The sequence below is a fragment of the Penicillium odoratum genome, assembly GCF_028828045.1.
Source record: "Penicillium odoratum strain IBT 22623 chromosome Unknown utg000002l_segment0_segment0, whole genome shotgun sequence".
Lineage (NCBI taxonomy): Eukaryota > Fungi > Ascomycota > Eurotiomycetes > Eurotiales > Aspergillaceae > Penicillium > Penicillium odoratum.
Window position 1 is genome coordinate 1 of NW_026643144.1, and position 61282 is coordinate 61282.

Sequence of the window (61282 nt, forward strand, 5' to 3'; positions counted from 1 at the left end):
CCTAACCACCCTAACCACCCTAACCACCCTAACCGGGTGCCTTAAATCCACCCTGACCCGGGTCCTTAATCCGCGATAACCGTTCATCAAATACGCTACTCGCTTCGCTCGCGCGTATATCCATATCTCTGCTCCTTCTCCCTTACCACCTACGCTAATTCTTACCTTATCCACCCTATCACCCGTACCATATACACTATGATCCCCCTATCTACGTCTACTATCCTCACCCTCACTACACACCCTATTTTCCCCCTCACCACGTCCGCTATTCTTACCCTATCCACGTACGCCATTATCACCCTCACCACATACACTATCACCACCCTCTATTCTCACCCTCACCACCTACCCTATTCTCACCCTCACCACCTACGCTACTCTCACCCTATCCACTTTTACTAACCACCCTTACCACATACACAATTCTCACCCTATCAACTTTTACTAACCACCCTTACCACATACACAATTATCACCCTCACTATATACCCCGTTCTTACCCTTACTATACTTTCCTTCCTTCTCCCTTATATCCCCATCCTTCCCACTATGTCTATCTTCTACCACCTTATATTATTCTTAATCAATACCCTCCTCTTTTCTATCTTCATCCTCTCTTAACCTATCTATTATACCATCTATCGAAATATTTATTATATCGCCCCTTCCTCAATCCTATTCGATCCCGATATCTTCCTATATAACCTCAACCTTCCTATATCGTATCTCTATAACCCTGGAAACCCCGTCCGAACTCCCCCTCTACTATCATCCAACCCCATACGCCGCTACTTCTATACTTCACATTACTTATATCTGCCAAACTAACCAATAACCCTCAATCTATACCGATTTATATCCTAACTATCTATCTTTCTACCAAAATCGCGACTTCTATCAAATCCCTTTTGATTCATATCTATATTGTCTATATTTTCTAATTTCCTATTTAATTTTTTTTCTCTCTCTTCTCCTCTCTCTCTTCTCCTCTCTCTCTTCTCCTCTCTCTCTTCTCCTCTCTCTCTTCTCCTCTCTCTCTTCTCCTCTCTCTCTTCTCCTCTCTCTCTTCCCTCTCTCTCTCTCTCCTATCTTACCCTATACGCCATTACCCTATCTATACCGGTACTTACCTTGATATCTACGTCTATATCTATATCCTATACCCTGATACGGACGCCTCTCCCTACCCCTACGCCGATACTCTCCATGTTACTCTATACCCTAATATATACTTACCCTTACTCCTTCCATATCGTTTGGGACTCATATATCTATGCCTCTACCCGATTGATATATATCTTCTGTATACTAACCCGATTCCGACTAATCTCTTCCTCTTACTACCGTATACGCTCTTACCCTGACTACTATATACCCTGTGACCCTGACTATACTGATATGATTGATATCCATATACTCGATGCCCCTTCGCTTTTATTATCGGTATACCTATACTCCCTCGACCCGAATATTGCATTCTCCCTACTCTATATATTCCGACGAAAATCTTGATGTCTATTCTCGCTCTTCAATATAAATCGATATATTACCGATCTTCCTTATATTTCTGTAAAATCATTCTCTCTCTACTAATGATATCTCTTTCTACCGAAACCCTGACCTCTCTTCTACTCTGACGATATATATTACCCGGGTCCCGGATATACTCGCTACCCTACGCTGGTATCCACCGGACCTGTATGTCTATTTTCTCTATACCTACGCCTATACCCATCCCTATGCCCTCCGCACCTATATACCTATACTCTCTGCACCTACGCCCTCTGTCCCTACGCCTACGCTCTCTATACCTACCATCTCTGCACCTACGCCCTCTGTCCCTACGCCTATCCTCTCTATACCGATATGCCTGGTATACTACTACCCCTACTACCCATATACTATTACCCGGACCGTACTATTACCCCTACCGCTATTACCCTTACCACGATTACCCTTACCACGATTACCCTTACTACCCCTACTGTATCACCCTTACCACGATCACCCTTACCACGATCACCCTTACCACGATCACCCTTACCACGACCACCCTTACCACGACCACCCTTACCACGATCATCCTTACCCCGACCACCCTACCCACTTACGCTATTATCCCCCCAACCATACTATCACCCTTACCACGATCACCCTTACTACCCCTACGCTCTATCCTACCCCTACCCTCCATCTCCCTACACTCGGAATCTCGATCCCTTCGCCCTATGAATACCTATGCGCCTATGCTCTCTCCGTCTTGATGCTTGATACCCGAATATATGACCCTACCTCGGATAATATATTTTGGGTCCTATATCGCCATCCTCTACCCGATTGATCTATATATTCGCAATCCTAACTGGATGCCGGCCGAATGCATCCTCTCTCTCTCTTCCCCTGACCACCCGATACGCTATCACCCGGACCACACTTATACTCGGAATATCGATATACTCTATACCCCTACGCTGTCGATTTCTATCTACCTGTACTCCCTCGATTGGGATATCGGATTCTCCCGACTATATTTATTTCTACTGAAATCTCCATTTCCACCATCTCTCTGGTTTATGAATATATATATTATCAATATCACTGATGTATGGGCGAACATCATTCTCTCGATCAATGATATATCTTTCTTTCGAAATCCGGATCGTTCGTGATGCACCCTTCTATCCTCGCTACCCTGGGCTCTACGCTCTCTACCTCGATATATAATTATCCTCACGATATTCCTTCGACCGATATCTCTATCCTCTACCCGATTGATCTATATATTGTATTGATACTTTAATTATTCCGGCCGAAATCACGCTTTCTCTACTTGAATCATATCTCTTACTACCAAAACCCTGACCTCTCTCCATTACCCTGACCATACTGATAACGATGATCCCCTATATACTCGCCACCCCGGGCTCTGCGCTCTGCGCCTCTATGCCCTTTACCCTGTACGCCTACGCCCGGTGCACCTACGCCTACACTCACCCCTGCGTCCACGCCTACACATATGCCTATGCCCCGTACGCCTACGCTCACGCCTATACCTTCGCCCTCTGCTCCTACGCCTACGCCTGCTCTTTATACTCTCTATACCACGGGCCTCTACCTATACGCATACGCTCTCTATATCTATATATATACGATCTCCGTACCTATACGCCTATGCCTACGCCTGTGCCCTCGCCACCCTCACTACTATTACCCTCACCACCCGTACGCTATCACCCTGACCACGCTATCACCCTGACCACGCTTGGGCTCTCTATACTACCGGGCTCTATACTCCGTACGCCTACGCTCTCTGTACCTACGCCCTCTGCACCCACGCCTACATCCACGCCTACATCCACGCCTACATCCACGCCTACATCCACGCCTATCTATATACCTATGCCCCGTACGCCTACGCCTACGCTATCTACACTCACGCCTGTGCTAACGCCTGTACCTACGCCGGTGCTCTCGCCATATGTACGCCTATACTCTCTAACCCGATATGCCTGGTACGCTACCACCCTTACCACTCCCTATACTATTACCCTTACTACGCTACACACTATCACCCTAACCACGCTTGGGCCCTCTATACTACTGGGCCCTATACCCCTAAACACCCTACACTCTCGATACCTATATGGGATGATCTTGATATTCTGTTACGTCTTTGTGCACAAAAACCTATCTTTCTAATATCTGATATTCTGTTGCGTTTTTATGCATAAAAACCTATCTCTCGAATGCCTATCTTCTGTTGCGTTTTTGTGCACAAAAACCTGTCTCTCATATCTGATCTTCTATTGCGTCTTTGTGCACAAAAACCTGTCTCTCATATCTGATATTCTGTTGCGTTTTTATGCATAAAAACCTATCTCTCGAATGCCTATCTTCTGTTGCGTTTTTGTGCACAAAAACCTGTCTCTCATATCTGATCTTCTATTGCGTCTTTGTGCACAAAAACCTGTCTCTCTCATATCTGATATTCTGTTGCGTTTTTGCGCACAAAAATCTATCTCTCGTACGTCTTTACATTCTGTTGGCTTTTTGTGCACGAAACCCTATCTCTCCAATGCCTATCTTCTGTTGCGTTTTTGTGCACAAAACCCTATCTCTTGAATGCCCACCTTGATTATATATATCTACTGAACGACCCTACGGGAAATCCGCCGATCCCGTGAATGATAATATATTCCGATTCCGCCATCTACTCGACTTCATGCCCCTGATAAATCCTTCGACACCAAATGAACTCCTGTACTAACCGGGACTGCTGGCATGCAATCTCTTCTGCCATACCCCCAAAATACCGCTTTAACTGCTCCTCATCCGTACTATCCACCCCGACATACTGTAACCGTCGATCCCACGCCGTACGGATCTCCGCATGCGTTTTCTGGCTGAACAACATCATCGCCACCATCGGTAACAATGTGTGCCGGTATTGCTCACATCTCTGCTGCGCCTCCGTCGTACGGGATATCGCTTTGCTGGGATCCCCCTGCGGGCATATCGACTGCGGCATCCCACACCGGAAATGCGCGCTGTAATCCTGGTAACGGATCCCATCAAACGCACGCATCCGCTTCCACCACGCCTTGGCCTCGATATTATACCCCCACGGACACCGAAACAACTCATGTCCGTCATCCCTCCCCTCCTGCGCACACGACCAACACCGCATCAACCACCGTCCGATCTCACTCTGGAAATACATATCTCTCTGGATCTGGTCCTGCCTGGCCTCGGGTCGTTGGCTGGACAACTGGGCCCGCTGGATGTCCTGCCGCCGGAACTCATGTCGGACGGCCATGGGGATGGACGGGCCCTCTCCCCGGGACCCCTGCCCTGCGTTCTCTCCTGTGGACCCTGGGCTGGGGCTCTCTCCCCGGACCTCTCGCTGGACCTCTCGCTGGACCTCTCGCGGGACCTCTCGCGGGACCTCTCGCGGGACCTCTCGCGGGACCTCTCGCTGGGGCTCTCTTCCCCGGACGTCTGCACTCTGGGTACCCTGGTATGCCCGTCCGGCGTGCTGCTCTCCATCTCGTCACCGATATCCGTCTCACGTGGATACCACCCCCGATCACACCCATCACATGCCGATTCGTCGTCCGTACACCCCGGCCGGACATGCCCATCTAAATATTCATCTAATATCACCCGCCGGCATCCACCCCCCGCGTCCAACGGCAACATATACTGCTGTACCCGCTGCTGCTCCTCCGCGGACTCGGGCATCCATGCCGGACGCTGCTGATATCCCACCCGCTGCCCCTCCGGCTGAATGATGATCGCCTCACTCGGCAACCCGTCACGCCCCGCACGCCCGCTCTCCTGCGCGTAATCCAATATCGTACGGGGCTGCCCCAAATGGATCACGCTGCGGATGTCCGGAATGTCGATCCCCATGCCTAACGCGTTGGTGGCCACGATCACCGCCCCCGCCGTCGTACGGAACCGGGCTAACACCCCATCTTGATCGTGCTGCTGGCTGAAATATGCGTCACACCCTAACTGGTCCGCCATCATCCGGACGTGCGCCACGATACTCCCATATACGATCACCCGTCCGGGGTGGGCCCGCTGGACCCGCTCCTGGATAAACTGGATCACCCCGTCCATCTGGATCCACTGGGATGGGTGGTCGTACCCCGCCTCCATCTCCGGGCACCATACCCGGTATGCCACGTTGGGCCGGTGCGTGCGGGCCCGGTATATGGCCACCTGCTCCCGGGGCCACCCCATCCGGTATAATAACGTGGGCTCGGCCGCCGGGGGTAACGTGGCCGTCAACATGACCATCTGCGTCTTGGCGGCCCGCAACTCCCCCATCATCTGCAACTGGGGCCGGAAATCATCTTGATTGTTCAACACGACGTGGCACTCATCGATCACGATCCGCTCCAACCGCTGCAACATCCGCTGCCGGTTCAAAAACGTCCGGAACCCCTGGCTGCGGGTGCTCTCGGGGGTGACCAACACGATCGACGCTTCGTCCGGGGGCCGCTGGCGGTCGTACGGCACGCATGATATCCCCAACTGCTCGCACCGCTGGACCATATCCTGGCGTAACGCGATCAACGGGACGACCACCACCGTCAATCCACCCCCGACCCACGCGGGTAACATGAATAATATGCTCTTGCCCCCCCGGTGGGCATCACCGCCACGACCGGGCTGACCCCCTGCTGGATCGCCCGCAACGCGGGCTCCTGCACCCCACGGAATACCATCTCGGGCCGTCCGACCATCTGCTGGAACGACTGCAACATATGGGCCTGCTGTAACTGATACCGCCGCTGCGTCCGGCTCTCCTCGGCATCATCCTCCCACGGATTCGGACGCTTACCGCATACCCCGGCGCGGACGGCGGATGCAAACCCTAAATTAGACTTCTGCATGGGCTGGGCCTTGGACATAATTTTCTGGCCCATGGGCCGGTAAAATTAAATCTCTATGTAATTACAATGTAATCTATCAAAAACATTAGTATTAACTAGGTAATATATGTAATATATGTATATATTACTTAGGCTTTAGCATGGGTTGGGCCTTGGACATAATTTTCCGGCCCATGCAGAAGTCTACCCTAAATATTGATGCCAATCCTGGCTGGACTGCCGGAACCGCTGCCGCCGGTGCGTGGTGCTGTTGGTGGGCTCCATGATCGTACGACCGTACATCATCCCGGCCACGTGGGACGAATGGGTGGCTTGCAAATCCGCAATATGCCCCATAAACTCCTCCTCGTCCATCCCACCCTCATCGTCGGGGTCGTACGGGGGGGCCGCCTCGCCCGTGCCCTCCTGCACGTTACTCTCAAACTGGCTCTTGCCCCGTAAATACCGCCGGCTGATCGCGATGGCGATGTCGCGGTATGCCGACACGTGGACCGCCTGCCCGTGCAACCCCGCGGCCGTGGCCGATTCCAACGCCTTCCGGAATCGTACGCCCGTCCACGCCTGCTCGCTGCCGGCGTCGGGGCCCCATAAATACTCTTGTCGGCGGGGGGTGGGGGTGCCTCGCTGCTGCCACTGATATGCTTGCAATATCTCCACAAACGGCAACACCAACCATATATATCGGACGACCAACTCCCCAACCTCCTGCGGCAAATACCGCTGAATCACCTTGGTATCGTTGGTGATATGGAACCCTTTGTGATATCGGCTGACAAATACCACCATCCCATCTTCGATAAACACGTTGCGGATCTCTCGCTCGCTGTTCCGGTACCGGATACTCAACAACTCGGGCGTACGGCTGGGCTGGCCGGCCGTGATATGGATCGCCACGCTTAACCGCTCGCGGAACCGGGCCACCTCGGCAAAATACCGGTCAATTGCACGCATCCGGAACCCCTGGCCGTCCGGCTCGCTGAATCGCCGCCGTAACGTGGGCTCCTGGGCCACCCGCTGGATCAACCACTCGGCCCCGTGGACGGGCCACTGCGTACGGGAATCCTTGATAAAACTCCAATCCGCCGTCCGCTGCGTGGGATCGTCGTATATATCCTGTAAATCAATACTGGGGATCTGTGCACCCTCGGCGAATATCAACTGCTGGTGAAACTGGTTCCGCATGCTCTCGACCAACCCGTGGACCATCCCACGGAAATCACCCATGGTAAAATGCAACTGCTTATACAACAACTCATCCTCGCCTTTCCATCCGATATGCCCCTCGGACGGGGTGTTGAAAAACACCTTCTTTCCGTACGTGCGTAAATCCAATAACCACTGGACCGGCCCGTGGGTCCCACGCACCATAAACGCATCCACCATCAATCGTAACCACTCGGGAAACGTACGAATCACCCGACGACCCTGGATCTGGGTGGGGGGTCCCAAAATGGACGTGGTGGGGGATCCGGGCATGGGACGGGGGGTGGGCGTCTCTCGTACGGGGCTGCTGGCATAACCCTCGTCCCCGTCAAATATATATCCGTCCGCGACGGGGATATCGTCACCACGGAAATGGGGCTCCTGGCTGCCCTGCGCGAACCCACGCCGGATGGCCAACGAATCGGGGTCTAACCGCAACGCCTTATGCAATACCAAAAAACGGGCGATCTTGATCAAACTGGATATCTTGGGGGGGTAATCCTCCACCCCATCCCATCCGGACAACTTCCGGCCCAACACGGCCGATGCGCATATAAACGCACACCCATACTCGTGGTGCCGGATCCGCTGGCGTAACAAATTGATGCAAAAATCCATAATCGCGCACTCCAACGGCGATAACTCGTACGGCTCGGGGTCCATGGGGTCCGGGCTGGACCGGCCCGCGGCCTGCGCACGCCGCCATACGATCTCCCACGACCGCTGCTGTGCGGGGGTGAACTCGTACGGGGGACTCTCCCAATCGTGCGGCTGCTGGGTGCGGGTGAAAAACATCAATATCCGCTGCCACGGCTCAATATGGTCCTTGATCTCCGCTTCTTTCATATACGCCAACAACGGCTCGTACGGGGAATCGGCCTTCTGCGTGCGGGCGGCCTCAATCCGCACCAAAAACCCACTCGCCCGGGTGATCTGCTGGCTGACCATGGCCAATCGCTCCATGGCCTGCCAAATGGCCCATGCCGCACCCTCGGGGCCCTCGGCATCCTCGTCCGGCCGCTCCATGGACTGCACTAACGGGGCGGACGAAATGCCCTGTAAATACCGGACCCACCCCGTACGGTTTAACCACGGCGTGGCTTCGTCGATCTCCCCGGCCTGGATCACGGTCTGCTGGCTGCGGGCCTGCTGGGCCTGGAATGCTCGGACGCGCTGGACCAACTGGTGGATGGCATCCACGGGTGGCACCGGTTCGGCCCGCTGTGGAACGGGCTGGCGGATCTGGATAAAATGCGACCCTAATTGCCGCTTGAAAATCCGCTGGCATCTCACGGCCTGGCTATTGGCGTGGATCTCGGCCTGGATCTGCGCGATCTCGGACGGTTTCGGTCGACCACGGTGGCTACTGGGGGACCACTGGTGCTGTTCGGACCAATGGTTTTTCATGGACTTTAAATCGCGGCAAATATATACTGTACAACGTGAACATAATAAACCATCTTCAAATATGGTTAATCCGGGAATCGGGCTATCAACCTGGGTGGGCCAATGGCTGATATCGGGCTGGTCCTCAATATGGTCCCACTGCTGGACACATTGCTCGATATACCGTGCGGTTGTACGGGGTACCCGATGATTGGTGCCGGTTAAATGGGTGGTAATATTATCCCGTCGTACGGCATGCTCACACTGGTGGCAAATCACCACGTTGAACTCAGAATTGGTGAAAAAAAACTCGCTGGCCTGGGGACTGTGGGGGGTGGTTTCGGACATACTGGAAATGGAAATATCACACTTGGGGCGATGATGCAAATCCGTATGCGCAACTTCAACACCGTACGGGCAAAATTCGTTAATTGGCCTTGAAGAACGAACTGAATATAAAGCTGAATCAAATCAATCGACCCCCTGAATTTTCAGCTTTCTAACCCATGTGATCCCCTATACCCTATTGGGTATCTAGTGGCGGTGGTCGTACGGTGATGTATCACCCTAGCCCGCGGTCGGCACCTCTATTGGGTTTTTGTGCACAAAACCCTAACTCTCTTATATCTTATATTCTGTTGGGTTTTTGTGCACAAAAACCAATCTCTTTCGCATCTTAATATTCTAATGGGTTTTTGTGCACAAAACCCCATCTCTCAAAATCCATATCCCTGAATTTTCAGCTTTCTAACCCATATAATCCTTGTACGGTGATGTATCGCCCTAACCCGCGGTCGGCACCCCATCAAAAAAACTCCCTGATTTCCAACCCCTGTTTTAACCATTTCCACTGCTTCGAATGATCTGAATTTCGGTTTGACCATGAAATAGAGGCTGGCGAAAAACATATCAAAATCTGAGCCCCGTCCGAGTCCAGAATGTAAATCCATCCTTATCTTGAAATAATATTCCATCGTACCCCGACCCACTTTTTTTCCCCCATACTAAAGAAGTCCACCCTAATTCCATCGTAGTAGAATGGAATTACCCCCATGGGTTAGTAGAATGGAATTACCCCCATGGGTTAGAGGCTGGCGAAAAACATATCAAAATCTGAGCCCCGTCCGAGTCCAGAATGTAAATCCATCCTTATCTTGAAATAATATTCCATCGTACCCCGACCCACTTTTTTCCCCCATACTAAAGAAGTCCACCCTAATTCCATCGTAGTAGAATGGAATTACCCCCATGGGTTAGGTTCTTACTCCAACTTTCGATTTTCGTTTCCAGAATTGTGGCGCTGACAAGTCAAAGCAACGATTATCTGAGCGTAGATGAGCTATCATCTCTCTGTCTAGACGAGTGCAAAAAATCACTGCAAGCTGTACGGGACACCATCCAGGAGGCCTGCACCGCCGATGGTGACGTGATTGTCGATGGTGGAATCGCCTATCCGGCGACTTGGGTGATTGACCATTTTATCTACACTTATAACATCTCCTGTCAAACAGATCCGTACGTGAATCACTTTCGGAGATATTGGTTCTCGCTCGACAGGCATGGCATACGCTGACAGTTCTTAATACCAGTTCGACGGGGGAATTCTGTGATACCCTTATCCAGTCATGTGTTAGGGTTTATGGATAAGATAGAGGGAGAATAGATGGGTTGTAAAAAAGCAGTAATCAGATTTGTATCAAAACTGATTCTTGAAGGAATCGTAGGTACTAAGAGAGAGATGGGCTTTATACCCCGCACTCTCTCGGCAAGGTCAGCTGAGGTCACATGAGAGAACTTCCAGATACTCCTTGTCAGTTTCGTGACAATTATCCCCCCTCTAAGGGGCAACTGCCCCAGTTGACCAGACCCTTCAAGTAATTGCTAAATACAGAACCAAAGACAGAACCGAGAGTTGACAGGAAAGTGTTTGTAGAAAAGAACACGCATCAGTTTTCACAAAGAAAGCAGGGCGATACGACCATCTGTCGCCTGCAAAACAAAGGGGTTTCGATCACGCAATCTGCGTAAAATTCTCAAATGAGAGATTCTTTGATATTGAGGTTTCAGCCTCAGTTTAACCTTTGTTGACAGTAGGAGCGGTTTGTCTTTGTTCTACTGGGAATATCCGACAGGGCAGAGATAGAAAAGGTAAGGAATTACCCTCGCTCCTCTCCTATTATCCACCATTGTTCCCAGCAGAATCGTCATCTTCTTCATCTTCAGGACTAATGCCCTTGCCAAGTGACAGGACACCTCGGGCATCACCTACCCGGGCGTCGTATACTGCTTGTATCGGCTGCTTTGGCCGGGCTGGTACAGCCTTTGTCGCAGGTGACGGATCCCGGGTGGATATAGAGTGTACTTGGGGTACGGTTGCTTCACAGAATTGCGATGGTTGTAATGGTAAGAACGCGGTTTGCCATGTGGTGAGTATCCTCAATTCAGTACTGATTCGGAGCTAATTCGGGGTTGCTTCACTTCTAGGTCCCAATCGGCATGTTGTACGAATCATGGGTTCTCTTTGAGATCCTCGAGTGGGTCGATAATTCTGTCCCTGGCAGCGCAGCACCGAGTACAGGTCTTACTGCTCCAGTTGGTGTAGTTGGCTCTGGTCCCGCGGCGATCACATGGGGACCCGAATCTTCTGATGAAGCCCACGAAGCGTCGGTGAATCTCCTCGCTGCCCTTCGGAAAACGATTACTGCCCATTGTGTGGAAAATGGCCTTGATTCCGCGAAGAAGTGGGAAGGCGAACCCTGGTGGGAATATCAGCGGATCAGTCGTGATAAAGCTCGGGTTCAGCAGGATCGTATTGCTCGTCCTGTGACCTTTCCGAACACCCTTTGTCGTCTTGAACCTGACGAGGATGGGTATATGGTTTGGAATACTGCTATATGGAGTTACTTCCAGGATGTTGCAAATGCGGGTCTCGCAACTGGCGAGATGACCGCTGCAGTCGCTGATACTATCCGTAATAAGGCTTCCGAGTATTATTGTGAGTATTGATTCGGAAGGGATTCGGCTAGGTTTCGAGGTGATGTAGCAGAAACGGATTCTGTACCTCGCTTTCCTCGAAGAAGATCACAAAATCTTCTTCGTCTTGGTTATTTCTTCGAAGCCCAGGGCCTAGGCACTTTTGGATTTGTGCTAAGGCCCTAGGATTCGGCCTGAATGTCCTTTGTGTTTCGAATCCAGTTTTTTTTTTTTTTTTAAATTTTTGTTGATTTTCTTTGTTGTCCAACGCATCCCCCCTCGATTGGCGGTCGCCCCGACCGGTATATATAGTCGAGGTTGGATAGTGAAGGATAAGTGGAGAAGTAAGTAAAGGGATAGGTGAAGAAGTGAGTGAAGAAAGAAGTGAAGTTTTACTTCTTCTTCTTAGATGACTTTCTGAATTTGGTGATAAGCTGTTTTGCGTTCATATCGTCTTCGGCGACCCATTGGTTGTATTCCGAGGGCCAGCCTTTCCACTTCACTAGGAAGTGTATATCGTTATCAATGATCTTTTCATCTCGAAGCTCCTCGATTTCCCATTCGTCATCATCGTGTAGATCAGGTAACGAAGGTGATTCGGTGCCGTCTCGGGCATACCAAGGTTCGAGTAGTGTGACCGGGAAGACGTTATGTAAACGTTCGTATTTGACGGGTAATCCAAGGCGGTATGCCTGTTTGCCAACCTTGGCGAGGACCTTAAAGGGCCCGACGAATTTCGGGCTGAGCTTCTTGGAGAGAAGGTTCAATTTGAGGTTTTTGGCGGCCAATTTGACCATATCGCCGACCTTAAACTCCATAGGTTTGTGCTTCTGGTTATAGTGTTTCGTCATTGATTCGTTCGCCTTTCGCCAGCTTTCCTCTGTCGATTTACGGAGGTCTGCGAGCTTTTGGATTCGGTCTCGAGCTGAGGGTGCGTCTTTGTCTTCGACGTCAAGATCAGGGTGAAGACGCATTTCAGGGCTATACCCCATAAGCGCCATGAACGGTGATACTCCGGTAGTCGCGTTAACGGCATTATTACACGCAAACTGGGCGGTTCGAAGTAGATTTGGCCACGTAAGCTGCGAGTGGTCCACAAAACAGCGGAGATAGTATTCGAGCGTTTGATTCATACGCTCGGTTTGACCATCAGTTTGAGGGTGATAAGCGGTTGATAACCGAAGCTTAACGAGGGAATGATAGCACAATCTCGACCAAAATTTGCTGGTAAAGAGGCTTCCTCGATCGGAGACAATACCCTCTGGGGATCCGTACTTCAAATCGACATGTTCGTAGACGAGTTCGGCAAGTTCTCCGGCGGTAATCGTAGTCGTGACGGGTAAGAAAATGCAGTATTTCGTAAACCTATCGACAATGACTAAAATAGCATCAACACGCTCGTTTTTGTAAAGGACAGGGGGAAAACCTGTGATGAAATCCATGGAGATCTCAGCCCATGGCCTTTTTGGCTGTGGTAAGGGTTGAAGTGCTCCATAAGGCTTATGCCTTAGGGCCTTTACACCTTGACACACGGGGCATGACGAGACATAATCGATAACATCTCGATTCATCTTTGACCAATGGAATTTCCGCTTTAAAAGCTCTTCAGTACGATTTCGACCGAAGTGTCCGGAGTGGGGGTCGTCATGATAGAGTTCAAGAACCTTCTGACGAACAACCCCATCAGGGATAAAGAGCCGCTTACGATACCTTAAAAGGCCTTCAGCATCAATCTCCCACCCGATCCGGTTAGGAATCTCTCCTAAAACGGCATCCTTTCGCATCTTGGTCTCAGGATCGTCACCCTGGGCCTTCGCAATAAGGGCCTTCAAATCCGAATTTGGACTTGATGATAGAACATTTTCGTTCTGAGCAGCATAAACACATGCGCTTTGGGAAATAGAATAAGCAGAACTTAACGATTCCCAAACAGACCAATCCACTGTTTCAGCAGCATCTCGCCTGCTAAGCGGGCCCTCTACGTCCACGCTTGATTGGGTTTCGGGAGCGACCCGTTGAAGAAACTGAACCTTAGCGAATTTGCTTCGGATCATAGAAAGAAGGCTAACTGAATCAGGCTTTTCTGAATTCGGCTGCCGAGATAGACCATCTGCCGGGTTGGATTTGCCCGAGCGATGTCGAATCTCAATATCAAAGGGGGTAAGCACCATACACCATCGCGCCTGTCTACCGTTCAACCTGGGTTGCTTCATAAAAGTTTGCAGGTTGTAGTGATCTGTAAGCACCTCGATGGTATACTGGCTACCCTCTAGATAATGTCGCCAGCTTTTAAAAGACTGAACGATGGCGAAAAGCTCCTGATCCGGAGTCGAATAATTCAACTCCGCTCCGGTAAACTTCCGCGACCAAAAGGCCACTGGGTGCCAGACGTCATGATCGTCTGGCTGGGAAAGAATTCCGGACATGCCGAGATTCGAGGCATCCGTCTCCAATCGAATCCTCCTTGAAGGATCAAAATATCGAAGGAGAGGTGCTTCCCTAAAAGATCCGATTAGTGTACGAAACGCACGTAATTCGGGCTCGCTTAGCTGCACGGATCCAGGTTTTTTCCCATTTTTACTCCCCTTGAGGAGATCAGTAAGTGGCAGCGCTATCAAAGAGTAGTTCTTGATAAAGCGTCGGTAAAAGTTGCAAAATCCAAGGAACACTTGGATATCATGGTAGGTCTTAGGGACCTCCCACGATTCGATAGCGGAAATCCGCTGAGGATCCATAGATATACCCCCTTGTCCAATAATGAACCCGAGGAAATCCAGACACACAATCTTTTGTGCGAAACGCGCCCCACAGCTACAGCAGCCTGGACGCCCATTGGTGGACAGCAAATTAAGCGTCTCATTTCCACGGTTCGATTGAACCTAATTTCTACTTACGTACATCGTCGGTTACCCGCTGCGCGCTGAAAAAGCGTGGTTTTGCGGCCCGCGATGGCGAAAAAGTCAAAAAAGGGGCCGACCGCCCGGCCGACACCTCAAAACGTGGCAGACTGGCCCGATCCGCCAGCGATCGACAGCAGCCACGATCTACGCGCCACAGCAGCAAAAATACAGAAAACAGCCGTGCTATGGAAGTCTGCAACAGACGAGAACCGTGACCCCCCACCGCCAGCCAAGCTGCACGGCTTCTTTGACGCCGTGATCTCCCTGGCGAAGAGGATGACGGACAGCGAGCTGCTGGCGGAGCTGCAGCGCCTGCGCGCGATATTCGACGAGCATGCCAGCAAGCAGGCCGACCTGTATCACAAATTGCAGGCGTCTATCGACACCCAGGCCGTCGCAGCTGCCGCCGCTGCTACTGCGAACCCTGCTGGCTCCCGCCGGCCAATGGATTACCGAGCTGCACTTCGCAGCAATACCGAATCCTCTCTTGTCTCCGGCTGGCTGAACAGAGCCCACACCAACGGCACACTCTCCACCAATGGCCTCAGCACCGGTAGCGCCCCTGCACCGCAGCGGGTGCTACGAGAGGACCTGCAGCTGATCATCCGTGGCACAGAACGCTCTCTGGTCGATCCGCTACGTCGACATGCGGAAGAAGTGGTCCACCGGGCCAATCGGACGATCAAAGACGTCTGTGACGAAGCCAAGATCGCTCCGGTTGAGGTGTCTACCGGCTTTGTGCTGCCCAGCGGCGACGTGCTTCTCCGTTGCGACAGCGTACGCGACGTCCGCCAGTTGACTGACCTCTGTAGCCCGCAAGATAACAGCTGGTGTGCCGTCTTTGGACCGAAAGCGCACCTTAAGCGAGAAACCTTCTCCGTTGTCATGCACGGCGTGCCGATCAGCTTCGACCCCTCCGCCCCAGATGCTGCGAAACGCCTGCGTTCACAGAACGTACGCCGCATCCCTTCGACCGCTAATATCATGCACATCGGCTGGCTCATGCCGGCACGTAAGATGGCCGACCTCCGGAAACAGGCCACAACCTCCGATACCACCACCGCTAAGCTCGTGATCGAATTCGACGACCCAGACGCAGCAAATCAAGCAATTCTTCTCGGCCTGGCGCTGCAGGGGCGGGATCACGACTGCCAATTCTTCGACGGCAGCCACCGGCTGCAGCAGTGCTTCCAGTGCCAATCGTACGGTCATATCGCCCGTAATTGCAGAAGGGAGATCCGCTGCGCGTACTGTGCTGGATCTCACGACTCCAAGGAATGTGCACATGCCCGTAACCGCGCGTCTGCCAAGTGTGCTGTGTGTATCAGGCACAACGAAACCGCAGTTGAAGAAGCTAAGGTCAAAATTAACCACTTTGCCTTCGAACGAGAGTGCCCTCGGCGTGCCGAGCAGCTCGACATGATCCGTATCAACCGTCTCCGGGGCCCTCAGCTCCACCGGACGGCCACAGCCCCTACCCCATCAACGTCAACATCCCCAGCTGCCCCTACCCCCGCAGAAGCATACTCCGGCTCACAAATCGGCAAAGCGGCCCGTGAGCTAGTCAATAGCGCACAACAGGTGCTAGAGCCCGTACTACAGCCCGCAAGAAAGCTCGAGGTTAGGATCCAAGGCCGGTCCGCTAGCCCTAGCAAGCGCCGCCGGGCCCCGTCCTCGAGCTCAGAGAGTGAAGATGCCCCTTTGGTCCCCGCAAGCCGTATTCGGCCAAAAACCACCACAGTTAACCGGAAGCTGGTCACGTACGGCACCCCACGGCTAGTGCAGCCCATGCAAAAGCAGTGGGAAGGGCTCCACGCCCCGTCCTCGGATATGGTGGAGATCCTTACGCCGGACGTCACAACAGAGAATCTGGAAGATATCGGCACGCAAACCCGTAGACGCAGCAGGCGTACCGCCAGCGAGTCCTCAGACGAGCTCAGCCAAGAAGCCCCCACACAATCGCAGAGAACTGGCCCTATCACTCGAGGCGCAGCGAGCGCGCAATGATAAGCCAAACGCTGAAAATCCTGCAGGCCAACTGCCGTAAATCGAACGATACGGTCATGAAGCATCTCTTCGGTGAGGAAGGGGTGCGGAAGTGCGATATCCTGGCTATCCAAGAGCCTGAGATATTCAATTGGATGGAACCCGAGATGGGCGTCCATTCGCAGACACTTGGTGGCCGGTTTCATACACTTCTCCGGCCTACACCCACAGCCGTCCGCGAGGAAGCAGCACGCACGCAGCCCCGTGTCTGCTTCTTCGTATCGAAAGGGATCAACCCGAAATCGTGGTCGATCAGACACCACAGCAGAGACGCCAGCACGCTGACCGTGGAAACCGGGGCCGGCCAGCTGCATGTGCATAATATATATCTTCCGGGGAAGTTCAACGACCCAGAGCGTACGCAGGAGGTGAAAGAAGGTCTAGCCGCGCTCTGTGTAGCCCTACGCGGCTACCACAGTGGGCAGCATGTCGTGGTTGGTGATTTCAACCTCCACCACCCGCTGTGGTCGACGATCCAGCAGGCCCAGCTGCCGGACGACGACGCAGACGACCTGATTCGCATAATGGGTGATTTTGGCCTAGATCTACTCACAGAGAAAGGCACAGTCACATTCGAAGGGCCTGTCTATGGCAATATTGTGCGTAGCACGATCGATTTAACGTGGACCGCGGCGTCTCTCGCGGACCGTGTGATTCGCTGCACTCCATGCCGCCAGTGGTGGTACGGAGCCGACCACGTGCCGATTCTCACTGAATTCGACGTCCGTACCTCGCCAGCAGGGGTTAGAGAGCGCCAGGACTGGCGGGCCACGGACTGGGAGGCCTGGTGTAAGGCCCTTGAGAGATATATCACGAAGCAAGGGTGGAGCATATCGGGTCCTGGCTGGGTGCTCGATACAGCTGAGAAAGTGGACGAAGCTGTGAAACGGGTGATGGACGCTGTATCAGCGGCATCCAAAGATACTGTCCCCGTACGGAAGATCCACCCCGGACGCTCATATCCCACGTATACGCCTGCACTCGCCCCGCTGAAGCAGCAGGTGCGTCGGGCACGCCGCACATGGCAAAGTAGCCATAACGAAGAGGATCATGAAGCTTTTCGGCAGCTGCGGCATCAGCTCGGCCGAGAAAGCAAGAAGATGGGCCGTCAGGCACACAGAGAGAGAGTGGAGGAAGCCACTACGTCTATCGACGGATTTTGGCGGTTAGCAAAGTGGGCAAGGTCGCGGGGGGTCCCCCGGTCTTCACATACCCCCACACTCCGCGTTGGCGAACGTGAATTTACCACAACGGACGAGAAAGCAGCGTGCTTCCGCACAGCACTTTTCCCACCGGCCCCTACCGCAGATCTCTCCGATATCGACGGATATACGTACCCGGACGCCGTGCCGATGCCAACTACCGTTTCCCCAGCAGAAGTCGAACACGCCATCCGCAGGGCAACCCCGTACAACGCCCCGGGCCCCTCTAGCATACCGAATGCTGTGTGGAAGCACGGGTTGGACGTACCAGGATTCTCCACCTTTATCACGGCCATCTTCAACGCCTGCATTATCCTAGGCTACTGCCCACGGGCGTTCAGAGATAGTATAACAGTCGTGATCCGGAAGCCAGGCAAGCCAGATTACACTAATCCGAACGCATGGCGGCCGATCTCGCTGTTAGAAACCCTCGGAAAGGCACTCGAATCGATTATCGCTACACGCCTATCATACCTTGCAGAGGAGTATGGCCTACTGCCAGAAACGCATATCGGAGGGCGTGGCGGCCGTTCCTGTGACCATGCTATCCACATGCTGCTCGAAGCAGTATACGACGCATGGAGAAAGGACCGGCGGGTCGCTTCGCTTCTCACGTTAGACGGTAGCGGGGCCTTTGATAACGTCTCGCATATACGACTGATCCACTGTCTACGGAAGCGACGCATCCCGGAGATTATCACAAACTGGCTGATCAGCTTCTTATCAAATCGAAGCACGACCCTCTTACTGCAAGAAGGACGCTGTGCAAACGAACCGGTTGCTACCGGGATCCCACAAGGTTCACCACTATCACCAATTTTGTATCTTTTCTACAACTCAGACCTGATCGACGATATCCACGCAGCTGCTCCCGGCCGGGTGCTAGTGACGGGATATATCGACGATATCTGCATCCTTGTGTGGGGCGTTTCCCCTACTCGCAATTGTCAATTTCTCTCCGAACTACACGCTGTTGCTGAGACGTGGGCGAAACGGCACGCATCTAAGTTCTCTCCATCAAAATATGGTCTTATTCACTTTTGGAAGAGGGGTGCTGGCGCGCTGCCCCCGTACGGCGTCCATCCGCAGCAGACACCCGCCCTTACGGGCTCTGTCACGATTCAGGGCGTCGAAATCAAGCCGGTGGCGTCCCTCCGCTATCTCGGGGTCATTCTTAACGAAAACCTCACAGCCCGTGACCACCTACTCCGCTGCCGCAAACGAGCTGCAGTACTGACCGCGGCCCTCCGTTCTATTGCTGGCATGACCTGGGGGGTCACGACGCTCCACCTGCGTCGCATGTGGACGGCTGTGCTGTTTCCACAGATTAGCTTTGGCTGTTCTACGTGGTACACGAAGGGGGCCTACCAGGCGAAGACGACAGAGAATGAGGTGAACCGCGCTCTCGAATCCATGCAGTATCAAGCCCTTTACCGTATCGCCGGCGCGTTTCGTACGACGTCCCGGGCTGCGCTACAGATCCTTCTCTATGTCCTACCAGCGCCAATCGCGACTCAACGGCTAGCAGAACTCACATGTCTCCGTATTCATACCCACCCACTCCGCACTATCTTCCGCAGACGTACGCCAGTCGATAGGGCAACGCTACGGCTATACTGCCAAGACAGCCACCGCAATCTCGGACCTATCCAGAAAGCTATGACTACCCCGCTGCAGCGCCTTGAGAAGCATCTCCAAGACCGTGGAATCGACGTGCACGACCTTGAGCTGATCAAGCCGTACGCAGTGGCCCCGTGGTGGCAGCCGCCAAAAGTGCAGATCGCCGCAAGCAAAGACACAGCAATCGCGCAGCATAACGAAATCCTTAGGGCCGCTGGGCCCTACGGGCCTAACACCGCAATAGCTTATACCGACGGTAGCAAGCTCGATAACCCAGCAGGCGTAGGGGCTGCTGCCCTCACCTCCGTGGGGAGAGAGGTGGCGGTGCTACACCCCACAGATTCGATCTACGTGGCAGAACTCCACGGAATCAAGCTCGCACTCCGTCGATTCGACACGGAGATAAGCTTTCGACAGACGTGCGAGGGCTTCCGCGCAGAAACAGATACTACCGATACTACCGATACCACCGCTACTGCTACGATCTTCACAGACAGCCAGGCTGCGATTCTCGCTTTCGCACGCCCGCGGCGAAGCTCAGGCCAGTACGTGCTACGAGAAATCGCGGAGCTACTGGACCGAGTACAGCCTGTATGGCAGGTCCGCATCAACTGGCTACCCGGACATGTCGGGGTAGCCGGCAACGAGCGGGTCGACCAGATGGCCAAAGAAGCAGCCGAATCCACAGCCACGCCTACGACGACACCACTACTCCTTACCGCAGCCAAAGCCACCTTACGTGAGCAAACGTTAGAGGCGTGGACACGCGAGTGGACGACCTCCGCCCACGGTGAATACGTCCGAGACCTCTTTCCAGAGCCCACAAAAGCAGTATTTCAGCTCCATGAGCCACTCCGCAGACCCACTAGCGCTGCACTTATCCAGATGCAAGCAGGTAAGCTGGCCCTACCAGCATATCTGTCAACCATCTCCGCCTGGCGGGACGAAAGGGTAGCTCGGGCACTCGAGAACGGGGTGCCGGACCTAGACCCGTCGGCCTGCCACCACTGCGAGCGTGGTAAGATGGACACGAAGCACGTGCTGCTGACCTGTCCCCGCTTTGCTACGCTCCGCGCCAATACCCTTGGTATCGACCGCCCCCCGGGCGTATGGACGTCCTGGCTCACTGAGCCAGAGCGCGCACCTAAAGCAGCTTCCTTCATACTAGCCACACGCCTTCTCGGCCAATTCCGCCACCTACCAGAGACATACCACACCATAGCAGCCGCGTAGCGGCCACTCATTCCTTGGAGTGCCCACGGGCCTCCAGAAACCACCGATCCACTAATCTCCTAGGCCCTTCGGGCGCCTAGGGGCCACTGCGTTATTCGAAGACGGAGGGATAACACACGATCGAACACCATGGGAGATGCTTGCGGGGACGTCTCAGGCCTGCGCACGGTCAGCTGATCACTTTGCTTCTACCAGCGTTAGCGGTATGTGAGTACGGGTAAGGTTAAACTGCGAGACACGATCTGGCGAGCGAAGACGGGCGCGTTGAAGGGGTGCAAGTGAAGGAGAGAGGTTGAGCGTACGCGGAGAAGGGGCGTGCCGAGGTTTTGGTGTTTGCACTGTTTGGCTATTTTGGTCTTGGCGGACCTGTTTGCACTATTTGCCTTCCTTCCCCCCCCCCCCCCCCACCCACCCTATCCGCCTACCAAATAGCCTACAGTTGCATCCGATTAGCGTTATTACCACTTGGTGATATAGTTGTTCCGGCTATCCTATAGTGCCCTACTGGCAAATCGGGCCAAAAGCCTGACAGATCCATGAATGAATACAAAAAAAAAAAAAAAAAAAAAAAAACCCGAGGAAATCGACTTCTGATTGGTAGAAGGTGCATTTTGACACTTTTGCGTATAATTGTGCATCTCGGAGACGTATAAGCACTTGCTTTATATGCTCCGTGTGCTCATCTCTCGATTTCGAGAAGATGAGAATATCGTCTAAATAGGCGATACAGATGATATCAAGAAGTCCATGCAAAGCAGTATGGATATACGACTGAAAGGTAGCAGGAGCGTTAGTTAGCCCAAAAGGCATAACCGTATACTCGAAGTGGCCGTACCGTGTACGAAAAGCTGTCTTCCATTCGTCGCCTTCCTTGATTCGGATCCGATAGTACGCATCCTGCACATCGACTTTTGAAAAGTGAGTAGCGCCAGATAATCGGTCGAGGATCTCCGAAATCAAGGGTAAAGGGTAACGATTTTTAACCGAAACTCGATTGAGTCCTCGGTAATCAACGCATAACCTTAATCCTCCGTCCTTTTTAGGTACGAAGAGGATTGGAGCGCCAGCGGGGCTCTTTGAGGGTCGGATTCGACCATTTTGGAGATTTTCGTCTAGGTATCGACGTAATTCCGCCAATTCTGTTTGCGAAAGTGGGTAAATTGGTCCAAAAGGAGGTGTTGCTCCAGGTGTTAACTCAATGGAGTGGTCAGAGTTCTTAAAAGGGGGTAACGTCTTCGATTTCACGTTCTCGAAAACGTCCCGAAACTCCTCCAATTCAGGTGGTAACCCTTGCGGATCCACCCCTGAATCGTCCTCGTTTTCGGGTTTATACACCTCTTCGGGTAACTTGACCACAGCGAAGACACATACTTCATTTCTGCACTTTTTGGCGAATCTCCAAGGCGTTTCGATAATAGTGGACGATACTGAGGTTTCGAACCACCACATACGATTCGCAGGTGATAAGTGTATCTTCAGGTCACAGAGAGTGGTCATGGATAATAAAACAGGGCTTCCTTGAGGTCTCGGGTCCCTATCGACAGCGACACATACTCTCTCGAAGGTTTTAGTAGTACCCCTTGAATCTTTAATACTGAGGGGAACCCTCCATACTCCATATGTGGGTACAAGGACGTCCCCGATAGCACGGATCAAGGGTTCTGTTGTCTTGGCTTGCTGCAGATGCTGACTTTTTGCAAATTCGTAGCTAACTAGGTCGACTTCGGCTCCAGTATCGAGATCCGCATGGGTCTCGGTGCCGTTTCGTAGCCGAATCGGGATGAATAATCGAGTTGCTGTGCCAAGTTGGGGTAAGGATTGGGTCGAAGACGGCTGGCCATCCTGCTCGACCCTCACACTTTTCCCGCCTTAGCCGATTGCGCTTTTACAGCGTTTGCAGGATTTTTCTTGCACTCTGGGCTGTTGCCATAGTGGTCAGGACTCGAACAGTTGATGCACTCCTTCTGCTGGGTCTTGGGATTCAGCTTCCAAATCCAGTGAGCGGGGTGTGTGTTTGTAGAGTCCTTAGGTGATTCAGTAGCGTTTCTTCTAGGAATCCCCCTTGGAGCTTGACGGGGTCTTCCTCGGAAGTTACCTCGGCCTCTCTTCACTGGGGTAGGTGCTTCCGTATTTATGGTGGAATTGCTATTCTGTGCCCTTTTTGGGTTTTCTTTTGGTGTATGCCCTTGGGGTTTCACCTTGTTTTGGATGATGGTCCAGTGGCGATTCGCTTCTGCAACCATATCCTTAAGGGTTTCAGGCAACTGGCCTGCCCGGGCAATAATGATTGCATCTTTGAGGTTTCGTTGAAGCTTTGAGTAGTAGATCTGAGCACGACGCTGCTCGGAAGGCTTCTCGAAGAAGCGTTCTAAACTTAGTAGATACTGGTGGAATTCGATAGGTGTCTGGGTTGGGCGCTGCTTTGCTTCTTCGAATCGATCTTGATAATCGATAATGCCAGTGGACATATTGGCAATAAGCTCATCTGTCCATTCCTTGAAATACGTCCACGTATGGGTAGCGTATCGGGCTTCATCCTCATCAAGTTCTTCGATGTGTGTAAACCACCGTTGTCGACAGTCTTCGTCCATATTGAAAGAAGCAGCGATAATCTGGGCATCTTCGGTCTTGAATTGCCGTGGGGCAGCACGGAATATCTGTTCGTGATTTTTGAACCATTCCTGCTGCTGTTGTAGGCTGAAGTGAAGAGTGAAAGGTTTTTTCAAGTCCGGTAGCTTCAGATCCTTTTTATGGACGTGTCCACTTCGGTCCGAGTCCGAATCGGTTCCTTCTCGGGGGCGTTTCGAAGTATGTTTTTGGACTTGTTTCTCTAGCTCTTCAATTCGCTTAAGGAGACGGGCGGTCATGAGCATGTTCTTCTCTTTCTCCCTAAGTTCTCTAATTGTGGGGTCACTCAGGGATTCGCCTATGGAAGCGAGCGGTTCGAGGTCCGAATCGTCATCGTCTCGAGGTGGTTCCGTGGTGGAGTCGATCGGGGTTGGATCCACGGTCGGCGCTAGCTCCACCGGGTCCACCGAAGGTTGTGGGTTACTGCGAGTAGTACGCACCATCTTTTCTTCTCTATCATATCAAAGAAGAATCAGAATTGTTAGGGTTTATGGATAAGATAGAGGGAGAATAGATGGGTTGTAAAAAAGCAGTAATCAGATTTGTATCAAAACTGATTCTTGAAGGAATCGTAGGTACTAAGAGAGAGATGGGCTTTATACCCCGCACTCTCTCGGCAAGGTCAGCTGAGGTCACATGAGAGAACTTCCAGATACTCCTTGTCAGTTTCGTGACATCATGGGTCAATATGACCGAGACCTCAGAGCAGACATGCTCAGACTGTAGACTCGGTACGATGCAGGCAGAACTCAATTCTCCATTGGGATATGACGAAGATCTTGCAAGTGAATTTGCGTCCACTACTTCCAGTTGTGGCAGCACCGGGTTTCCCTTCACCTCACCCACTCCATACGCTCTAAATGGAACGGTAACTGCTACAGCCACATCTACTGAGGCTGGAAGCTCTGCAAGTGCAACCGCGACGTGCTCTGACACCTACACGGTGCTGGGCGGCGATACTTGTGGATCAATTGCAGTTGCTCACAACGTTTCAACTTTCTATCTTGCATATAACAATAACCTAGACATATATTGCTCTGGTCTGACTGAGGGAATGACAATTTGCCTTCCCCAGGCCTGCGACATCTACACAGTTCAACCCAATGATACTTGTGTCGGTATCATCCGCACTGTTCCCGAGGACATTACTGTTACCCAACTGCAAAGTTGGAATCCAAACATCAATCTGCTGTGTGGAAACATGGACAATCTAAACGGAACTGTTATTTGTGTCAGGTATGAGACCACAAATGCTCTTTTCACATGGGCCACAACGCTACCTTTGAAACTTGAAGGTAACAAAACCCAAGCCCAATTGGAGGTTGGTTAGATGTCTCCAATAGTGCCAGTCCAGCCACTGCCACAGTCGCTGCCGCAGTACCAACAAATGTCGCTAACGGGACCAATGAGGACTGTGGCCAATATCATGTGGTCGGAAGTGGCGAGACTTGTGCATCTATTACTGTGCAGATGGGCATTTCCCTCGATGACTTCTATTTCCTCAACCCTGAGATTGACAGTAACTGCACAAACCTCCTGCTTGGTAGCGCATATTGCGTTGAATCAGTCGGTGATATATCGCTTTATGCCAACTATACTGTAGGCAGCACTGCAGACATCTCCTGTCTTGATCCATACGCTCCGTCGAGTTGCTTCGTTGATCTTTCCACTTACCCCACTGCGCCCTATCTGGAGAGGAATGTCACATTTCCCAAATACAACCGCACAAAGTCTACATATTCAATCTCAAAAGCGACACCTCTCCCCACAGCCTCTGGCACTGTCTCTGGCTGTTTAAAGTATCTCAATTACCAGAACATCAACTCCACTATTCCAGATGCCACAAAGATAGTAAACAGCTGTTTTTTTGTTGCTAATTCTCATGACGTGTCGACGTCAGATTTGGTTTCGTGGAACCCTTCCCTGAATAGCAATGTGACGCTATGTGGCCTACAAGCCGGGTACAGCTACTGCGTTGTTCGTTCTAACACATCATGTGAGATTCTACTTCCCTTCCAAGTCAACTGCTGCCCCTTCGAACGATTTCAATCTAACGAGGTCCTCAAGCCACAGCTACGACTACTAGCTCCAATTCATACTGTACCTCAGTCGCGGCGAGTGATATCGTGGCAAAGACTATCTCAACCTGCACATGCTTCACATTTGTAACTGGATGGGATTCCGATAGTGAGTCGCCCTATGAGTTAGCAAAATGCCCTTCTCCACAAATTAAATTCGCAACATTCCATCACGATAGATACTAACGCGGTATGATTAGCGTATGGTTGTGATCTCTTAGCAGCCGACTATCAGCTTAGTGTGACTCAGCTTGTAGACTGGAACTCATGGCTGTCTGGAAACTGCACAGCCAATTTGTATGCCGACCTTGACGACAACGCAGTGCGGTACGTGTGTATCAGTGCAGATTCATCTACTGCGATCCAATCAACAACCACGACTGCATCTTCATCGGCTGCTCCAACGCAGACAGGAATTACGTCGTCCTGTGCTAGGTTGCACACTGTAAAATCCGGTGACAGTTGTGCTGCGATTGAATCTACATACGGCGTTACTTTCGCTCAGTTATATTCGTGGAACCCGGCCATCGGTGACGACTGCCAATCTCTCTCTGTTGGTTACGCTATTTGTGTCGCCGTCGCCTTTCCAACTACTACTTCCACCGCTGCACCGACCCAGACAGGAATGATATCTTCTTGTAAAGAGTTATACACCGTCAAGTCCGGCGACGGTTGCGCTGCAATTGAAAGCACATACGGTGTCACCTTTGCACAGCTATATGATTGGAACCCGGCCATCGGTGACGACTGCCAATCCCTCTCTGTTGGTTACGCCATCTGTGTTGCCGTCGAGACTACTTCCACATCTACCACAACTACTGCGGCAGCCACGGAGACCACCTCCAGTGTGTCTTGCAGTGAATACTACACTGTCGTCTCAGGCGACTCATGTTCTGCCATTGAGGTCGAATATAGCATCACCTTTGCGGAATTTCTGTTATGGAATCCATCAATCGGTTCCAATTGTCAATATCTTGATGTTGGACAGCAGTACTGCGTCGCAGGGCCAGTGCAGACTGGCATTACCGCTTCATGCACCAAATTCTACACTGCAGTATCGGGTGACTCGTGCTGGGCTATTGCAACAGCCTATGGCATATCTACTACAGACTTCATAGACTGGAACCCGGCTGTTGGTAGTGACTGTTCAGGGCTATGGTCAGACTACGAGTACTGCGTCGCGGTTTGATCACATAATTGACAGATATTTACAGCCCTGATCAATACAAGTGATAGAAAAAGCGGACCAAGCTTCTCCTGTATCAACATGGGTCCAAAGTTTCGCACCGGCTTGCAGCCCTCATTAGTCAGGGAAAGTGTATCCAATTCGGCCATGACGCTCATTATTCCAGAAGGGAACTGAAAGATAAAAGGACATAGTGTTCAATGAGCGCTTCTTACTTTTTTTTTTTTTTTAAAAAAAAGAGAATTGCTAAGAATGAAGCGACATTTAGCTTAAACGAGAAATTGTGGGAGGATCACGATAGACGACCTGCGGCCACATTCCACTTGCCAGTAACGAATACAACCTAGGATAAAGCTTATGAGCCGAAACCCTCGTCCACCCGACTTCCGATCCAATTCCATTATCCGGCTCATCCTGTACTTCAAACCATTGCATATCAAGCACATTCACGTAGGCCATCGTCCTAAGACTATCACCAGCCGTCCATACATCTGGTGAAGTGGCTTCTAGGACAGAGTTCAGGGCCTCTTTGTCCACGATGACGGGGTATCCTTGTCGGACAAAGGCGGGACAATGTTCCCCGTAAAGAGATTTCATAAGGTCCCGGTGGCGGCTAAGGAGACGGGGGAAAATCAGTACTTTGTTTCCCTTAACCTCTCCGGTAGAAACCAAAAAGGGAGAGATCATGATCCATACCGCCAGACTTCCTCATATGAACAATTATCTAGAGAGGGGTCCGATTGAATATTCCATTCAAGTTGCCCCAAAAGAATCTCTCCGTCGCCATTCTTGTTCGCCGTCCTAGGATTGAGTAACGCCTTTTCTGCGAATGCTTTCATCCGCTCAAGGAAACTCTCCCACTGTGCATCATCGTCGTAGCAGCATGTACGATAAAAGAAGAAGCCCCATGTATCTTGGCGTTCCGCCGCCAAATTATTGCGGATGCAGGTGGCATCTGACCAGTTGTTGGCCATTTTCAAGTAGAGGCGTAGTGATAGAATGAAAAATGAGAAAGGACTGGCGTCGGAGATGTATGGTGTCGGAACAATGGATCATGTAATCAACTTTATTAGTCAGCGTACCACATGTTAAATTGCTGTGGTGGAGACTAGAGAATACCAGACAAGTACACAGACGTGACCCATACCATTGGTACATGCTGTTCGACCCTGATTACGTGTTCAGAGATTTTGAACGGAGGCCGTGCCGAAAACAGGAGTTTACTGTAATAGTACTCAACCTTGGAATTGGCTACGCCCGCGGGCGTGCTAGTCCGTACGGTAATGACCACCTTCCGACACAATAGTCCAGCTGGTGGGCAGGTCTCGGTATGTTACAACAGGTATTTCACCTGAAACAGCTGCACGAGTGATACTAGTGGTAATATTCCAATTTCCAGATCAACATGATCGATGGCTATTTAAGTTGACGAGGTCCCCGCAACTTTCTGATGATATCTCAACTGCATTTCATCAACAAACATGCCTCTTTCCAAGTTTGTCAAGTGGTGCCAAAAGCATAGTAAGTCTGTCCACATCGAATTCAAGGGCAATATTTTAATCATGGAAATTGTACAAAAGGCCTTACTTCCAGCTCCGATCACAAAGAGCCCTTGGAACCACCATTGTCGATCAATTTTCAAATACAAAGTCCATTGTTCAGGCTCCCTGTTGAGATACGGATCGAAATCTATCGACTTCTCTTTGGAAACTGTGTACTACACTGTGAGCGCGACTGTGTAGACGAAAAAAGAAAGAAATGGTTTCTTTATTCCTTTGTATGCTTCGCAGACTGTGAAAGACTGGACTGGGACGACTGTGCAGGTCGGTCGAGAGAAGGGCAGCGGAATGCGACCAATGAATATGGATTGTTCTTCGATACAGGGCTACTCCGCACATGCTGGCGGGCGTATGTTATCCCACCGTCTCTTCAAGCCCTACAACTATCAAGAAAAATGATTTCGCTAACGCCAAATAGATACACAGAGAGTCTTTCTATTCTCTACAATAACGAGTTTCGCTTTTCACATGAAAGAGAGTTCTGTACCACATTCCCAAATCAAGTCTCTCCCTCGGGTTTCCAGCATGTCCACAGGGTGGCTCTCTGGTGGACACTGGGGAACGATCTACAGCCGCATGTATCGCATGAAAATAAAATCAAGTACGACTCTCTATGGAAAACCCTAGGAGAGACGTATAAAAGCCTTACCCATATTCGCATCTATATCGATTCGGCCTACCTGGCACCGATGAACTCGACTGGCGTCGCTGGGGACACAGAAGGTGCTAGAAGGCAGCACATGCAGAATGCATGGCTCGAAGGGATAGAGACTATGGTTGAGGGAAACAATGACCTGGAAGTCTTTGAAGTTTATTTCTACACCAAGGTTTACCAGGCGTTGAGGAACAGAGTGAAGCCTTGGCTGAAAGAGAAAGAAGAACAAAGAAGGGCGAGAAACAATGCTGTTAGGTATAAAGCGTACAAGTGCCGGAGTACCACCATCAAATATGCCTACTGTCTTTCGTCCCCCGATGGAGCATCCACGGACCTATCGGACGGCAGCTCGCATATAGGCATTGAGGATCCGAAATCCATGACTTTTGGCTGGCTCAGGGAGAGGAGGAAGCTAAAACAACGCCGAAAAACCCAGCAAAGTCAAAGCAATGTGTGACATTTGTTAACAGTCGCATAATTTTTTATTACTCTAGTACGGTACATAGTGCAGATAGCAGATCACGATGAAGTTGACGTTGCTGTTGCAGACGCGGCTACAGGTGTCCCACTAGTGATAGTGGTGGCTTGACCAGAAGTCCCGATAGATACGAAGAAACCGACTTCTAGATCAGAACAGTCTGAAACCGCCGGGTTCCAACTGTAGAAATCACTGATGGACAGAAAGGTTGAATTAGCAGATGACAAAAAGGAAAGTGGAAAAAGGGGAGAGGGTTCAGTGGTTGCACTCACTCAAGCGATATTCCCGCATCAAGGGCGATGTCATAACAACCATCTCCAGATTCTACATAATAAAATCGAAGACACCCACTTACCATACCCGTCTAAGGAGAACATTAAAAAACAATCGCGCATGGACATTGAGTATAAAATCATGAAGCTTACCTGTGTTGGGCTAGGAGTAGCTGGAACTGCAGTGCCGGAAGTTATGGTTGTGGGCTGCCCAGAGGTTCCAAGGCAGACATAGTCACCAGCTTCAAGACCCGAACAGTCGGTTCCCAGAGCAGGATTCCAGGTATAAAAGTCCGTGAGGGCGATGTTGGCTTCAAGGGCGATATCATAACAGTCATTGCCGCTTTCGACCAAGTAAAAGCGTTCGCATCCAGAGACCATGCCAGACTGTTCGTGAACGATAAGCAGAGGCTTCACAGAGAAAAGAGCAAGGAAAAGTGATATGGAAACTGACCTGATAAGGTGTGGGTGTTGAAAGAGAGACGCCAGTCGTTGCCGTTGTCGTGATAGTGCTGGTGTTAGAAGTTGTTGTTGAGTTATCGGCAGAAACTGTCAAATTTCCTCCGGTAGTAGTGGCATTCGGCATCAAAACACAGACATAGTAGTCTTCTAGCAAGTTAGAACAATCGGAACCAAGGGCGGGATTCCAATCTAAGAATTGCTCTTCAGTAATGCTGTTTGCCTCTTCAATAGTGGCACACGTGTCATACCTAATAGTGCTGTAAGCATGAGTCCAATGATAGATTTCAAAACGATTGCTGCAAAGGGTAGGGGGGAAATTACACTCCAACAAGCCAATATGAAGAACAATCGTCAGAAATGTCAGTTTGCTCAGGTTGCGGCCCTACTCCATTCGTCGAGTACGTAGCCGCGGTAGCCGTGCTAGTAGCAGTGGTTGGGGTTCCAGGAACTGCAATACAATAATAATCACCTGCAGTCAGACCGGAGCAGTCCGAGCCCACAGCGGGGTTCCAGGATATGAAGTCGTCCTCATCAAATGTACCAAAGATCTCCGATATGTCCTCGCACGTGTCATCATCATCTGCAAGGTACCAACCCACGCACGTAGAGACTATACCGGTTTGTACAGGACTGGGCAGAACAGACACTGTGGATGGGAGAGGATCACTTGTGAAATTGGCGACACAGTAGTATGTACCGTCAGTTAGAGATGTGGAACAATTGATCCCTGTGTTCCAATCTTCAAATTCGGCAACGTCGAGATAGCCGAGAGATGATGTTACGTTGTCACAAGTGTCGTACTATAAAGAAATTTTAGAGAGAGGAGGGCTGATTAGAGGATTCAAAATCGAGTTCGCATATTCATACCTCATTTGCTTCATAAAATCCTTGACATGAAGAAATCAACCTAGAGGCAGTTGGGAAAGGGGCAAATGTTGAGTTCATTGTCGGAAGAGCAGCGGCAGTCCATCCTCCAAGGATGATTTGTGTTGTTGCAGTTGAATTGTCCATTGTCAATGGCCCGTCAATGCAGTAATAATAAGCCACGTATATTGAAGTGCAGTTTTCACCAACAGCAGGATTCCAGGACAGACTGTCTATGCGTGAGCTCAAATTTGATAAGTAGGTTCGGACTGCATACTTACAAGTCATCCATGTTGATAAGATGCGAGTAGCGGTTCACGATTATCTGGCAAGTGTCTCCTTGTTGGGCCTGATAGTATCGAATACCTAGAAGAGACCAAATCGCCTATCAGTATCTACAGAACTAGAAGTAGATGAATGACTTGAGATATTCGTAATAGAAATAGGGATATTACACGTGGAAAGGATTCCAGTCTGTGTTGGACTGGGAGGAAACCCTGTGGCAGTAGGCCAAGCAGATACAACATGCGAGCTTGCTGCAAGGACTGAATATGTCGCAGTTTGACTCGTTTTGATCAGCACAGTGGATGTGGAGGCGACACTCGTAATATTGGAATTCACACCGACGCAATACGAATATCCATATAAAAGTCCAGAGCTACAGTCGGACGAAATAGATGGGTTCCATGCTAGAAACTGAGCAGATGTGATACCAAATGCCGTTTCAATAGAGGGACCTGCGTATCAAGAACTCGGTTAGAAATATTCAGCATCTGATCAGATTGAAGAGGACAAACATGTGTCTCCTGATACTACATCGTACCAGGCGTTACAATTGCTGGCTTGCCCAGTTGGAGTTGGCTCATCAGGGCCTGTTGTTATCGCTGTCATCGACCCAGAAGATGATGATGATGACGGTGATGTGGTGGATGTGGCTGAGCTTGCTATGACAGTGCCAGTTCCTATGCAGTAGGAATCTGAAACCCAAAAGTTTGTCTCGCAATCCGATGAGACTGCAGGGTTCCAGGCAAGAAATTGCTCCGACGTGATACCGAAGGCCTCCTCAACAGAGGCGCCTGAACGTGATGGCAATATGTCAGTAAAGGAACGACTCTCTCAATAATTCTTGAACTGCTCTAGATTCAGAACACGCAGGAAGCATTAGTTGAACTCGGGGGAAATTGTATACGTACATGTGTCTCCATCAACAATGTCGTACCAAAGATTGCAAGTGCTGATCGTTCCTGTCTGTGTAGGCTCATCTGGCGAAGTGATTCCTGTCGCTCTTTTCGCTATTTTATTATGGTGGCCATGGCCGTAATAGGCTCCATGAATTGATCCGTAGACAGAAACGATGAGGGAGGAAAACAGAAACCAGGTACCCCACGTTCCATGGCGCACGAATTGAGGCATCGTGTCTAAAGCACAGAATGAGGTGATAAAATGAGCATGAATGGAATGAGAGAAGACTCTTTCAGCCAATTGCCCACAAAAAACACAGATGAATGAAGTAAACTTGGGATTTACTTCTTTCCGCCTTATTGTCCTTGTTCTCTCAGACTGTGTCCGTTTATCCGTGACTGCTTTTGTCCTGGCAGCCGGAGCCCCGCTCTCGCATTTCCCATTTGTATGGCAGGATTCAATGCTAATTTCGCTTGCATTTCTGATCCACCCTACTATCTCGAAGCTGACAAGCGAGCGTCGGCACATTTCGCGATGTCACCTACAGTTAGACCTCGCCATGACCCTCACCCGACCCTTACCCGCAGAGGGTTACTTATGGCTCACCCGCACTCACCCTCACCCACCCGTTTCTGCATAACTTTTCTTAACATTTCCTAATTAGGATAGATAAAATTGATGAGTCATATACATAAATTACAATTACATACAAAAAAAAGTGCATAAGATATTGTTTGACTTATTTGCTCACCCGCGGGTAACCCGAGGGTGACCCTTTACGGGTGAGTATAATACTAGAACCGACCCGCGGGTAGAAGGTCAGGACCCGTCACCCGCAAATTGGAGGGTCGCGGGTCACCCGTTGCGGGTCACCCACGGGTCATGGCGAGGTCTACCTACAGTGGTGTCTCACAAGTATTTGACCTCGGGTACTTTGAGGTCTGACCGCCTCCGCAGACCGCCTGCTATTTTAGTATGCATAATTTCTCACCGCGTCCCACCACGCTCGCATATACAGTATTATAACGTAGATTTGAGGCGTCTTGCCCCATATTAGCACCTTTAATATAATTAATACCTAGTAATTATGCCTCCCATACGTGGCAAGCGAGGTCCAGAGCTTGATTGTCTTACCAGAGCTAAAATATGTGAACTCCATGCCACTAATGGATGGGGTGCAACAACTATCAAAAAGAAGCGATTCCCGGATATTCCACGCTCTACCATTCAATATAAGCTTACACAAGAGTCAAAGCGTCAAAAGCAGGAGTCATTACCGCGTCCAGGTGCTCCAAGAAAGCTCACAGAGAACGACCGTGAGCATATTTATGAGACTATCCAACAAAACCCGTCAGTTTTGATCCAAGACCTTCTTTCAGAGGTCGATTATAAGGTTAAACGCAACTCAATTTGGCGTCTTATGCACGAGATGGGCCTTCGAAAGTGGCGGAAGATGCAACGGCCTACTTTAACGCCTCAACATGCTGCAAAACGTCTTGCCTGGGCTCAACGATATGAGCACTTTACTTCCGAGGATTGGGCTCGAGTTTATTGGTCAGATGAGTGTACTGTTGAGCGTGGTATTGGTCAACGGCAAGAATGGACCTTTACTCGTCCAAAAAATCAGCTTTGCGAGCATCCAAAAGAAGGTCGTCAAGTTCAAATGATTCCAGCTCGAGGAAAACAGATTAAACAGATGTTCTGGGCTGCCTTCTCTGGTCTTCCTCGACGCTCTGGTCTTATACCTTTATTCGGAGATCCTGAATCTCGTCGTGGTGGTGTTTCATCTCGAACAATCGATGAGCTTTATCGGCGAGTTCTTCCAACACTTTTGAATAGTTTAGATCATGATGCTATTTTTCAACAAGATAACGCGCCTGTTCACACTGCATATCTCGTCCGAAATACGCTAGATGAGCTTGGATATGATATAATGGAGTGGCCTCCTTATTCACCTGATTTAAACCCAATTGAGAACCTCTGGGCGTTGCTAAAAGCTGCAATTTTGAAGCAACACCCTGAGCTTATGCACCTACCTAATAACGACGAGACACTCGAAATATTAGTAGATGCCGCTCAAGAGGCTTGGCAAGGCCTAGATATTGAGATATTTAAGCATCTGGCAGATAATATGCCACATAGGGTGGTAGATGTTATTAAATACGAAGGTTGGCATACTAGCTAATGAATTTGACAGAATTTCCGAGGTTTCTGCACGGCAGTATTAAAAGTGGGTCCTACTACCCAAAGTATCCGAGGTCAAATACTTGTGAGACACCACTGTAGACCCGCTATGTGGAGAAAAATACTATTACCTGGTCAGTACAAGCGCCGTTACCGTTGTATTAAACACTTGTACGAAGATAAAATACGTATTACATTTGTGATACGGACCTCGCCCTTGCTTGATAAGCCACGCTTTGCCAAATATCGTAAGCCTGTTGAATCGAATGAAGTGTTTAAGCATGCCAAGCCTGCCAAGCCTGCTTGTTTTTCCAAATCTTAAAAAGCCTTTTCTGAAATTAAGGACTACAAAATTACTGAAAACTGCACATTGATACAGCCACCAGGAAAACATTGTGAAGTGGGACTGTGTCGGACAGGAGGGGTAGTGCAGGATGCTAATAGTTCTGGCTAGCCGACAAGGCCCGATAAGAATAGAATCAACTATATTCAACATGTTGTAGACTCCTTCCGAGAGAAAAGCCAATTGTACTGAATGCCAAATTTTTCTGATTGTTCTTCCCGTTGAGCATCGGTATCAACTTCATCTCTCTTATTGAGAATGGTCAATATGGGTTTCACCATTTGGCGAGGGGTATTGTATGCCTCGCTTTTGTCTACCTATTCATTTCGGATGGTAGTTGGTGACGACTCAGATTTATCTTGCAGCGCCATTGATTTGTGCACTACCGGGTGTTGTGGCAATGGAGGAATCGAGGGGAACGAGTAAGAAAGAAACCTCTTGGATTGAACCCGAGCACTTAATGGCCTTCAATTGCTGACATGCTCACCTGGCTGTTAGCTACATTTGTGGAACGGGTCCTACGTTCTGCGGTAAAGGGAACTGTACATCGACATGCGATTACAAGGCCGAGTGCAACCCTGGAGGATGGCCGTCTTCTATGTATAACGAGACAAAATGCCCGTTGCAGGTATGCTGCAGTGATTATGGGTTCTGTGGTTTGTACTTCAACCAGTCATAGAGGAAGAGATGGACTGACATCCGCTAGGAACCACTTCCGACTTTTGCGGAGATACTACTGTCACTCGGCCTTCTTGCTCTGGAACCAGCTCTGATGCACGCACGATTGGATATTACGAGGGTTGGAGCTTGGAGAAATCATGTCAATGTGAGATCAGAACTCAGGCTTGGTACCCTAATACCTAGTACGATTGCTAATATGAATGCTCGACGCTAGTTATGACCCCCGATAAGATTCCCCTCGGATACTACACTCATCTTAACTATTAGACCTCATACCCGCCCGCGGGCGGCCCTCAGAGGGCGGCCTACGGACCCGCCCGCGGGCGGGCGGAGGGCCGGTCCAGCCTGCCTGTTGTTTTTATTGAGTGATGCTTCAATTTTTCATGTTATTGAGGGGAGTTGTGTTCGTTGTTTTGCATTAGATACAAGCAGTGTGAGAGATATACAATTATGCACGTGATTCCAGCCTCATTATCATCTCGGCAACCAGGATATTTCAACACTCCCACTCGCTGAAATCGTTCGTCAGAAAGATATCAGCGATCTTTTGTCATGGTTGCCAGGTCCCATTAAAACCTCCCAAAACCATTGGTATAAAGAAAGGAAAGGGTACCTGCATGCTCGGTTTTCTTTTTCCTTGTCTGATATGATGGCTCTTGTCCGACCGGGCTATTATTCAATGCCGAGGCCTTTCCGAAACCATTCAAATCTGTCTCGCGCAAGAGGTTTCGTAAAGCCATCTGCTATCTGCTCTGACGTTGGGATATATTTGAGTTCCACTGTGCCGGCGTCTTGGATCTCTCCTTGCCACTTTCGCTGGATTTCCATATGTTTTGTACGCGAATGATATTGAGGATTCGAAGCCAGCGCGATGGCTCCCTGGTTGTCGCCACAAATGATCGTTGCACGTTTTCCCTGGCCGATGTTCAGCTCGTGGAGAAGCCTTCTCAGCCAGATGGCTTCCTTGGTTGCTTGCGTCTGGCCCATGAATTCGGCCTCGCAGGTTGACAGGGCAACAATGTTCTGGCGCTTTGATTGCCAACTGATTGCTCCGCTTCCAATGTTGAACAGATATCCTGCCGTCGACCGTCTTGTCTGGTGACACCCAGCCCAATCTGCATCCGTGAAGCCACGGAGCATCTGAAGTTGACCTTTGTACGCAAGACCGAGGGATTTGGTGCCTTTGAGATATCGAAGGATTCGGCGGGCGAGCTTCATGTGTTGTGGACCAGGATTAACCAAGTGTCTGCTTGCCGCCGATACAGCGTATGCGATATCGCCTCTGGTCCCAAGCATGATATACATCAATGATCCGATCACACGTTGGTACTCTTTCTTTAAATTCGACGGGCAGATATATTCAGGACCGCTTTCTGGTAGGGGTGAGGTGTCTATAGGCGTGCTGGCATGTGCACTGTCCAACATTCCGAATTGTTGCAGGACCTTGTGCACGTAAGCCTCTTGGCTGAGATGGAGGATTCTGTTCTGTCGATCTCGCCGGATGGTTATGCCGAGGTAATAGCTGCACGGACCCAGATCTGTCATATGAAAACGGTTTCTGAGGCTTCTCTTGATCTTCTTTATCTCTGAAATGCTTGGTCCGATGATCAAGAGGTCATCGACGTATACTGCGATGTACACGCCGCTCCGAACAAAGATACTGAGATCGGCGTTGATAGGCTCGAAGCCAAGATTCCGAAGGAAATTGGTCAGCGTCTGATACCAAATACGAGGTGCTTGCTTCAGGCCGTAGAGCGCCTTGCGAAGCTTGCAAACCCTCGATGTACCGTCTGTGACGTGATGAGGCTGTTCAACGTAGATCTCATGGTCGATCTCGCCGTATAAGAACGCTGTTTTGACGTCCATTTGTTCGATCTCGAGATCCAGAGCTGCGGCAATTGCAAATAGGGCTTTGTAGCTCATCGGCTTGACCACAGAAGCAAATGTCTGATCATAATCGACACCTTCTTCCTGGGTGAAACCTCGGACTACCCATCTGCACTTGTAGCGAATAATTTCTCCGCTTGATCCTCGTTTGAGTTTGAAGATCCACTTTCCGCTCAGGATTCGACGATCTCTGGGAGGTTTTACCAGTTCCCAAGTCTTGTTTTGTTGAAGTGATTGTATCTCTTCGATCATTCCCTTTTCCCATTCGAGCCAGCGTGTATCATTCTTAGCCTGTCGAAGGGACTTTGGTTCGAAGGGTTCTATGTCTTCCGCTGCGACAGTCAAAAAGGTCGGAATGACATTTTTGTCAGGAATATTCATCAAGGCGAGTTCTTCTTGGTCATAACCGGATGTGTCTGGAGAGTTTTGTGTATCACGAAGCTTGAGTTCAGGGTGGCGTTCCAGTGAGTCTTTCTGCACTATGTGTTTTGCACCACCCTCTTGAAGCTCGGAATTATCTAGCCAATCTGGGATTCGCCCTTGCTGTGCATCGCCTTGTCGCTGGTCGCTACCCGGGGGTGAGTCAATCCTAGGGACGGAATTCTGCGAAGCAGGTGATAGAGGACCAAAGGTATCTTCACTCCGTGGAGGCGAAAAGGTTATGGCTCCTCGGCCAGCAACGGCGGGCTGCGAGTTATCATTACTACTCGACTGAGGCAGATGCACTTGCACTATGTCGTCCCATGATCCAGGCTGTGTCTGTTCTTGTGGTGCCAGGGATATTTGACGTCCCGAGGCTGGCACGGATGCATGTCGCATACTGGCCGACGGGTGATTTATTTGCCCCACCGTCTCACTCCCCCCTGCGGCAGCAGCCGTTGCCACAGGAAAGCTCTGCTGTTTGGCTCCCACGTCTTGTATGGTCTGCGTGGAGGGAGGTTCAAGGACTTCATAAAATTCTGCGTTTGGTGTGCCAATGATTCTGCCGTCTTCTAGTAGGACGCGATAGTTCGTATTGCCTTCGTATCCCAATAGTAGACATGGCCTTGTTCTTGGCTCCGTCAGCTTCTTTCTTTGTTTGGGCGGAATCAGATACTCTCCCTTGGATCCTATAACTCTCAGCCGTGATAGGTCAGGTTTGTCACCATACCAGGCTTGGTACGGAGTCATATTGCGTTTAGATGATGGTGATCGATTGGAAAGGTATGCCGCCGTTCGCGCAATTTCTGGCCAGAATTTTGGCGGCAACTTTGCATGCGCGAGCGTTGGTCCAACTCGATCGTAAATTGTCTTGTGGGTTCTTTCTGCTACCCCATTCTGCTGGTGCTGGTCGACACCCGTGACCTCGGCTTGAATCGCCCTTGAGAAAAGCGTGAATTTCATGTCTTCTCCCACTTGCTCCGGAATCCGGTCAAGGCGAATTCGCCTGCATTTGCGCTCGGGGCGCTCATTATGGTCGAGGAAGTACCGTAAGGATTCAACGACGTACTCTTGCCGCCGTGGTATGGGGACGATTTCAACCCATGCAGTAAAGTCATCGACAATGGTCAGCCAATAACGGCTGCCATCGAGGCCCTCCTCGAACGGTCCTGCAACATCGATATGCAGGAACTCCATGGCGTATTTGGCTCTTTTGCACACTTCTGAACGGCGATGTGGGACTTCGATCATTCTTCCCTGGAGACAAGGGTTGCAAGGTCCGCGTGGCGCATCATCTTTAATGCCGTGGGCTTGCTTTTTCAATCGTCGTATGTTCGCACCGCTTAGGTGGGCGAGCCTATGGTGCCAGAGTGCCGACTGCGGGCTGATATGGTAGGCAGGAAAAACAAGTTTTGCCCATAGGTCAAGCGCATAGACTCCATGGTATTGGCTCGCAGTGAACAAATTCTTTCCATCTGATTTGTTCCGAATGATGGCGCCATTGCTCGAGAAATCAATCTTTGCCCCCCGATTGAGAAGCTGCAACACTGATATGAGATTTGCTTGTGCGGTCGGGACGAACAACACGTCATCTAGGACGAGCCATTTCTTCCTCCCTCGGACATTGCATAGGACATTTGCTATTCATATGCCAGAAGGAGCCGTCGAGGTATCGACACTGCGTAACGGTGGACCATCATATTTGTTCATCTTGACGAATCTCGTGGCATTGTTACAAACGTGCTGAGCACATCCGCTGTCGACAATCCAGGCGTCGTTGATCGAAACAGACTTTGTGACCATCATACTGGGGAAGAAATCAAACGTGGCAACATTTCCTTCAACTTCGGTGCTGAAAGCTGCATTGATATCTTGTTTTGAGGCTTTTGTTGCCACAAATGTCGGCCTTTTGGGGTCTCTCGGTCCTTCTGAATCGTCGTCTTCATGATCCGTACTAGCTCGTCGCTTTGATAGATTGCGAACACCCGTGTGCGCCTCTTTGGGTCTTGGCCTGCGCGTCATTCTCTCCTTTTCTTGATCCTTCAGGTTAGGATCCTTTTTGAAGCAGTGTGACTCTCTATGATAGGGTTTCCGGCAGAAGGCACAGAAAGGAACATTGTTCATCTCGATTCGGCATGTTTTCCCATCTGGAGACGGTATGACTTTCCTGTCTCGAGGCTTCTGGCTAAGTGTGAAGGCAGGAAGCGCATTCGTATCGGTGGGCTGGTTGCCCAGCTGACCCTTCCTATGCTCCTCCTCAATGGCCTTATTTTCGATGTAGTCAAATGTAGGAGCTGCTTTGGTGATATTTCCGTCCTCGTCTCTGTCATTGACTATGTCCATTTGTCTGAAGATATGGTTGCGAAAGCTCTCATATTCCGGGCCTAATGCATGGAGGAAAAAGAATGTTCGTTCGATCTCAGAGGTGACACATGCGGGGTCGAGTAAAAGCTTCTCGGCATGAATTTTTCTGATCTCAGCTCTGAGGGCTTGTGCACTCCCAAATTTTGCTCGGGTGAGTGACATGTACCGTCTCTGAAGATTCACATATGTCCCTGAACCTTCTGGCTTGAAGTGTTCCTTTACCGCTTTGATCAGTGATTGGACCCGGGTGATTTCGAAGGCGTTTATCCGCTGAGCCGCATTGTGGGTCAACTTGGCCGCGATCATTGCCGAGTAAAATGTCTGGCGGTGGGTCCACTGCTCCGCCTCACCCTCTTCCATTGGTGGTGTTGTTCCATCTTTGGCGATAGGGGAGATTCGAAGAAACTCCTTGACCTTTTGATTCCACTGCGACCAGTCATTGGCATTATCGAGAGTTGGTATGGCGTGGTAGAATGAGCTCAAGCCTAGTTGTTCAAACTTGTTCGAATCCATCGTGATGGTGTTCAGGGCTCTTCGGTGCTGAAGAATTCAGCGCTTGATGAGTTACTTGAGCAAATTGAGAGAACAGAAAGCGTATGATCTGATGGCTCGGGGGACCGTGCCTCGAGGCCGAACAGTTCTAAGCTCGATATCTCGCTAGGTAGACTAGAGATGATAGAAGGAGAGTGCTCCGACGAGCTTGGAGTAGGTGTATGTGACGGAATGTATTCGCTGTCTGGTAGCTGGTTCGGCTTGGTGGAATCGCGATAGGACTCAAAGAAATGAGGAAAGCGGTCGCGATCCACCATATAACGTGGCTTTCGTTCTGCAAAGGTTGAGGGTCTGTTTGGCCGGAGGTTGTAGCGATTTTGGTTGTCACCATTGCCCAATGGTGTATCACTAATCTCGTTGTTTGCTGAGTTGTGATGACTTGAAACGTTGCGTTCTGTGATATGGCGGGGCCTTGTGTGGGCAGGTACGGCAGCGAGTGCTCGGCGTGTGCGCTCTTCTGGAGGTAGTCTCCTATAGGCCCGGCCGACTGCGTGTTGGGAAAGTGATGGAAACTTCGCCTTTTGAATTTGTGTGAAGCGCCAATGACGGATGCATCGAAGATAGCACACCGAATCGAGCTCTTCGTCAGACCAGTTATGCCCCTTGTACGACCCTTGCCTTCTTGCCATAAATCCGAAGAAAAACCGGATTGTCCTTGTTCGAGAGCATCAGGGTATTGATGAATAATGGTATCCAATCACGCTACAGAAGCTTCATCGTTATTTCTGGCTGGGTAATGTGATACGTCGGTAGCGGTGTGGCACGTCTGCAGCGGTGATACGTCCGTTATCTGTTGTGAAGCAGAACCATAGACTATGATTGGCCTGAGGGATATTCGTAGCGGTGTGACGATTTTGATCCGAATGTTGAGATGATTTCGCACAATCAATTTTCTCCTGGTCGTGAGAAAATGCCTTCTTTGTTGATGTCCTAAATGAGTAGTTCCAGTTTGGTCAATAGATGAAGCTATCACTTGACGGGGAAAACTTAGGAGCAGAGATAGTGTCTCCAATTTGAGGTAAGCGGTGCCGGGCTCATAACCTGTTGTTTTTATTGAGTGATGCTTCAATTTTTCATGTTATTGAGGGGAGTTGTGTTCGTTGTTTTGCATTAGATACAAGCAGTGTGAGAGATATACAATTATGCACGTGATTCCAGCCTCATTATCATCTCGGCAACCAGGATATTTCAACACTGCCCGCGGGTCGGGCTGGTCTGTTACTAGCCCTCATGAGGGCCGCCCGCGGGCTTTTCGAGGGCCGACAAACAGGACAAACAGTACACATACTTTTGAAGACCCATACTCGCATAAATTATGCAGTTTTTCAGCTGTATCTTTAGGTATTTACTTTACACTACTCTTACTGATTTTGACTAGGGTAGTAGTATTTTCTTATGGATTGATAAAAAAGATGAGATAAGTGAGATAAGTGATTTATGAATGGTATTTGCAGCTACTAGATATATGTCTAGTTCGAAGTTTTCCGGCGCTTCCAACCCTCAGTTTCATATCCATTAAGAAGTGTTGAGCGCTGCCGAACCCTCCCTGAATAACGCTGTGTACTAGGTAAGCTAGGCTCACCACTAGTTTCATCCTCTATTAGAGTCCGCTGGCTCTGTTCAACTTCAACAAGGGGCTGGGCTAGGCTAAGAACTTGGGTTCTTGGCGAAGATGCATCACTATCACCATCACTATCATGACCACAATCATCATCTTCCTCATTATCACTGATAGGCTCGAACTGCTGGATAGACATATCCTTCTCCTCCTGGCTAGCCTGTCTCTCTTCAGATGAAAGGTATTCATTGATCAAGGCTCGATGGCTATCTTCAATCTCAAATCTCGATGTGCACATGAACATCATGAGATCCTGAATAGTTGATGGCTTTAGAGAGCCACGCCGATAGTGACAGATATCCCGAGCGGAGTTAAAAAGCCGCTCAACGCCTGCACCTGTGGCTGGTATTGAAAGGATATCTCGTGCAAGATTTGCAAGAGCAGGGAACTGGTGCTGATGGTCTCTCCAAAACGTACACACAGGGGTACGCACAATACCTATAGTATAATCTATCTTAGTATAATTAAATAGTATAGATAGTGCATAGATAGTATAACTTACCACTATTCAGATACTCTTTGATCTCATCATATTCACCGGTAAATGAAGGATAGGAGTCTTCTGCCCCACACTCCATCTCAAGCTCTAAAATACCAGTATCTGCAGATAGTTGGACTCTGGATGATGATTGTGTCTCTGAGTAGTGTTGTTTATAGGCTTGAAAGTAGTCTTCAAGGCTTTTGCGGTATTTTATGCAGTAGTCGATATCTGGATCGTCCCAATCCTTATCTTTGAAGAAGTCGAGCTTCTGTTGTGGTGAGAGGATAGTACCGATGGCGTAAAGGTCATTATCAATCTCATCAGTCATACTGTAGTAATGTGAAAGCTTCTTCTCTGCTGCCTCTAGGGAGAGAAACATAAGCTGCTTCCATACTACCTTCTTCCTCCTTAAGGCACTCTTTGCCTTTTCAAGATGATTAAAAAGCTTATTGTAGATACTGAAAACCAGATGAATACTCACGTCCTTAGTCTTAGACAGAAGGGTGGTGAATTTGAAGAAGGGCTGGGTAATGTAAAGCAGATAGTCAATCTGTCTCCACTCTTCTGCACTTAGCATAAAGTGATCCTGGTCATATTGAGAGCAGAACTCATCAAAGACCGATTGAAGCCGCTTAGCACGTCGAAGCATAAGAAAAGTCGAGTTCCAGCGAGTCCGTACATCCTGGATTGGAACAAGCCTTGGCTCTTCGGTCTGAAGATTGTAGAAAGACTCCCGTCGTTGTGGGCTAGCGTTGATATAGACCGCAAGGTTTCGGACCTAAGTTTTGATAGAAAAGTTAGTTAGATAGATAGAGAGGGTGTGTAAAAGTGTTGCTGATTTCTGTAGAAAGTATCAACTCCTGAATTCTTAGGCTGCTAGATAATGTCTGAATTGATAATGTATTGGGTAGATAGAGGGTAGGGGATAGAGGAATGGGTTTTTGTGCACAAAAACCCATCTCTTGGAGCATAGAGAGTAGGGTGTAAAGATCAAAGAAAAAGTCAAAGAATCAAAATTTTTGTGCACAAAAACGCATCTCTAGACCACATACCTTATTAAGCGTATCAACAATTTCTCTCTTCTGCTGCCTTGCACGAAGGATTCGAACACGATCATCCGACCAATTGATCTCTGTGCTATCATTCTTTGGTATTGCCTTCATCTTCCCCAAAAGGTCGTTTAAGCTAAGTTGGATAATATGGGCAATGCAAGGAATCCGCACAATTGTCGAGCTACTGCTTAGCTCTAACGCCTGTAGTGACTCTTGGATACTTGCGACCATGGTGTTATTGTTTGATGCATTATCCGTAGTGACTGTAAGGACTCGATCTGTAATCTTGTGCTGCTGAAGGATCTTCAAAACAATATCACTTAGATTCACACCTGTGTGGGATCCAGATAGCGGTTCAAAGCCAAGAAGGACTTCTTGGTACTGCCAATCTTGATCAAGAAAATAGCCAGTGATAGCCATGAAAGCCTGTCGAAATGGAGAGGTCCAGCAATCGAGGGCAATCGAAAGCTTTGCGTTTGGAGGGAGCTTCTGAAGAATAGACTTCTGTTGTTCCTGAACGGATTGCCGTAGTCGCGAACGTATCACGACTGCAGATGGAATCTGTGGCTGTATTGGGGCGAGCCGGGCGAATGAAATAATTTCACGAAATTGTGGGTGCTCGATAAACTGGAAGGGGAGACGGGAGAGGGTAAGAAGCTGTAAAAGCTTCTGCTCCCATGCTTCTTGTGTAAAGGTAGTTGCTTTGGTTGGAGTATTCTGTATCTAATAAGGTAGTAAAAGTCAGACATTATTCATAGAATAGTTAAAATAACATACCGCGGTAGCTAGAAGTCCCTTGATATTACCCTTTTGGGTAGTGGAATTTTTGCAAGTTGGTCCAGCCATATGCCGATTAAGGGCAGTTGTTCCATATCGACTATGCCCAGGGTGATCTAGGACTTTATGGCATTTCCGACTTTTTGCCCCTGGTTTCCCAGATCTTACGTCCGCAACTTCATCAAAGTGTTCCCAGCATTTAGCTGTCCGATTACTACCCCAATGTATCTTCTTTGTCTTTCCAAAGTCTGTCTCTAGCCACCATGCCACAAAGTCATCTTTTGACATCTTGTCAAATAGGACAAACGCTGTTGAACGACCAGGACCAACACGCTGGAGTGAGGGAGGAATCAGAGGTGGTAGGACCGGCGTAAGAAAACCAGAGTTTGACGTAGTATCCTCAGGGGTAGGGAGTGGCTCGTTTAATAAAGGGTGAAAAGGGTCGTTAGCTACTGGATCGCCGTCGTAAATAGATGAAGAGTAGATATCTGAGAACTGAGACATATTGGATATTATCAATAAGCGTAATATTAAGAGGAAGAATAAAAGAAGGACTTAGCAGCAATAAGGACAGACATACATAAACCACAGTTTCAAGCACGCGAAGTTGACTAGTCGCGTTATGATTATTCTAAGAGAAGTAATCATAGTGATCATAGTAATCATAGTATGATCTATCATACTATGACCCACTTTTTCTACTACTACCTTCCCCTATTGGTCAGAATTTGAGCGCTAGTTGAGGGCCGCCCTCGAAAAGCCCTCGAAAAGCCCTCGAAATATGCGGGCGGCCCTCAGTTCAATAATCCGCCCTCAAAAAATGGGTAGTCGTGATGCCCCCCCCCAAAAATCTTCCACAAACTCTTCTACCAAATCATAATTTCTCACACTTTACTATTATACCATATATAATTTAATAGTAATTACTAGCAATATATCAAGTAGTTATCGTAATTTTACCTTATGATTCAATTTTTAATCATAAATACTAGCATTCGAGATTTAAAGAGAGTATTACTAAGTTCCTATGGAGGATACACTATATACCCTAAGTGCAAATATATATTTCTACAACTTCAACTTGTAGACTTCGCAACATTCAAAATTACCAACCCTATCTTCATAATAGTAGGCTAAAAGTGAATAATATCTATATTACCTATCATTATATACTATAATACTACTTGATTTCTTAAAATTTCTCAATAATAATAAGGAAATAAAGTAGAAATGAAAGATGGAAACCAGAACAGTGTTAAAAAACAGTAATCTATTAGGATGACTGAGCAATATTATGCGTCTAAATTAGGAAAGGTCAACTTTTTTTATGTAAATGCGGGCGGATGAGGGCCGCTCGAGGGCGGCCCTCTGAGGGCTGAGGGTCCGCCGAGGGCCGGTAGTACCGGCCCTCCAACTGGTGCGGGTCGGGCTGAGGGCCGGGGGTACCGGCCCTCAAAACGTTTTTAATGAGGTCTAGTACCAGCCCGGCCAAAGCAGCCGATACAAGCAGTATACAACGCCCGGGTAGGTAATGCCCGAGGTGTCCTATCACTTAGCAAGGGCATTAGTCCTAAAGATAAAGAAGATGACTATTCTGCTAGGAAACAATAGTAGATAATAGGAGAGGAGCGAGGGTAATTCCTTACCTTTTCTATCTCTATCCTATCGGATATTCCCAGTAGAACAAAGACAAACCGCTCCTACTATTAACAAAGGTTAAACTAAGGCTGAGACCTCAACATCAAAGAATCTCTCATTTAAGAATTTTACGCAGATTGCGTGATCGAAACCCCTTTGTTTTGCAGGCGACAGATGGTCGTATCGCCCTGCTTTCTTTATGAAAACTAATGCGTGTTCTTTTCTACAAACACTATCCTATCAACTCTCGGTTCTGTCTTTGGTTCTATATTTAGCAATTACTTAAAGGGTCTGGTCAACTAGGGCAGTTGCCCCTTAGAGGGGGGATAATTATCACGAAACTAACAAGGAGTATCTGGAAGTTCTCTCATGTGACCTCAGCTGACCTTACCGAGAGAGTGCGGGGTATAAAGCCCATCTCTCTCTTAGTACCTACGATTCCTTCAAGAATCAGTTTTGATAAAAATCTGATTACTGCTATTTTACAACCCATCTATTCTCCCTTTATCTTATCCATAAACCCTAACACTTATATAGCCTATGTCAGGGTACAGGCTGGCAGGGTTATAATAGGAGAAGACCGGCGGGATCGGGTCGGGTTCAGAGGGTTTCTAATTGATCCGGCAGCAGGTCGGCGGACGGTCTAGCGTAAGCTATTATATAAGACGTAGCTCGAAGAGCTACAACAGGATCCAGATCGGAAGTGCAGATAAACAAAATATAGATCACGTGCCTGTGATCTCCCTTATCGGTCCTAGCGGGTCCCTACGGACCCTATCAGGACACACCGTGACAGCCTATATGATTTAGCTAAGCCTAAAGTAGCTACTTAGATAGATACAAGTAGGCCCTAAGAATAATGTAATTAATCTTATTTAGTCTAAAGATCTCTCCTATAATAAAAGGGGTATAGAGGATCATTTGGGATCTATGATACTGAATAAGGGTCTCCGCCGGTACCAGTGCCGACGTAGTCGTGTTCAAGAATCTCTTGGGTGATAACCCCTTGATCGGTCAACAACCGCCAGTATGGTGTACGCCCACCAAAAGCTCCAAATTTAGTTGGAGACCTCTCAACCATGATGCTCAAAGACACTGACTTTGGCAAAAGCCGAATTGCGTAAAGAACCTGTGACACAAGACCTATGTATATGGCCAAGACCTGGGCAGGATGACCGTAGCAAGTGAAGCAAGAGATATTCTCAGAAATGTGAAATCCGTCATGGCTGGTCGCGGCTCACAAAGTGAAAAAATTGAGGATTTTTGCTACGTCCGGTGTAAGATCTTTGCTAGCACGGAGTATAAAACTTGTTGTTCACTTTGAGTAGAATCAAGGTTATTTCTTAGGGCAGGATGGGAAATTGCCTGGCAGAAAAATTCTTGGCCCTGTAAACGACATAATCTGCAAGCAAGGGATATTATGCTGATGAGCAGATTAATCTACAAGCAAGGGGTATCGCGCTGATGAGTATCCTGATCAGCGTTACATTGATTCATCGGTGAGATAAAATGTCTGAAAGAAAGCGAAGCCCGAGTCGGCCCGACTTGATATCTGCTAAGCATTTCATTTTCTCCGACTCTTGATGATTCCTGATGAATTTCATTGTATTCCTTGAGTGTCCTCACTCAATCTTCTGTGCTACGTCTATCCATTCAACTGTCTTTCGTGAGCGCTAAAAGCTCCGTCTCTGAACCCAAAATCAGCAACATGGCCTTGATATTCATCGTGGGTTTCGCAACTGCGGCCTTCGTGCTGCAGATTATCCGCATGGTGATCGACTCATGGCAGGTTGCGCGCAACGCCAAAAAGCTAGGCTGTGGTAATCTTCCTAGGTATCCTTGCAAGGATCCAATTGGAATCGAAACCCTGAAGCAATCTCTGGTAGCAGTCAAAGAAGAGACCTTGCCTGAGTTGGCAGAGAAGCGCTTTGAAGTTATGGCCAAGCAGGAGAGGCGCTACGTCACTACCTTTATGATTCGCAACCTCGGGCGCGATGGCATTTTCACCATCGATCCCAAAAATATCCAAGCGATTCTAGCAACTCAATTCAAGGATTTCGAACTCGGTGATTCTCGTCGGAGGGCTTTGCACCCCTTGCTCGGCACTGGTATTGTAAGCTGATGACCCTTTCTCTCCCCGTCTAGTGTGGCTACTAACAGCATTTAGTTCACTGCCGACGGTGAAGACTGGTCCAGGTCTAGAAGTCTCCTACGCCCTCAATTCACCCGGGAGCAAGTCAGTCGTCTAGATTTGGAGGAAGAGCATGTACAGAAGGCGATGAAGGCGCTGCCCGTCGGAGCCAACGGCTGGACCGCCTCAACCGACATTCAGAATATCTTCTTCCGCCTAACTATTGATTCTGCCACAGACTTTCTCTTTGGTGACAGTGTTGAGAGCCAGCTTGGTGGCCTGAACGGCTTGAATAGACCTGAAGATTCTTTCGCTGGATACTTCGACTATTCGCAATTCATCTGCGCGCAGCGTGGTCGATTTGAGAGGCTTGCCTTCCTCGCTGAGACCACCAAAAGCAAAATTTCAGACAAAAAAGTGCAAGCCTTTGTTGACAAGGTCGTCGCAACCGCTCTAACGGCCGCCAGGAATGGCAAGAAGAATCGCAAAGAAGGAAATTCCCCTTATGTGTTCCTTGACGCTCTTTTGGAAGTAACTCACGACCCAATCGAACTGCGCTCACAACTCTTGAACATCCTTCTAGCTGGGCGTGATACTACTGCATCCCTCCTCAGCTGGACCACCCTCCTTCTTGCCCGTGACCCTGCCGTTTTCAATAAGCTTCGCGAAACCGTAATCTTCACATTTGGTACTTACTCTAACCCCCAACCCATTACATTTGCTGCTCTGAAGTGCTGTCAGTACCTACAGTATGTTTTGAATGAAGTCCTCCGTCTCTACCCCGTCGTCCCATTCAATCGCCGCAATGCTACCCGCGATATTACCATCCCTCGCGGTGGTGGTCCCGAGGGTGAAGAACCTGTCTACGTTCGCAAGGGTCAATCTGTCTTCTATACCACTCATGTCATGCATCGCCGAAAAGACCTCTGGGGCCCCGATGCCGACGAGTTCAAGCCTGGTCGCTGGGCCAACCGCAAGGCCGGTTGGGAATATATTCCCTTCAATGGTGGCCCGCGTATCTGCCTTGGTCAACAGTTCGCACTCACAGAAGCCGGGTACGTCATTGTTCGACTTTTGCAGCGGTTCGATCAGATTCAGGATATGAACGCGAATCGCCAGATTCGACAAAGCTGGGGTTTGACCAGCTCGCCTGCCGATCGCCTTACTGTCCGCATGCATGAGGCGGTTGAGTGAACATTCCGTTAGGGAGTTGTCCTTGCTTAGTGGAAACCATTTGAGTTGTTTACTTCTTTCCTACTTTTTACCTACCTTGCCTGCGACTAGAAGTAGCAATATGGTGCGCCGAATACCCGACCGTGATTCATAGTTTAGTTCCTGGCTTACAGTGTATGTAACACCCGCCGTCATGCCAAGAGATCGAAATCTTCCCTGCAAAGCCTCACGGGATATTTTACTAGTCAAAGAAACGCATATTCGTGTCCATAGTAGATACCATCCTCAATTTTTCCTGGCTTGATCTTGATGTGACTCAAGTTATCCCAGGAACTGCTCTCAGCTCGAAAGAAAAGGTTTACAAGCATGATGCATGCAGTTATCTTTAGAGTATCTGAACTTCCATTAATGCTGTTGTTCTGCTGTAGCTGTATGAGAGCGTATCACTGGCTTGGGACGTAAAGGCATGTCTCATGGGCCGCCATCAGCCATTTACAAATGCTGGGGCAACACTGGCAGAGCTGGTCTACGTTAACATTTCGTACTCGAGCTTATATCTTATCTTCTCCAGGATCTGTATTTCTTTCCTTTTTAACTGCTTAAACATTTTGTTTTCTGAATATACCAGAGTGGAGGAGGCGTTGGGCGATGGATTCTTTTACTTCTAGAAAGAACGCAACATGAACCAGTCTCGACCCCTCAGTTTGAAGCTTTTGGCTGGTTCGCCATTAATTTTGTGCTGCTTGTGGTGCTGCCGCGACTTTCCTCTCGGTGATCAACACCATGGTAGACTTGCCTTTTTTTGTGGCATCATTCTTTCACATTGAACAAAAGTCCTATTTCCGCAGTAGTTATGTCCTCCTCACTTCAGTTTTCAAATTCCATTGCTCGCGTATATCAACCTTTCTCTGCAACTCAGGGTCGGCTGTGTTGGTGCCTTCACGATTTTCAACAATAAATGATCGTCGATCATTGAGGGTAATGGCTTGCTTCAATGCTATGCGTACCCGATCTTTTACCATCAGGACGGTCACTCCCAAGTAATCCTTCGTCGGCCCATAAAAAGAATATCGAATTCATTTTCACTTCGTCTGTCAGTCTACTCCAGTACGGAAGGACCCCAAACTTTAGGCGCATGTCATTTGAATTGACCTCTTCCGCAATCTCCAGTCTGTCTATGATTAATACTGAAGCGTCTGGAAGGCAGGTAGTCAAGTTATCCAGTCATTAGAATTAATGCTGATGTGGAAAATGGTTCAGTTTAGTCTTGCATCTGCTGAATCTATAAGAACTGAACCGAAGGGCTTTTGATGGTCTTTAAATTAGTCCAGGCTGCAAAGACAGTGAGTGACCATGTCCCTCATGGGCTTCTTACTGATTATTCATTGTGATCAAAACCATCCACCACTGTACACAGCTGACTTGGCCATTCTAGAATGCAGCGCGCAGCATCAGATGGCAAATCAAGTTTGATTATTGCGGAAGTTTCAAATATTTTATCCTACGCTGGCAACTCAACATAGAAAGGCGACCGTTCTATCATGAGCCAGCCAACGTCTTATAGTCACCCTGGTCCGTTGCCTCCGCCTGTTACCCTACCCAAGGTTGCATTTTGAATCCTAGTCCGGATATTATCACTTGAAGTCTTATTTATTCGTCCTCTATATTCGTCAGAAAACATCGCCGATGCCTCTTTCTTATCGTAAGACAAACATCGATATGGCACTTGCCACGAACAAGCCGTACTGCCTCATCGTCCTCAAGCCAAGCTCGATGCACGACCGACAGGATTATTGGTTCCCTATATAGTTGTTTCTTCGTTGCTCCAAAGCATATGTTAACCCGGCTCTTCGTCCATTCTTCTTTGAAGTCCCGATACAGGAAAGCTTGATACCCTTTAATTGACAATATGGTGGTATTCCAAACGTGTTTCATCTCCTCCAGCTCCATCCCATTGAATCAAATGTTAATTATCACTGCTTAAAATCTATCTTCTTCCTGACGGCTGTGAATCTCTGGTCCCACTTCCGATTCAAAGCCTCCAGCAAACGAATATTAGTCCCATGCTGAGCCAAGCTATCGCGGTATCCAACGAGAACGAAGGGCATCCCATCACCGATAGCCACTAGAAATACCACAATTTCTCAGAAAGCAGCGTTGACCTGTCATGAATCAATACGGGTCACAGTCATAGGCTAGCTTTATTAGAGCCCTTATAATGCTTGATTATTGAGTCGTCGATCTATAATCGTACCGTCAGTAGCTAGCGTTAGGCCTTATACAGACTCGAGTCTAGATATATATAGGATACACTTGGATACGCTAGGTAGGTTCGCTTAGTTAAATTATTTATGGGACCTACGATGAGTATTGTAGAGACTAAGAAGGATATCCCTTCTGACTAGAGTTTGTCTTATATAAAGCTGATAGGTAAATGAAGTTCATATCAGGTTCCATGTGGTGATATAGAGTTGAATGTAAAGGCTGAATATATACGTAACAATAACTATCTTAATAATGTATATCTATTCTAACCCTAGTTACTCAATGCAAATCGGTGGCCACCTAGACAAAGGCAATATCGTAATGCCCTAGAGTGCTTTTGCTGAGTGGGGTTTGAGTCATAATCGTAGAAGGTAAACGGACGATATGAAGCATTTTTCGTCTTCGATGACACTCATAGGCTCGCCCGCCATATAATCTTTATATACCTACTACTCGATATCTTACAGCTCCGATGGTTGTCCCTTGACAAAGCCTTTCTGGTAAAACGGCGATACTGGAGATTGGCGGCACACGACTAGTCTGTGCCATAACCCGCAAATGGGTAGGTAAAGTCAACCCGCAACCCGAACCCGCAAAACCCATGGGTTGGTCAAGTCAACCCGCAACCCGCCCCATGCGGATTGTGGGTTCGGGTGCGGGTTACCCACGCTAGCCCATTTTTGCATAAATTTTTGACACTATACCTAAAAAAGATGGATAAATCCAATTTTTTATATAATAAACCACTTTTATGTACAGTTTTATACATAAATTTCTATGTTTGTCCTGTTTGACGACCCATTGGGTAACCCATAAACCCGCGCGGGTTTCCCATCAGAACCATAGGGAGGATGGGGCGGGTTCGGGTGCGGGTTTCTGCGGGTTACGGCACAGCCTACACACGACATCGTCTCTTTGATAGTCGCCCAGCTGCAAAATGCCTCTCAAAAAAATGAAGGGTGGTCAGACAGTCGATGACCTATAACTCGACGGCTTTAACAACACATCGTAACAATTACTATACATATTACTGGATTATTCTCCCAGAAGCTGAGGGTGTGGTCTGAGATTCGGGGGTTAATTGTCTGATATGGAACGCCTACCTTTTGGATCACGATTAAAGCCTCGGACTTGTAAAACTCTCTTGATGTTACTCTTGCTACTTTGAATATTAGGAGATAATGTCAAGTGCCGCAAATTCCGCAATCAGTAACGCCGTAGCTACCTTTACCCGGTAGCTATTTACTGATTTCTTTCAACGTGTCTGCTAAACGATCCTATGCAGATTCCTAGCCACTAACTACGATTATATCGGAGTTTTTGGAAGTTTTTGAATTATTATGGAGTCGTGGAAACTAATGGTCGAAGGATGCTATATATGTATGCGCTCCTTAGGATCAGAGGTAACCTCGTCTTTACCTTTTTACGAAATCGGGTTCTTAAAGATAGTAAGTTCACTACTAGTATTATTCGCTCTTTTCAGGCGGCTCCAAGGCATCAATAAGGACGTCCTGTATAATGCAGAGGTAAGTGTTCCTATGACGCCACTTTCCGCCAAGAAACGAGAAACTGACGCCGAGTACCTTTCTAGGCCTGTCGGACGACAGTAACACTATGGCGCGCAGAACGTAGATGCATTCCAGACATCATCTTCCTACCTGCTTCAAATTTCGATAACGAGGCTCAGGTAAAGAGACTTGTCGTTTCGGCATGGCCCGTAATCTGGTTCCTGCCTCGAGAGTGGACGAGCTTGGCTTGATTCACCTCGTTCGAAATCATGCGTAGAGTAAGCCCTGGAACCCAGTTATCACTAGCTGCGTCCGTTTTAATCATGATATCTCTTAAATTTCCACAGTATCTGTCGGTATATCCCTATATAAGAACATATTAGCATCTGATAGATCACATTTCTGTGTATGTAATTTTGCGCTAAGCTGCGGATCCGGCGTATGGGATTCAGGGGTATTCTGAAGCTGATCTGAATAACAAACTATCATGCATGGATCAAGCAACCTTTGCTTTAGGAGCATGAACACTGTTCACCTAACTGTGTACATGGGACCTAGCTGGTGGTACCAACAGTATTCAACTCGTTATCTCTGGTTTACTACATCACCAGATATGCCACAAAAGAAGATAATCTCCAGGGCTGATTGTGGCAGAAGCTGCCTTATTGAAAAGCACATTGAAAGGGCACAGACTGCTCAATCAACAATCAGAACCGGCTTAAGACTTCGAGGGATTTCCTGCCCGACGATGATAAAAGCGACCTTTCGGAAGAGAAGGTGCGACTCTGCTGAGAACAAAATAACTCATTTTATCTGCAGAGAAGATATTTAGAGCTGCAATTTACAGTCAACGGAAACAGAATGTCTAAGTCTTCCCGGAATATACAACAAATTGAAGCACGTCAGAAGATTACAGCAACAAAGCTACCAATCTTTTGGAGGATCAACAAGCTCCCGCATTTTATTTTGAGTAAGCAGGCTCACTTCTTCAAGCATTTATCTTTCCCATTCAAGCCAGCCTACATCGTTCTTTAGTTTTAAAGCTTCTCTAGCTCGAAAGGCTCTTTCTCCTTAGCAACCAAAGCGAAGAACATTGGGATGGCGCTCCCTTCTATTATAGCTCAGAGATATTTATTAAGTCATTAGTTTGAGAGAAACATCAAACTATAAATACATTAACTAGAAGAATGAGTCGATCTGGAAATCAACTTAGTAAAGATACTGCGGGAACAACTCCAATGGCTCGAGCGTTAATTCTAAGTTACGGATGGCGTTCAAGTGCTTCTTATCGCACTTCGTTAACAGGGCGGCTAAGTTAGAGTTCTGGTCATTTTACCCATTCTCCTAGGAGTAGACCTTGGTCAGCGTTTTCTTGTTGCTGGTCACCACTAAGTGGTGATTCATCCCATTTCAGATATATTATAAACCATCTGGAAATGGATTAGATGTATTATTACTCCTTCGGGGCAACCAGGTCTTGTCTCCATCTATAGAAACAGGTGGCTGGAGTCATCATTAATCAATTAAGGTAGTATATACGAGATATCGTTCCTTTACTTCGGTAGTGCTCGCTCTGATGGTGCCATCGATAACTGGCGCCCTAGAGTATAGATTTCGACAGAAGACGGAGAAGGGCGCAGACAGGGACAATATGGATTTAAATTCGCCACTAAGCTCTCCTTTATAGCAATATAACTTGGTTGTCAGACTTTGGATTCAAAGAAAGGCAGAAAGATATGAAGGCAGAAATTATAAGTGTATATGTCGATTATTCGCCCTGCTGTGCCTTTCTTTGTCCTTCCCTGATGGCCTTGCTCTTAATATAGTCTAATATAGGTGCTGATCTGGCAATATTATACTCATGATCTCTATCATTGCCAATTTGCTTTCAATTATACATGATCGCCGAAGTTTTTATATTCGTGACCTAACGGATGCAAGAAGAAGGATGTTCTCTCTGTTTCGGAAGGGATTCATACAGGGTCAAATAGGAGCTTTGAAGTAAATTTCTCTACTCCCTTTAGGGACAATTACCGTCTCTAGAGTCTTACACATGCCTCGACCTTTCCTATTTCAAATAGTCTCTGATTACTTTGATGATCAATAGCACGCGCGTGATTTTTCCTAAAAGATATCCGAAGAAAGTCCTTGAGATTCTGCTTTCACTTAAACCAATTATTGGGACTCTTTTAATTATTGGGATAGCATAATAAAATGCGTTTAAGCCGTTTGTTCCAAGCTAGAAGTAACGATAATGCTGATTGTCGGCGCTCTTTAGAGCTGAGAACTTTTGGGCTGGATGGACTACCGGACTTACCTAGACTAACGGAAGATGCGTTATCAGATAGATTAGAGGATTTCATCTATACTAAAGAGTGCTTAGCTTGACTCTATGCTGACCTAGCTCGAAAAGACGGAGAGGCTATGAATTAATAAGCTCGATGTAGGTGTGTGAGAATAAACGCGTTATCAATGCCTAGCAATCCGTGCAGCTTAAGCTTAAAGCTATACCCTTTAAAAAAATGAGGGAAACAAACCCTGTCAACCAGGCATCGAGGGATTTTATGAGTAGCTGAGGGCTCTGTTTTGAAATTGATTCGATTTGTGTCTCCATTATCAAAGCTAATGTTCCCTTGTATTCTCGGGATTTGTCGAGGACGAGGTAATATGCTTAACATTGCGCTCAGGCTTAGAACGGTAATAAAAGTCTTAGCGAATCAAATAACTTGGTGCCTTCTCCAGATTGGCGCCTATGATTGAGTACTCAGTGGAACTGAACTATGCCTAATATTATGGCGTAAGCCACCGAATTAATAAGCAGAGCCTGGCGCACGCGCTTTCCAGTCTTTAGACAGCAGTATGCTCTATCATTACGCGTATATATTAGTTTCTGAATTTGAAGAAGCGTAAGTGTCAAAAAAGGGATAGCAGATTGAGTTCTATGTCCGTCCAATTTTGAGCTTGTTTTATTTAGCATTTCGCCACATGGATTGAAATGGCGGCTCTTCCTTGAGGATGAAACAAAAAATGTAAAAAGATGATTGCAAAATCCTACAGGAAGCGACGCCATCGCAGTTATTTGTGAGTGCGATATTGGTTGCCCTAAACGTATGTCAAGGAATGCCCCACGATGCTGGCGCGGCTAAAATTAAAACGGACACCCGTCAACGAATTGTAGGGCTTATTCGTGTGATATCCTGCGGTCATATACTAGCGGTGTGATGTTTTAAGATCATTTGCAGATACCTCTAGCGGTGTGGCGCGGTGCTACATATGATGAGTATGTGTGGCGGTGTGATGTCTTCGATACTCCATCAAGGCAATTGCGTTCGCTCTATTAGTTTTCAGCTTTAGAGATCTTTAGTCCTGATTACATAGATATAATGAATTTATATAGGTAAGGTTCTTGGGAAGTGAAGCTATCACTTGATATATTAGTAGAAGATAGTGCTATCAAAATCGTTGTAAGCAGCTGCGGGGATAAAGTGTTAAATCATTGCTTCATGTTCCTATTTTCTATATTAACTGGCGGGCGGACAGCCTTATACAAGCCGTCTAATCCCTATCATCTTATATCAGCTTCCGAGATTCTCAACAATACGAATAGGAATCCCATTATCATAAAAGTCTACACAATATATCCTTCCGACCCCTAATTTAAATACTAGCTGTTCATAGTCTACCAAGCTTCGAAGACCAGTGCCTATAGACTTTCGATGTCATCTTTTATATTTACCGTCTTTACTGATTTACGTATCATAACTACGTCTCATCTTAAGCTACATACAACAAAACTTATTTTCTTTCATGTAGCTTTAGACTTCATAATGCAGAAATCCGATTTAAGCGCGTAAAAGAGGCCTGTCACTGATTCTGGTTCACCTAACTTAGACTTGCGCACACACCATCTCGGATCCAAAGTGAAAAAGAGACCATCCAAATCAGGCAATGACGATCATTTGCCTTCAAAATCGAGAGTATGCGGAGGCCTGAGCCATTCATCGAGCGCAACTTATCACTTGAGTGGGAGGATGATCTCCGGCGGTGAGATAAATACTTTTTATGGTGATTGGTCATCTTTAAGTGGGAACTGAGGACACGGCCCGAATTCTCGCTATAAATATCTGCATTGAGCCTTCTTGGGGAATCATAACGAGAGCGCAATTCGCAACTTCCAGCCTCTTTTGTCACAAATAGGACAAGGAAGCCTGAAAATGAAAGGCAAAGTTGAATGCAATAAGAATGGTGATAGGCATCAAGCCGAGGGCTCTGTGGTGATTATCGGTGCCGGGACTCAAGGAAGACGGCTAGCTTATATGGTAATATTTAATTCAACACTTTTATCATGTCGAGAGCTTCAAATACTGATCAAAGAGCCCTTGACCGCACAGTGGTCAAAGAAAGGAGGGCCTGTTTCTCTTATTGATACGCAAGAGCAGCAACTCAAAGATGCGTTAAAATGCGTACAGATACTGCGAGAGGAAGCAAATGACCCTGCAGAATCTTGGGGGGAGATTACGGTCTCTCAAACTCCCCTATTGGAATCCTCGCTGAAAAATACGTGGCTAGTCATTGAAGTACGTTGACCGAAAATCGTTATGGCTATCGCTAAATGGAGACAGTGCGTGCCCGAGAGACTGCCGCTTAAGCAATATATCATCACCCTGATCGATAAACTTGCTCCAGAGAGGGTGACAATTGCTTCAAATTCCAGCAGCTATGGAATTAGTGAGATTCTCGTAGGACTCAACTTGAAGCACAAGAATCGAGTTTTGAGTGCGCACTGCTGTACGTTGAAAGAACTCTGACCTTATTTAAATGATGAGTTCGCTAAATGAAAATAAGACTGGCCCCCACAAATAACAGGTATGTGTAAATTGAACTTGTTGAATTGAACTTACATGTTCAACCCGGACAGCTATCGAGGTTATGGGTCATGACGAGACCGATGAGTTTCTCATCTCGTTGGTTTTGGATCGATGCAAAGTCCAAGGATTCTCTCCTTTCCATGTGAAGCAAACCTCGATTGGTTACATCTACAACAGGTACAGCTAGTCCAAGCTATCTAGCTCTTTGAAATTACTACATTACCGCTAACAATCAACCTGCGAAGAATCTGGGCTGCAATCAAACGAGAAACTTTGTTAGCACTCTCTGAGGGTGTTTGTACGCCTCGTGAAGTGGATGCCATTTTCAAAAATGTGTTAAAATCACCCAAGGGGCCTTGTGAGATGATGGACCTTGTTGGTCTGGATGTCGTACTTGATATCGAGAACCACTATGCTAGCGCACGAAGCGGGGTCCCCAGTGAACCGCGAGACTATCTCCGCAAGATGATTCAAGACGGAAATCTAGGTATAAAGAGCGGCCACGGATTTTATGATTATGAGGGTACAAACAGCGAAGACCACTCTTAAATCATGAGATGATCATTGAGATCAGCCACAACATGTATTCAGTTTGCCAGAACCCTTTTGTACGTGGGCCAATTCTTATATTACCATATGTCCATAGGAAGTCACGAAACGGTCGAGTGCCTTGGATTGACAAGGTCTATTCACCGATCTTAAGTCGCGTTGTGGCTGGTGGAGTAGCACCAGTCATTGACAGGTTACCAGTTCTGCTCTATTCCAACAGGTAAACTGTGACCGGGGACCACAACATCCCTAAAACTTCTAAATGGAGATGAATCTAGTATCAATTGAAAGCTTACTGTATCGAGATCCCCAAAAGATAACTCTTTTTCACGTTTTACTCAGAATTTGTAAAAGGTAAGCGTGACATATTAAAGTCGTCGATGATGATGATGTTTGCATTTACCCTCACCCCTCGTTTCAATGACGATAAGCAGGCTACCTCAACTATATCTATCCCTGTATGTACATGTAAGCTATATTATCTTATCTCCTATCTAGAATACTCAGATATAGAAACTTCAAATATAAATCATAGATACTATAGTAGGTATACTAGAATTTGAAGAGTAGAGTATATTTCTATAATACTTAGCTATCTATGTATATTAGTACAAATTATGAGGGATCCAATTCAATACATCTGACGAAGTCTTAGATTACCTTCTATATTATTATACTTTATACCGATTTTGTATATTTTAGTAAGACTCTTAACGAACTTACTAAGCCTGAACCTCTTGATATTCTACGTTTTCTATAGCACTGAGGTAATCGCAACGACGAGGCGACTACCCGTGAAAACGTAGTGTGGAATGATGGTCTAACACGTGAGCGGGATTTCAGCCACTATGTATGTTCAACAGAGCATTAAATTTCAGGAAACTCGCATTCTACATGTATGGAAACCAGAGGTATAAGGTAGAAATCTCCAATCAAACTGAATCATGATTAACATACCAATTTGACAAGTCGCCTCATATAAAACAAGCGATGATTCTGGGTATTCAACACTTCCGATATTCGGCGGGGATCCTTCTCATATCTACGTCAATCGTCTATGATATTTCAAAATCGCATTCCAGCTAGGGAACTGCATATAATTAACTAAGCTTACTCAAGTGCACCTCTCACTTGTTCGTCCACAAAATTTTTAACAGAGGAAGATCCAAAGTCATTCGTTCTTGATTTAGCGGTGAACAAATCCTTACCTTGAATGCATTAACTGGTCATAGGTTAGTGTGCAGTCTCGTCTTTCCAGTTTCCCTCGCCTTTGAAGATACAGATCAATGACTAGTATACTAACCCTTACAGCATTGACTGCATAGAAGATTCAAGGATCTATAAATTACATGTGACAAGTTGTACTAGGAGCGATCTCAAATACGTGGCAAGGGACCTATAATCCAGTTCGAGTAGTGCGCACTACATCAAGCTATGATGGAAAGATGGAAACTAGATTTTGGAAGTTGAGACATAGAGAAAACTCTGCTATGTAGAGATAAAATCCGATATCCAAGCACCTAGATTATCCGTATCTAAGTCCTCCTATTCGCATCCAGCAATGACTCAGAATTAGTTAAGGTAGTCGACTGCTTAGGCCAAATATCTTTTATTGTTTATTTAAGCAGTTCGTTACAAATGGATGGTCTCGGCATCAGGACTTACGAGCTCCAGGTTGAAGCGAGATTAGCCATGTTCCTATTCTAATGCCGATGTGGCGCTTTCCTGTTCTGCAGTAAAGGTATATCTTTTGTTTACCCTAGAGAAAATCCTTTAATTAAGCCAAAACAGGCAGCAGGTATATTGCAAGGGATGATATGCAAGAACTGAGGATCACATTGATACTTTAAAGAAAATAATACATTAATGATCATCATCACCAGTGCTTACCCTTTTTTTCCGCGGCCTCATTGTACAGGAACTCAAGCACCTCCCTTTCCATTATTTTGCCTTTTGCGTCGATCAGACCCCCCGGATTTCCTGTCCAGATCTTTCTATCTTGTCACCAATTGAGCTCAGGGCGATCTCGACACTTCCATATTATGTGTTTCATTGTGCCCAGCACCAACTCTTCTATCCAGAGCAAGGAGTTCAGCATGCAGCTTATGCTGATCGAATAGAAAGACATGTTCGGTGAACCCGTTAGTTTGACCACCATTTTCAACGGCGCTCTAGTCAGTACCTCAGAGGTTGAATTCAAGGATCATAGATTTGGTTTGCATAATTTTGAGCAAAGAGGCGTCCTGTATTGAAGACACGGTTAAAAGGAGAGATAGAGCGAAGGACTATTTAGGTACTTTAACAAGCGATATGCCATTTCCTGCCATTTCCTCATGCACATGCTCAATCCCTTACCTGAGTCTGTCGAGTAAACACTACCTATATGGTACTAAAGCTGTTTTGGAGGTTTAATCTTGGTTTCGCCGCCACTTTTGTGATGAGCTATTGTTTTGGCAA

General features: G+C 48.1%; 15 protein-coding genes across 15 annotated transcripts; 10 read left to right on the forward strand and 5 right to left on the reverse strand.

The window, feature by feature from the left end:
- Nucleotides 1-198: 198 nt before the first annotated feature.
- Nucleotides 199-405, forward strand: N7520_002053 (uncharacterized protein; the record flags this gene model as incomplete). Its single annotated transcript, XM_057135988.1, has 1 exon — nt 199-405. The coding sequence occupies one exon, from the start codon at nt 199-201 to the stop codon at nt 403-405; it is 207 nt and encodes a 68-aa protein (XP_056998674.1).
- Nucleotides 406-1742: 1337 nt separating this feature from the next.
- Nucleotides 1743-2267, forward strand: N7520_002054 (uncharacterized protein; the record flags this gene model as incomplete). Its single annotated transcript, XM_057135989.1, has 1 exon — nt 1743-2267. The coding sequence occupies one exon, from the start codon at nt 1743-1745 to the stop codon at nt 2265-2267; it is 525 nt and encodes a 174-aa protein (XP_056998675.1).
- A 631-nt stretch (nt 2268-2898) lies between these two features.
- On the forward strand, nt 2899-3702 carry N7520_002055 (uncharacterized protein; the record flags this gene model as incomplete). The annotated part of the gene is made up of 1 exon (XM_057135990.1): nt 2899-3702. The coding sequence occupies one exon, from the start codon at nt 2899-2901 to the stop codon at nt 3700-3702; it is 804 nt and encodes a 267-aa protein (XP_056998676.1).
- A 511-nt stretch (nt 3703-4213) lies between these two features.
- Nucleotides 4214-9344, reverse strand: N7520_002056 (uncharacterized protein; the record flags this gene model as incomplete). The annotated part of the gene is made up of 3 exons (XM_057135991.1): nt 4214-5017; nt 5167-6284; nt 6680-9344. 3 exons carry the CDS (start codon nt 9342-9344, stop codon nt 4214-4216), a joined length of 4587 nt encoding a protein of 1528 aa, XP_056998677.1.
- A 5573-nt stretch (nt 9345-14917) lies between these two features.
- Nucleotides 14918-16876, forward strand: N7520_002057 (uncharacterized protein; the record flags this gene model as incomplete). Its single annotated transcript, XM_057135992.1, has 1 exon — nt 14918-16876. The coding sequence occupies one exon, from the start codon at nt 14918-14920 to the stop codon at nt 16874-16876; it is 1959 nt and encodes a 652-aa protein (XP_056998678.1).
- A 56-nt stretch (nt 16877-16932) lies between these two features.
- On the forward strand, nt 16933-20374 carry N7520_002058 (reverse transcriptase; the record flags this gene model as incomplete). Its single annotated transcript, XM_057135993.1, has 4 exons — nt 16933-17537; nt 17825-17916; nt 18872-20282; nt 20326-20374. 4 exons carry the CDS (start codon nt 16933-16935, stop codon nt 20372-20374), a joined length of 2157 nt encoding a protein of 718 aa, XP_056998679.1.
- Nucleotides 20375-24334: 3960 nt separating this feature from the next.
- Nucleotides 24335-26865, forward strand: N7520_002059 (uncharacterized protein; the record flags this gene model as incomplete). Its single annotated transcript, XM_057135994.1, has 4 exons — nt 24335-24834; nt 24909-25594; nt 25666-25785; nt 25898-26865. 4 exons carry the CDS (start codon nt 24335-24337, stop codon nt 26863-26865), a joined length of 2274 nt encoding a protein of 757 aa, XP_056998680.1.
- Nucleotides 26866-27126: 261 nt separating this feature from the next.
- Nucleotides 27127-27836, reverse strand: N7520_002060 (uncharacterized protein; the record flags this gene model as incomplete). Its single annotated transcript, XM_057135995.1, has 2 exons — nt 27127-27475; nt 27559-27836. 2 exons carry the CDS (start codon nt 27834-27836, stop codon nt 27127-27129), a joined length of 627 nt encoding a protein of 208 aa, XP_056998681.1.
- Nucleotides 27837-28343: 507 nt separating this feature from the next.
- N7520_002061 (uncharacterized protein) lies at nt 28344-29533 on the forward strand (the record flags this gene model as incomplete). Its single annotated transcript, XM_057135996.1, has 3 exons — nt 28344-28383; nt 28686-28770; nt 28840-29533. 3 exons carry the CDS (start codon nt 28344-28346, stop codon nt 29531-29533), a joined length of 819 nt encoding a protein of 272 aa, XP_056998682.1.
- Nucleotides 29534-29822: 289 nt separating this feature from the next.
- Nucleotides 29823-31444, reverse strand: N7520_002062 (LysM peptidoglycan-binding domain-containing protein; the record flags this gene model as incomplete). The annotated part of the gene is made up of 6 exons (XM_057135997.1): nt 29823-29918; nt 29980-30213; nt 30281-30545; nt 30610-31088; nt 31156-31381; nt 31434-31444. 6 exons carry the CDS (start codon nt 31442-31444, stop codon nt 29823-29825), a joined length of 1311 nt encoding a protein of 436 aa, XP_056998683.1.
- Nucleotides 31445-33421: 1977 nt separating this feature from the next.
- N7520_002063 (uncharacterized protein) lies at nt 33422-34519 on the forward strand (the record flags this gene model as incomplete). The annotated part of the gene is made up of 1 exon (XM_057135998.1): nt 33422-34519. The coding sequence occupies one exon, from the start codon at nt 33422-33424 to the stop codon at nt 34517-34519; it is 1098 nt and encodes a 365-aa protein (XP_056998684.1).
- A 1695-nt stretch (nt 34520-36214) lies between these two features.
- Nucleotides 36215-41394, reverse strand: N7520_002064 (uncharacterized protein; the record flags this gene model as incomplete). Its single annotated transcript, XM_057135999.1, has 3 exons — nt 36215-39489; nt 39544-40753; nt 40801-41394. 3 exons carry the CDS (start codon nt 41392-41394, stop codon nt 36215-36217), a joined length of 5079 nt encoding a protein of 1692 aa, XP_056998685.1.
- An 840-nt stretch (nt 41395-42234) lies between these two features.
- Nucleotides 42235-42522, reverse strand: N7520_002065 (uncharacterized protein; the record flags this gene model as incomplete). The annotated part of the gene is made up of 1 exon (XM_057136000.1): nt 42235-42522. One exon carries the CDS (start codon nt 42520-42522, stop codon nt 42235-42237), a length of 288 nt encoding a protein of 95 aa, XP_056998686.1.
- Nucleotides 42523-48039: 5517 nt separating this feature from the next.
- N7520_002066 (cytochrome P450) lies at nt 48040-49656 on the forward strand (the record flags this gene model as incomplete). Its single annotated transcript, XM_057136001.1, has 2 exons — nt 48040-48444; nt 48499-49656. The coding sequence occupies 2 exons, from the start codon at nt 48040-48042 to the stop codon at nt 49654-49656; spliced, it is 1563 nt and encodes a 520-aa protein (XP_056998687.1).
- Nucleotides 49657-57622: 7966 nt separating this feature from the next.
- N7520_002067 (3-hydroxyacyl-CoA dehydrogenase family protein) lies at nt 57623-58825 on the forward strand (the record flags this gene model as incomplete). Its single annotated transcript, XM_057136002.1, has 6 exons — nt 57623-57727; nt 57800-57985; nt 58031-58196; nt 58254-58274; nt 58327-58453; nt 58522-58825. The coding sequence occupies 6 exons, from the start codon at nt 57623-57625 to the stop codon at nt 58823-58825; spliced, it is 909 nt and encodes a 302-aa protein (XP_056998688.1).
- Between the last annotated feature and the right edge of the window lie 2457 nt (nt 58826-61282).